General features: G+C 36.9%; 2 protein-coding genes and 1 non-coding gene across 4 annotated transcripts; 1 reads left to right on the plus strand and 2 right to left on the minus strand.

The window, feature by feature from the left end:
* Positions 1-22,663: 22,663 nt before the first annotated feature.
* On the minus strand, positions 22,664-22,770 carry LOC141694751 (small nucleolar RNA R71). The gene has a single exon (XR_012564035.1). It is a non-coding gene; the product is annotated as a small nucleolar RNA R71 (small nucleolar RNA).
* A 9,279-nt stretch (positions 22,771-32,049) lies between these two features.
* LOC141693678 (65-kDa microtubule-associated protein 3-like) lies at positions 32,050-37,778 on the plus strand. 2 transcript variants are annotated; one of them, XM_074498829.1, is made up of 13 exons: positions 32,050-32,259; positions 33,058-33,152; positions 33,269-33,475; positions 33,561-33,812; positions 34,116-34,322; positions 34,388-34,543; positions 34,639-34,798; positions 35,114-35,265; positions 35,348-35,435; positions 35,946-36,019; positions 36,179-36,253; positions 36,371-36,635; positions 37,083-37,778. In XM_074498829.1, the coding sequence occupies exons 2-13, from the start codon at positions 33,075-33,077 to the stop codon at positions 37,505-37,507; spliced, it is 2,139 nt and encodes a 712-aa protein (XP_074354930.1). In that variant the 5' UTR covers positions 32,050-32,259; positions 33,058-33,074; the 3' UTR covers positions 37,508-37,778. The 2 variants fall into 2 exon arrangements, with proteins under 2 accessions (XP_074354930.1, XP_074354931.1); XM_074498830.1 differs by lacking the exon at positions 34,388-34,543.
* A 32,579-nt stretch (positions 37,779-70,357) lies between these two features.
* On the minus strand, positions 70,358-71,961 carry LOC141690665 (uncharacterized). The gene is made up of 4 exons (XM_074495444.1): positions 71,773-71,961; positions 71,447-71,674; positions 71,066-71,305; positions 70,358-70,780 (listed from the first exon to the last, which is right to left on the minus strand). Exons 1-4 carry the CDS (start codon positions 71,959-71,961, stop codon positions 70,358-70,360), a joined length of 1,080 nt encoding a protein of 359 aa, XP_074351545.1.
* Between the last annotated feature and the right edge of the window lie 128 nt (positions 71,962-72,089).

Below are 72,089 nucleotides of genomic sequence, written 5' to 3' on the forward strand. Positions count from 1 at the left end.
AAAGGGCTTTTGAGTTGGTACAGTTAGGAGACGATCAGAAGACGCCGTATGCCACTTACTTCTTGAAGGGAGAAGTCATCTATGGGTGGGAATCAGTAAAAGCTATGGAAGTCACTCAGCAGGTTTCTTGGGAGAGATTTAAGAAGTTATTTCTGGACAAGTATTACCCTAAGTACATGCAGAATCAGATGGAGCTAAAATTTCTTGAGTTAAAGCAAGGGAACATGACTGTACTGGAATATGAGAAGAAGTTCACTGAGTTGTCAAGGTTTGTGACAAAGTATACTAGCACTGAGGAAGAAAAAGCAAAGAAATTTCAGCAAGGATTGGAGCCTTGGATCAGAGATAGGGTGGCTATATTTGAGCTTGAAACTTATGCGGGAGTAGTACAGAAAGCTGCTCTGATTGAGAATAATGGGATGCAGTCAAGGAAAGAGAGGGATAACAAGAAGAGGAAGGTTCCATTTTATGGAGAAAAGTCTGAAGCTGGAAGTTCGCAAGATCGGAATGTAAAGAGGATTGGTTTCCAGAAGGGCGGAAATTTTCAAAGGAAGGGAAATTTGGGCAAAAGGCAAGAATCAAAAGGGAACAATCAGGCAAGCCAAGGGCAAGTTGGAGAAAACAGGTTCCAGAGGCCAGAATGCAAGCACTGTGGAAGAAGGCACCCCGGAGTATGCAATAAGCTGAGTATGACCTGTTATAGGTGCAATCAGAAGGGACATTTAGCAAACGAGTGCAAGATGCCGAAGCCAGGAGTTACGTGTTACAAGTGTGGGAAGACTGGACACATGGCTAGGGAGTGTAAGGCAACAGGACCAGTCAGAGCTCTGATGAACGTGGCAAGTACCAGTGCAAGCGTGCCAGCTGAGGTATTGGCATTACCTCCACCACCCGCACCAACCCCGCAAGCAACAGCAAGGACATTTGATCTAAAGATGAAAGATGCTGTTCAGAATTCTGAGGTGATAGCAGGTACACTTTTATTCAATAATGTCAAAGCTAAAGTATTGATTGATTCGGGAGCAACAAGATCTTTCATATCAGAATCTTTTGTTGATAAGCTCCAATGTGATAAAATGGTTATGAGTGAGGTAGTAAATGTGGTAATTGCAAACCAAGAGAAGATTCCTGTGAATCAATTTTGTCCAAAATGTGAGATTGATATTTCGGGATATAAGTTCTCAGCCGACTTGATACTCTTCAAGCTGGGAGAGTTTGATATAATTTTAGGAATGGATTGGTTAGGAGAGAATAGCGCTCAGATAAACTGTAAGACCAAGAGAGTGTATTTAAAGACGAAGAGTGGAGAAAAGGTAGTATTTAAGGGGCAGAGGCAAGAGCAACTATTTCTTACAATTATTCAGGCTAAGAAGTTACTTAGAAAAGGTTGTGAGTCGTTCCTAGCATATGTAGTGGATTCAGAGAGAGGCAGCCCCAGCATGGAAGATATTCCTGTAGTTAATGAGTTCCCCGATGTGTTTCCCGATGAACTACCAGGCTTACCACCAGATCGACAAATTGAGTTCGAGATCAACCTTGCTCCAGGCATGGAACCAGTTTCAAAGGATCCGTATAGGATGGCACCAGCAGAAATGAAAGAGTTGGCGAGCCAGCTACAAGAATTATTGGATAAGGGAGTGATACGACCAAGTACGTCGCCATGGGGAGCACCTGTTCTCTTTGTGAAGAAGAAAGATGGGAGTATACGTCTATGCATAGATTACCGGGAGTTGAATAAAGTAACGATCAAGAACCGCTACCCGCTACCAAGGATAGATGACCTTTTTGATCAGTTAAAGGGAGCAAAATGCTTTTCGAAGATTGATTTGAGATCGGGATACCATCAATTAAAGATCAAGGAAGAAGATATTCCCAAGACCGCATTTAGGACCAGATATGGGCATTATGAATTCCTAGTAATGCCGTTTGGATTGACCAACGCTCCGGCCGCATTTATGGATCTGATGAATCGAGTATTTAAGAAGTATTTGGATAAATTTGTTGTGGTATTTATTGATGACATCCTTATTTATTCTAAGTCGGAAGAAGAACATAAGCAGCACCTCTGGATAGCATTGGAGATACTCCGACAAGAGAAGTTGTATGCCAAGTTTACCAAATGTGAGTTTTGGTTAAAGGAAGTTCAATTTTTGGGGCATGTTATTGGAAATGAGGGAGTTAAAGTGGATCCGGCGAAGATTGAGGCAGTTATGAGTTGGGAGAGGCCAAAGACTCCTACGGAAGTGCGAAGTTTTCTAGGATTGGCCGGATACTATAGAAGATTCATCAAGGATTTCTCGAAGATCGCCACGCCATTGACCAAGTTAACCAGAAAGAATCAAAAGTTTGAATGGAGTGCAGAATGTGAAAATAGCTTTCAAGAGTTAAAACAGAAGTTGGTAACAGCTCCGGTGTTGGTACTTCCAGATGATCAAGGGAATTTTGTAATATTCAGCGACGCTTCACATAAGGGTTTGGGTTGTGTGTTGATGCAACACAGTAAGGTAATAGCATATGCGTCAAGACAGTTGAAGCCGCACGAGTTAAAGTATCCGACGCATGACTTGGAACTAGCCGCCATAGTGTTCGCACTCAAGATTTGGAGACACTATCTCTATGGAGAGAAGTGTGAAATCTACACGGATCACAAGAGTTTAAAGTACATTTTTACTCAGAAAGAGCTCAATATGAGGCAGAGGAGATGGCTGGAATTGATCAAGGACTATGACTGTTCGATAAATTACCATCCTGGAAAGGCGAACGTAGTGGCCGATGCGCTGAGTCGGAAGGAGAGATTGAATATGATGATAACATCAAAAGAGTTATCTGAAGAAATCGGAAAATTAGAATTGGAACTTTGTGCTTATGGGAAAGTCAAAGAAGTTTGTCGTGCAATGACCTTTCAGCCAACACTAATGGAAAAGATAAAGAAGTGTCAAGAGGAAGTAATGGAAAAAGAGAAAAATCAGTTATCTGGAGAAGAGATTAATACTAAAAGGGATGAGCAAGGAATACTAAGGTTTTCATCCAGAATATGGATTCCTCATGTACCTGAATTAAAGAATAAGATCCTCCGTGAAGCCCACCATTCGAAATTTTCAATCCACCCGGGAAGCACCAAGATGTATCAAGACTTAAAGAAGAACTTTTGGTGGCCAAATATGAAGCGAGACGTGGCAGAATGGGTTGCGAAGTGCTATACTTGTCAGAAAGTAAAGGCGGAACATCAACGACCAAGCGGATTAATTCAGCCCCTGAAGATTCCAGAATGGAAATGGGAAAATATCGCTATGGACTTTATAGTAGGACTACCGCGAACAAAATCCGGACATGACGCAATATGGGTTATAATTGATCGTCTTACGAAGTCGGCGCATTTCCTTCCAATAAATGAGAAGTCGTCACTGGACAAGTTGGTTCATCTGTATGTGCACGAAATCATATTAAGGCATGGAGTACCCGTATCAATAGTTTCAGACAGAGATCCCCGATTTAACTCGAGATTCTGGAAGCAATTCCAGGAATGTCTTGGCACGAAGTTGAATATGAGCACGGCGTATCACCCGCAGACTGATGGTCAGAGCGAAAGGACGATTCAAACAATCGAAGACATGTTGCGCAGTTGTGCAATCGATTTTGCAGGAAGTTGGGATGACCACCTGCCATTGATTGAATTCTCATATAACAACAGCTATCATTCCGGTATCGGCATGCCACCATATGAAGCTTTGTACGGGCGAAAATGTAGATCACCAACAAGTTGGGATGAAGTAGGAGAAGGAAGAATTCTCGGCTCAGAATTGGTACAACAGTTGCATGACTCAGTCAAGTTAATTCAGAAAAGGTTGCTTGCTGCTCAAGATAGACAGAGGAAGTATGCGGATCCAGCGCGTAAGGATGTTCAATTCCAAATTGGCGAAGCTGTGTTGCTAAAGGTGTCACCTAGGAAAGGGTTGATGAGATATGGCAAGAAAGGAAAGTTAGCACCTAGATACATAGGTCCTTTTGAGATTTTGAGTCAAGTAGGAAAGGTGGCCTACGAGTTGGCCTTACCACCTCAGTATCGGCATGTGCATAATGTGTTCCATGTGTCGTTACTTAAGAAATATAATCCTGACACTAGCCATGTGATAGAATATGAACCCGTAGAAATTCAGGCAAACCTGTCATTTGTGGAGCAACCGGTTAAAATACTCGACTGGAAAGTAAAGAGTCTTAGAAATAAGTCAGTAAAGTTAGTAAAAGTACTTTGGAGGAACCCTAAGGTCGAAGAGTCGACTTGGGAGTTAGAGTCTGATATGCGTTCCCGGTATCCTCATCTGTTCTCTTAGATTCTGGGGACAGAATCCCTTAAGGGGGAGAGGATGTTACGACCGGCATTTTATGTAATATTATTTGTGAATTTGGTATAATATTAAGTCAAATGAAAATATATTCAATGATTGTAAGTTTGTGTGAGTGAAAATTTCTGCATTATAAATTTGCTTTGGGTAGTATATGATTTTTCAAAGCAAGAGTTTATTTAATTTCTTTATTTTTGATTTATAAGGAATATTCTAAGCTTTGGAAAAATCTTCTTTTAAAAGGCATTTTGTTCACAAATTTTGAAAATGATTTTATAAAGTCTCTAAAAATACAAGTTAATTTATGGTATAAATTTTATAATTTTTGAACTTCTATTTTATTTTATAAAAATAAATCATTATAAATTTTAGTTGTCATATTTATCAAATTACATGAATAACCTTGCATGCAAACTCTCTTCTATTTAATCAAAGGGCAAAGAAGACATTCTCAACCCCACCAACTCACATTTTGCTAACCAATTTACCCCTTTACCCTTGCATGCAAATCTACCTAACTATATTGGAGGGTTACTCTTGTAAAATCTCAAACCCACTCACATTATAGTCAAATCAATGCATAAAAACAAGTCCAAGAAGTGATCATCACCTCACTTCACCCCACCACTTCACTCTCTTCTCCCTCCCTCCTCCCTCACCTCTCGGTTTTTCCCCTCCCCTCTCGGCAACCACCAAAACCGAGCCCCATCCCCTTCTTTCTTCAACTCTCACTCAAACAATCATCTTATATCCAAGTAATTTTACTCCCTATATGTTATTCTTATATATATTTCAAAAGTTTAGAGTGAAAAACCTATGTTTTGACCTTGCATGGTGATGTTTTTGTTAAACTCAAAGTGAACCTCCTTGATTCTTGTGAATCTAAGGCTTTCACCATGAGATATAGTATCATAGGGTCAAGAATGGCTAGACATAAGAGTGTTACACTTATGAAATGTTGTTCTTACCCTAATCCATTCGGCCATGACTTGATAGGAGCCGAATGGATGGTGTTTTGTTGCCTTGTTACATTTTTGTTTATTTTGTGATGATAACGTGAATTTTATTGTAAAAGCTTGATAAAACCCTTTTGCATGCTAGTTGATCATTTAGTTGTAATCCATGTTAGGCTTGCATGTTGAATTATGATAAAAATTTATTTGGAAATCATGTTGCTTTGGCTTGAAAGATCCGAAAGCATGCATGCATGTAAATCACTTTTGATATTTTTTGGAAGTTTTGATCATTTAGATTCATGTTGTTAGTGAGCCTTAATTTCAGTAGGAATAATGTATTAATATTGATTTATACTTCTTATTGCATGGTAATAATTCGTGGTTATCTATTATAAAAAATATATATATATCTCGTTGCTTCAAGAGCATAAAGGTTTGTGATTTGTAAAGAGTAGTCTCTTTTGTTTTGCCATAGTTGCACCTTAGGTAAGGATGATCTCACCAAGGTTATTTTGAGAAAAAGGGAGTTAGTTCAGTAGAATACCATGTATAAGTCTTTGTTTAAGTTTTGAGTTGTTGTTAGATAGGTTTGTCAAGTCAAAGCCTTGGAAAAATGAGAGTTATAGTTTCTGCAGAAAAATCAGTTTAGTACCCTGAGGTTTAGAGTGAGTTTTGACCATGTCATTGATGTGCACTTTGAGGCCCAAGCTACCAGAAGTTAGTATGGGGAGTATATAATAGGTTTTAGGAGTTGGTTGGAGGTTTGCATGTCATTTGGTTAGGTGCACAAGTAGAATAACAAAATCTGTCCAGCAGGGGACAGTTTTGTTGCAACTTAGAAATAGGGAGATTTGGCCATGTCATGGGTAGGCCCTCATTAGGCCCAATTGGGCCTTAGTTAGAGGGTATGTCAGAGAAGTTTTTCTAACCATAGTTCATAGGATATGAGCTAGAACCATGTGTCACAAGATAATTCAAGTCAGGGCATTTTCTGCCCAGAAAAACAGGGGAACCTTGGACTTTTAGCTTAGGCCCAAGAAGGCCCAAGCCAGGCCTTTGAGCCACATCAAGCTTGTGAGATGCCCTTAGGTCAGGAGAGTCTTGTGTAAAAATTTTGAAGAAAAACCTGTAGTTTAAGAGTGTCTAATGCACTCAAGAAACCTTAGTTACCATTCTGAAATTTGCACCAGTGAGCACTTTCACTTATCACATAGCTTTAGAACACTTAGAAGTGAGTATTAGGTCGACCACCATAGTTGTAAGATAGTATAAGGTCATTAGAGAAAAAGGCACAAGTGAGGGTCAATAGGTTTTGGATAATTTAGGAAAGGCACATTGAGTTAGGAAGCCCAAATTTGAAGACTTTGTTTAGTTAGCGACCAAGAGACTTAAGTGGTGAGTCGAGATCATCCAAGCCTAGTGTGGCATTATGGTGTATATGATGTTATTTGGTATTAATATACGATATGTGATTATGTGGCTACGTGTGTACATTTGAAAATATAATGGTGGATATGAATTAAGTGCGTATAGGCCTAAGTGCCATCCATGTTTAATTTCGGGTTGTAAATAGGTTAAGATGGTAAGAATATATTATAATGAGGATTATTATTATTTATGTAGGATCTCGAGACGAGGGAAAACTTGCCATAAAAGTCGAGTGAAGCTCCAGTTGTTGCTCCTACCAGTCAGACCAGACCAGTCTATCTCAAGGCAAGTGATTCAACTTGACCTTCGTATTTACTGTAAACAGTTCATATATATATCGATGCAATTATCCTGAGTCATTTTGATATATTTAAATCAAGCGTATCTTTTGTTTATCTTTGAGTTACATAGAGATGCCATGAACCCTCGAGTACGTATTGCAAGTAGTTCAAAAGTCTTTCATGATAGTTTAATGCCATGATAAAATAGAGATTTGTTATAATACTTTATTGATCCTTTTGATTATCATGCTATTGATCCCTGAGAAATCTTGATATTGCACCCTGATGCTTTGATTCAACTCTTGAAATAACCTCGATAGAAACTTTATCTTGATACCTAAAAGCCAATCATTTCTTAAATTCATTCATGATTGTTTGATAACCCTATCCTTACCCTAAAGCTTGATACCCTGTTATATCTTGAGCTGATGATCACTTTCTTTATATTTTAACACCTCTATCCTATTGGAACCAGTGATGCTTATCTTCTTGATGTTCTAATACCTATACCTTGTCTACAACCATTGCTTTAAGCCTAGTTTGGCATTACTCTTTCATATTATCCAATAGCCTTGCTCAATTTCCTTGTCAAAGTTCTTGTTTATGAAAACCTCTCAATTACCCTAATATAGTAAAGTCTAGTGGATCATGGCCCTGAGATTTAGTGTCATATTTCCAGTGTTTCAAGTTGATCTATAATCCCTTGATAAAAATGATTACAGTCGAAAGAGATTTTGTCATAAATCGGCATCAGTTTTTAAAATGATTAAAATGTGGATTTTTCAGTCCCAAAGGGGGATAAATGTTTTCTTTGAATGGTGGATCTGGACTGAGACGCGAGTCCTTTCCACACTTATATTAGGCTTAAAAGTTGCCTAGGGATTCCCAATAATGTTTTAGAACCCAGCGAGGTTCGGGATTACTTCGCGGCTGATCACCGGCTGTAATCCGTAGCGTCATAAAATGATTTTGATTAAGAATGATTTTAAAATTGTTTTGATGCAAGCAAAATGATGCCAACTCACATAAGTTTTATCTCTCGTTATCATTGATTATGTCTTTCCATTGTCATTCCTAAAGGTATATCTCGATTTATGTTTTGCGTTGTACTGTTAGCACTTGTTGAGCTTTTGGCTCACTTCTTGCTTTACCCTGATATTACAGCTAGCAGCTATGGTTAGATTCAAGCAGACTGCCCGTAAGACCTGTGATGCTGATGCTTATGTTCGAGCTCAGGTAGAATAAGTAATAATAGCTGTGAGGATTCGGTATTTGTAATCAGATGTAATAGCTGGTAGTGATGGGCTGTTCCAAACCCTAAAATGTAAGATCTTGGATTGGTTGTGTATCCTTCATTAAAATGATGTAATAGCTATATTTATTTCTCTATTTAAGTTGGGGGTGTGACAAAATCCCAAGGTTACGGAGATAGTGTAAAAGCTTTAAGAGCCAGAACAAAGGCGGACGAATATGATGAATTATGAATCTAAGATTGTAAAATTTGTCAAGATTCGTCTGGAGGACAAGAATCCCAGAACGACATGATGTTTGAAGTCAACGATTAGTGGGTACGTGAAATGATTGTAATAGAAATGAAAATAAAAAGAAACTGAAGTGGAAAGGAGCATAAAGGCAATAGAGTTTGAGGAATGATAAGGGAGTCGGGTATGAGGAATCCTTAAAGACTTGTAGTAATAGAAAGAGAAAAATATATGATCGTCAGGATGAGGATGATTCACCATGAGTTGAAATTGATGGTTGAAGGCATAAGAGATACATATATTTTATCCCCTGTAAGTTGGAAGGATTCGAGGAAACCTTGAGATAGTTCGAAGGATAAATAATGAGACGCGAATGGACTGAGGAGATAAGGAAGTAAGAAATTAGGAAAATTGGATGAAGGAAGTGACCTTCAAGAATGTGAAGTGTAAGACCGGTGGCTTGATACCCAGAAAGGGAAACGCCATGTATGAAAGATATCCCGACATTGAGATGACTGTTGAGATAAACAACAAAAGAAAATGAGGATTTATTAAGAAGATGTTCACGTTGAACACGACCAATATCTTCCAGAACATCCATGTTATCATTACCAAATTAGGAAAGAAAAGCGGATAACCATTGTTATCTTTTGGAGGCCATATGGATTGGCCTCAATTTGAATACAGATGTTCTTGTGAAATTAGGCATATACCATCGAGGTGGGAATGATTGAATAAGACACCCTTATCAGGGATATATGACTTGATTTATCCATGGAAGGATGCATGTACCTTTTTAAAGGTGGAATTAAGGATAGAACATCGGTAACTTAAAACGAATCCTAGGGGAATGCATAAAGGTTGGCATTTCACCCTTAATAGGGATAGTATGAGTTTTGACAGTATGAATTGGAAAAGATTAAGGTAATAACAACCTTTAAGTATCAGTGGAGAAAATTTTTCAGAAACATATAGACAATGGTTCTAGTATTAGTATAGGGTATTTTGATATGCCCTGTATCTAGGGAATACAGGAGGAACGATTCAAGGATAACCTTAGAGGTTTTACAAGGAGAAGGGTAATATTCAAAATTCTCAAGAATAGAAATTTTGATAAAGGAAATATGATGTAATAAAAATAATGCCAAGTGGGGCACATGTTAAACTATGAGAAAGTATAGATTGAACCCAACGAAGGTCAAGAATGGTGAAAACAAGAAGGACCCAAGATAAGAGACGTCCTAAGTACGATCAAGAGTCAGTCGTGACAATGATTAACCTCTAAAGACTGAGGCAATAACTTATGGAAAAATTGTGGTATTTTTTTTTACTCACCAGATTTTAAGGAAAGCATTTTCACATAAGTAGTGATTGAAATGAGGTAGAAAATTTAGTTGGATGTGGTTAAAATGACATTGATTGTAAGGAAATTTTACTATCAGGAAAGGCCAAAGAGGTGGCCGACACTTTAAAGGTAAGAGGATAATTATAGGCGCTTGTGCCAGAGGAATACAGTGATAATGGTTGAAGCCGTAAAGGTTGTATTATGGTTTGAAAGATTGACATTCCTTCTGATGACTATGCAATACCCAACCGTAATAGTAGTTTGGTAAAGGTTTAATTTGTGTAATCGCCATGAGCGGGCTATCTATCTTAGAAGGTACTATCTTGAGAATGAGCCTGGACCATGTTCCAAAAGGACTAAACGAACCTTTGAGTTAAGTCTTCTATCGAAGGCATATGATTAAGAATGGTATTAACCTGCTATCGTTGCTTTGATTGAAACTCTTCTGCAATTTTATCTGCTTCATGTCATGTATGTATGTCAGGATCATGAGTGTTCTTCATGAATCAGGAATGGTGATTATGTTACCTCCTTAGAAGGATTTGATACGACATGTATGGACTCCGTATGGTTAGCTATTAATATTTCATGGAAAGTGAATGACGACAGTAGGTCAGTGGTGGACCATAGTAATGCATCAACGATTCTTTGAATAATGAGCCGATTACAACTGTGAGAGTTGTAGTGTAATGGATGTTGAGATTGAGTACCACTAATCGGGTCGTGGTGATGTATAAGTTATCATTGATAGACTTACTAGTGGATTATTTATATATTGTATATTTATTCCTTCTTATCGATAAAGATTAGTATTATTATATGAAGAAGGTTGCGGTGTAGCAATGGATTTTAGTAACGATGATGTCTAGAATGAAATCCCAGATTCGATTTTCGATGTCGAGGGAGTTTCAAAGGTGATTGTTTATAAGCTCGAGCAAGAGCATGGGTCCATAGAATGATGGACGGATAGCAGAAATATTTAGGCATGTGAAATGCGATGCTATAATACTTGATGTTGAGATATATACGTATATGTTTTGTTCTCCTATGACAAACCTCTATAGTTCAGAGGTAGATTCCAAGCCAGATATTTTGTGGCAGTATATTTTATATATATATAATTCTCTTCAATTCGTTCTTTTCTCTCCTTTTCATTTCATATAAGCTGAGAAGAACAACCCTTCCAGAAGGGGAGGTATTGCCGAATGACTATCTATCTGTGTGATAGAAGCCTAGTAGGATACCATATATTGTTTAATTGCTTGTCAAGTACTAAAGGCTGGCCACCTTCTGTACTAACTATGCGATGTAACAAGTGTTCATGATCATAGTGATCTCTCAATAAATTCTTTTACTTCTATATGAAGGACCAAGCTTTCGAAAATGGAGGCAGCTAGAGATGAAGTGGTACCAGTGCGGTGGTATTCCGATTCTAACGCGTTCGTGATACTAAGGTTGACACGATTATTAAAAGGTTATGGAACGCTAACGAGCAAAAGTGTAATCAATATCAAATTTGGTATGGAAGATAGTAACGATTACGAACTGGAAAAGAGTGGGTAATGAGAAGCAAAAGCTATAGAGCTTGATGATATAATGAGAGTTTGTGCGATAGACTTGAAAGAATTTGGAATGATCATTTATCGCGGATTGAGTTTTCTTACGACGATAGATGATATGACAGTGTCAGAATGTCGCCTTACGAGGCTCTGTACAAAAAAAACTGTTGATCTCCCTTGTATCGAAATGAAGTTGGAGAGCGCAAGATGCTCAAACCTGAATTGGTCCAAAGGACCAAAGACATAGTGGATCTAATCAGAGGACGGCTGTAGCAACCCCAGGTTGGACAAAAGAAGTATGCTGATTTGACTCGAAAGGAAAAAGAGTATGAAATAGGGGACCTAGTGTTGTTAAAGGTATCCCCTTGGAAACCCTTGGAAAGGATTGATGAGATTCGGAAAGAAAGGAAAGCTAAGTCCACAATTTGTCGGACCCTTGGATATACTAAAACATATTGGGAAGTTAGCATACGAGCTAGCCCTACCCCCGAACCTGTAGCAAGTTCATAACGTGTTCCACGTATCAATGATAAGGAAGTATAATTCGGATGCCAGATAAATAGGGGCATATGAGCGCATAGACATGCAACCCGACGTAACCTATATGGAGCAACCAGGAAGGGTTATAGAGTGAAAAGGAACAAGTGCTTAGGAGAAGGGTTATCAAACTAGGCAGAGTTTGGTGGTAGGACCACAATGTGGGAAAATTTACTCGAGAGTTAGAAAGTGCAATGCTAAGAGAGTATCCCTATTCATTTTCTATCTGATTCCGGGACGGAATCCTTTTAAGGAGGGGAGACTGTAATAACCCCAATTTTCGGAAATTTTTGAAACCCTTATGAATAGTGTTTTGCTGATTATGCTGAATAAGAAAACTTTTCATGCCACACTATGTAGAGGTTCTTTTATTGATCTTCTGGGATATTATTAGTACTCTATGTGGTATATAAGTGTATGTAAAGATCGTCAGAATCCAAATCCGAACACTTTGATTTTTCCCGGAAATCTACCAGATACAGAAAGAATTGAGTATAAGGTAACAGAATAAAAAGGATTTAAATTCAAGGATTATAAGAGAGGATCATAAAAGGAATATAATGTATTGAGAAAGGTTAAGGAAACCTAAGAAATAAGATCCCGGGTATGATCCCTCAAACGATAAACGAAAATGAAAGTTAAGTGAACCGCATAACAGATCAGCGGTCATTAGCCAAGTAATTAGGAGTTAATCAAGGGGTTAGTGGATGATGATGTCATCACACCAACAAGAGGAAGACAAGTGTAACAAGATGACATAGGAAATGTGATATAAGCATGACATAAGGGAAGGAATGACTTTAGGGTCGTTATTGTAAGTTTTGTCGTTTGTTTATTCGTATAAGAATTTCAAGTATAAAGAGCTATGTGTACTAATATAAAGTATGATTTGACTTCGAGTTGAGATAAGGATGTTTATAAGTCGATTGTCGAGTATATAAAGGTGTAAAGGTTAAGAGTAAAGTATATGACGTGTGATGTGCTATGTGCTTATGTGTATAAGCTATACTCATATATTCGAGTCAAGGGTATAATCGAGCTATCGTATTGAGTAATCGTTCCGGGAACGAGAGTTGAGAAACTGATTAAGATTTTGGTTTTATTGTAGATTCGGAGCGTGAGGGCATTCAGGCTAAGAAAGGAAAGGGTATACTAGGTGGCAGTAGTTCAACCTTCAGGAAAGCGAATTCAGGCAGGTAACTCTCATTACTTGTGAGAATAGTTATAGAGAGGTTATTATTCATACCATGTAGAGTATGGAACTGCTAATGATTTGAGATACCCTATTTTTGATCTTGATAAACTGTTATTGATAAGCTTACTGATTCAACCCTTTGGTAACCTGTCCTTTCTGTTCAAGTTATTTGTTAAGCCATGAATTGTATTGAACCCTATATTTACCTTTACGAACCCTTTTTAATGATACCTTATTTCTTGATCACCCTATTGATCCTTGAAACATATATTGATCCTTCTGATTTAAGTACCTTGTTATCCCTGATTCAGAATCCTTAGAGTTGTTCCTTGCTTGTCTTTGAATCACTTCCTTACCTTTGCTTTCTTGAAATTTGACTAAGAATTAGTTTCAACTCGAAAGAGTCTGAATGATATCATATTCTTGGTAATGATAAAATAAATTTAGAAAAACCTACTTTTTCCAACTCAAGGTTTTCCAAACGAATTCCTGATGGATTGGATTAGGACGTAAGAGGCTAGTGGAACTAGTCCAGTCATGGTAAGAGGCTAGCGGGGCTAGTCCAATTTAAAGCTGAAATTATGCTGATTGGTACCTTAAAGACCGGATAGAGGTCGGTACGGGCTGATCACCCGTATTATAATGAAATGGAAAGATAAAGTGATCCAATCAAGGGTTCTATATTGATTATTTAAAATGGAACTGAAACATCCTGTTCAGTAATTGATTCTTGAAAATGAAAATGGTTTATATCGCTTTGAAAAGAGTTGATTGTGATATTGTAAAGCTTAAAGCTCATGAACCCTGATCTTAATCTGTTGATCATACAATTGGTTCATATAGTGAAATACTGTTGCTTTCCTTTCTGAAAAATCTGTTCTGATCCTTTAATGATTTGTGATGAATGTCGGCTTTCACCCTACTTTGAGCCTAGTTCCTTGAAAGCCCTACATTTTTCCTTCATAACCCTTCCTTAACCCAAAAGATGGAAATCTGCCACCTAGAACAAATAAAGTAGAATGCCCTGAGATTGGTAAAGTATATTGTGGATTTCATATCATAGAACTGCTTTATAGTTAATTGCTGAGTTTTATACTCATATGTTTTGTTTCAATCTAACCATGGCAGTTAAGTAAGAAGATGGTCAGGCTTAGGTGCACTGCTCGTAAGAGCGTACCTGGTGGTCCCTATCGTGTTGAGGACTTCCGGTTGCCAGAGCAGGTAGTGGTATTTTTGAGTGAACAAGCACTTAGCCAGAGAATTGTAAAGATACAATGGGTTATCTGTCGGTTCCAAGCCAGAATCGATTATGTTTATTTAATATTAATTTGGGGTTGTAAGTTATATTTTATGATTGGTAGTTGTAATCTTATCTCATATTTTATCCTGTTTGATCCTGTTAGTAGTTAATCGGGGTTTATGCTTATTTAATTATTAGATTAAAGGTGTGTGGGTCCTCATTTCCTAACCCCGATATTGAGGGCGTCACATTACTGTCAATTAATTATTTTATCCGAAACAGATGTTATTATTTTTATGATTAAATCAACTTATCTACTGATTGTATACTTTGTAGGATCATGCATCATATCCTCCACATGTGAAGTATTGTGCAAGACATGTCTGTACTTTAACAAGACTAAGACGATTTGTCAACCCTAAGTAAGTTGTATTGTTATCTTCATTTGTATTTTGTACTTGTAACACTTAAAGTCTGTAAAAATGTCAAACGAGTAGACTGGAGTCTTTTTCTATAAACAGTGTCAAGCCTAAGAATTCTATCTGGAAGAAGATCAAGAAGATCATGCTTTAGATGAATTATGAAGAAGCTTGGAGTTGAATAAATCTGTTTTAGGAAAAATATTATAAGTCAAGATCTCTACAAGTCACAGATTTAGTGTTATAGAGAAGTCATTCGAGAACTCAAAAATGACTTATCGAGAAGTCAAGAAATGCACTAGAGAACTCATAGAGATAACACTGGTTTTTTAGTCAGAAGTACCAATTTAGATAGAAAATCTTGTAAATCTCTCAAGAAGAAGCTAAGCTCTTTATCAACAAATAGCCTAGAAATTTTGTAGTAAAACATTCTTAATTTTAATATAAAATTAAGTGAGTTTTGATGATTTGTGTTCTTTATTTTCTGCAAGCTTAATTTCTGCATGAACATATTTTTACTACAAGATTTAATTTACTTTGTTCAACCATAAAAGATTCAAGAAAAGCTCAAAAACAGAAAAACACATTCACCCCCCTGTGTGTTATTCATTTCCTAACATGAAGCAAATTGTGGGAAGAGAAATTACTGTTAAAGTTGAGCTCACTGATGATAACATATTAGTTAGCAGCACAATATATTATGCTCATGATGCATATGAATGTTTAGTTAACACTTCTTCTGTGCTTGAAGACATTGATGTTGGGACTTCCGTTTCAAATTATACAAATGTGAGCTTTATGTTTCACATCTTAAGAATTATTAAAGAAATTGCACCATATAGCTACCATACTGTCTATCCTTAAGATATTTGTGAGCTTTTGAATTGATAAATATTTTCATACTACATCCAAATTTGCAGACAAGTGTTCCCGGTATATCCGATGGTGCAGCTACTTCAGGTTCAGCTCTATTGACCAGCAAACGAGTTAAAAAGGGTGTTCAGTTGTCTTTCTACCCACCATGAGATGTGATTTATCATACGGAATATACTTACAGTTTGGCATTTCTTCATATTGGTGTAACATCATATCATATTCCATTATGCAGGAAAAGTAAATTAGTTTTGTAGCGGACTCAAGATTCATACAATCGCTCCTTGTCGAGGAATCTTGAATGAACATTATCTCATTTTTTCATTTCAGAACTTCGATAATTAACTTTAATTTTTAGTTCCATTATTTTTTACTGTTTTGCATACATAAACTTTGTTGCTTTAATACGGTTGTCTTCAAACTTTGGATGATCTTTATATTTTTGCAAGTTTGTAAATTAATGGACCATGAATTTATAATGGCATTTAGATTGTCCTGTAATTTGATTATTATCCTTTCCGTTATGTGGTTCATGTTTAAACTATGAACGTGCTTAAACTATATACAAAAATTAGAACTCTTCAAAGTTTTTAATTACAGTATTTACCCAGAAAATTAAGTGATACAGGAAAAGGGAAGAGACTTTATCGAATGTTTTTTGTGATTGTTTATACATGATGATATTGGTATAAAAATATTGGTACACATTACCGCAACTTCATCAATATATATCTTTAAAAATTAAAAAATGATCGTATATAAAATAATTCCGTGTGTGAAGCACGGGTAAGATATCCGGTATATTTATAATAAACCCAAATTTATGACTCGGGCATTAACTTAGTTATACAAACGGTACGTGTATTATCAGGGCTAATTTACAAAATCTTTTTGAGTTTTTATTAATTTTAAACTATAATATCCAAATCTTGTTACGTATAAACTGAAGCTCCAACCTGATGGAACCTGTAGAAAGAAACTTATCCTCAAAACCTAAGAAGCCGGGACACTTGGGTAGGTGCCGAGGATTCTCGGACACACGTATTCCCGTATCGGACATGCGGATTCTTCCCTGTTACTAATATGAAATTTTATCTTTAGAAATCGTAGTTAAAATCTATTTTAGCAAACTACATTCACAAAATTAATTATCCATGTCAATTAGTTACTACAAAAGTCTTGATTATCGTATTTATTTGTACATAAACTAAAAGATTTTACTTGTATTTTTGTGTTTTAGATTAATAAATGATGCATTTGATTAATTTTTCATACAATTTTTGGTTTTGTTAGTAAGTTTTATTATGTTTAACATGAAATAAATACAAATTTTTTGTTTATTTTTTCCCGTGTCCCCCTGCACTCGTATTCCCATTTTTTTATATTTGTCGAATTCTCGTATCCCCGCATTGCGTATTCGCACTCCCGCACCCGTGTCCTTGCTTCCTAGCTCAAAACTGAGAAAAAACACAATGACACGGTTTACTTTAGTTGAAAACTAGGGGTGAGCAGAAAATCGCGCAAACCGCAAAAACCGCCCGCACCGCACCAAACCACACCGCAAAACGCGGTTTTTAATTTTCGTGGTGCGGTTGCGACTTGAATTTTTAATAAACCGCGCGGTGCGGTGCGGGTTGTGGTTTTAAATTTCTGAAATGCGGTTCAAACCGCACCGCACCGCAATATTTAATATATTATAAATATATATATACATATATATACACTTATATTCCTATCGGTTAACATAAAGAACCATTATATGTTCTTAGTTAAACTGAATTTCACCAGATGGCCATAACATCCTCATTGAGTTAGAATTATATGTTAAATTCATTAAGAAATTCAAATGGACCACACGATCTTCTGACAAATAAAAATGAGACTACACAATCTCTTGTTTGTATTTCTGCACTAGGAAAACCAAAATCTCTTGTTTATACTAGTGAACTAAGATGTTGCATTCTGATTGACTAAAATTATTTTCAGAAATTTGATTAAATGTAAGTTTTGTATTTATTAAATTTTTTTGAACTTGTAAAGTATAGACCGCAGCGAACCGCACCACACCGCACCGCATTTTCGTGGTGTGGTTTATGCGGTTTTCGAGGGTACGCGGTGCGGTTGCGGTTTGGAAATTTGAGCAAACCGCATGTGCGGTTTGGTTTGCGGTTTGAGGAAAAAACTGCACCGCCCGCACCGCGTTCACCCCTATTGAAAACGATTGAATTTGTTCGAAGTGTTGATCTTTATCAAAAGTATCTAAAGCAACAGTTAATCAGGCATAGTAGGATGTCAAAGAAGTACTACAATAATAATTAAGTTAATTCTTGTTCTGGAAATGGACTAACTAAATTATATAAGAAATTAAGAATTTAGATGGTGATTGTACCTGTAAAACTTCTTCATCGAGCTGGTGTTCTATTTGAAGCTTTAGTTTATCCGGGCTTCTACCCTCAAACTTCGAAAAGATGGTGCACAAGCTTGTGTTGAGTACAAACTGCATTTGCTCAAGTCATCAAACTCGCCCGAATAGAGTTCCTCCATCCAAATCCATTCAATACCATATATCATCGCTGCTCATGGAGAGAAAGTGTATGACAAGCAGCCTCTGTGCTTTCTTACCAACACATTCGAAACACCAAAACCAACAAACAACAAAAGGAAGAATGAAGTGACCAAACTAATATGGAAATAGAACAATAAATTCTGGAAGCATCTATAGATGCAATAAACCTTCAGAATTAATTCCAAAGTAAACGTCTGTATAAGCTCCTCAGCTAGTTTCTCTAATGCTCGTCAAAGCAAATTGATCAACAATACTGTTAGAATAATATAAGATTCTGTAAAGGTTCATTCTCTAACACCTTATGATTTTAGAGTAAGTGGTTCCTTAACATGGTATCAGAGCTCAGGCTGGTAGAAGACTCAGGTTCGATCTCTGCCACCCCCAATATTTCTCACAATTTATGAGGGACACGAATGGCAAATTTATGCCCCAAAGATAGGCGCCCGTGATCCACTATTCGACCCATAAATGGACTTTCGAGTGAGGGGAGTTTTAGAATAATATAAGATTCTGGAAATGGTCATTTTCTAACACTTTAAAATTTAAGAGTAACTGGTTCATTAACAAATATACATAATAATAATTTAAAATTCAAGATTTATGAACAGAATTACCATTCTAAACTTGGTATTCCATAATAATCACAGAGAAGTTGGACTACCATTATTCGATGAAATTAACTATAGTTACACATACCTAGGGTGATGCTCTAATCGGAACCGTGAGAACCAGCAAATTACCAAACTAATTTGAACAAATCACCAAAATTAACCTCAACAACTAAGAAACAAATCACAGCATACCTTGAACAATATAACCATTTTGTCACCTTTACATTTGTAAGTGTACGTATTTATACCCTTACAAGATACTTAAATGTTAAAAAAATACTTACGGGCGACTTGCAAGTTGAAAAGAAAGACTTAAATTGAGTAATTTCTAAGTTGAAATCAAAGAATTATGAATGACGTACTTATTTCAATTACTTATATTGATTTTTCAATTTATCTTTAATTGCTGCATTAACATCAAGTACTTACCAAACCACTTGCAGTGGCATTAATTATTATATACTCCCTCCGTCCCATTGAGAAGTATACATTTGATTTGGGCACGGAGGTTAAGAAAAAATGGAATGTTGAGAGAAAAAGTAAGAAAAGTGGGTAAAGTGGTGGGGTCAATCAATATTTAATGTATAAAGTTAGTGTAGTGGAAGAAAATAGTGAATATGAGTGGGTGTAGTTAATTTTTATATTATAAAATTTTTAATATTTTTGGTAAATTTTGAAATGTATAGAATTGAATGGGACACCCCAAAAAGAAAAGTGTAGAGAAATGAATGGGACAGAGGGAGTAACAGTTATATACAATGCAATTCTAGATACTTTTTAACAGTTGATCAGATGAATTAAACTTACGACATAATCAATAGAATTTGTTTTTACCAAAATTTATAAATTAATTACTAAGGATCAATTTAATCAATTCGTGTAAATAAACAAAACAAATCGAACAAGAATGTAAAGGACACAATAATTTGGTGAACCAAAAAATCACCGTGAAATGATAAAAACCGCGGGTGGGATTTTGTAACCAACCTAATGAATTTTACTATAATATAATCAAAGATATAATGTGGAACTTTTATACATGGATGAGTTTCCAATGGTAATTCTATGTTCATCAACTCTAGCTACCACTCTGACTATATACTTGTGCAATGTGCGTAAGTGTATGCGTTTATGTTTGAATGATCTTCGAATTACTACTCGACTATATGCTGGTAGGATGTGTGAATGTGTGTTTTTACAGGTTTTAATGCTCAACTGCAATCTCTACAGACTCGGGTAGTAGTAGACCCAGTCTCCCGTTTACTTTATTAGTCCTTCACCATCTGATCTCGTGTTTTCCTTCTTTTCATGTCTCGCCCGCAAATTTGTTGTTCATGTTTTGATCATGTCTTGACATGACAAAAATTCCAGACATAACAATAGCCCCAGATTTTAATAATTAGGAAATTTAATTTATAAAATCTTTAACCAAGAATTAAAATCAATAGCCTTAAGTGTAGATACAAGTACCGTGTGTGAATCATTCATCTCCTATTGATACGCGTGTAATCATGCCTCGTGATATACATGCATTGGCTTCTCTATTATCAAAAAACCTTCTCCATGTTTATCTGCTATCTCCCCATCTCCCTATATACACTACTTATAAACCCTCTTTCAATGTCTTTATTTCTCCGCATTCTTCTTCCGTTCTAATCAAAAAACCAAACCTCTGGTTGCTTCCAAGTAATGGCTAAGAAAACCACCCGTAGTTTGAGTGTCACAATAACAAATCCCCCATAATGTCAAACAAAAACTCCGATTGGATTGCAACCAACCTACTCGACGCTCGTGATAACTGATAAGTGGATTTTATATCCACTTGAAATGCTTTATTACAAGCTCAAATTGGTGTTTTGGACTCAAGTTGTTGGTATTTTGATGTGTTTTTGTGTTATTGCATTTCAGGTACAGTTATATGAAGAAATGAGCTTTTAAAGGAAACATGATAAAAAAGTAATCAGATTTGGAAGCCAATGCCATTGTCAAGTTGTAGAGAATCTCCTTAGTTTCGCGTGGGCAATTGAATCGCCTAATTCTGACTAGTAGAACTCAAGTTATGGCCAAAATAAGATTCATCAGAAATTTTTCCAGACAGGCTCCAGACACCCGCCCGGGATGTGGGGCGGCGCCCGGGATGTGGGGCGGCGCCCGGGAGCTGAAGCGCCCGCCCGGAGAGCTGAGGCGGCCGCCCGAGGCGCGGCTGGTCGCTGATTTCGCTGAAAAAGCATTTTTTGAGTGTAATTTGACGATTTTAAGGGTCCAGGTCCACTAGAGGCGTATATATACTTAAAAAAAGGTTTTCATCATCCGGGAAGATTGGGATACTAAGGAGAAGACCTAGAAGCACAGAACAACTCCGAAAAAGAAGATCTTGTTTTCAACTTGTGATTCTTTGAATTAGTTGTAACTTTGGATGCTCGTTTTCGTTCTTGTTGAACCTAGATCTCGTTTATCCGTACTTTAATTATTATTCAGTTTATTAAGACCTTGTTTATACCATGCTTTCATTGGAACCCATGGTGACGAAGAGTTCAATTATGAGCTAATCATTATAATGGGGTTCTAGCGGATTTACTTATGGATTTCAATAGTTATTTTTTTCGATATCTTGGTGTGTGGTGATTGATTGATATCCTAGTATTGATTGTGCTTATTCGTCTTATGTGCGTAGCTAACATATAAGATAGCGTGTTAATCTCTATTGAAGCGACAGTGAATATAGAGGTTTAGAACTTACCATGCTAGCATAGGTTCATGTATTGTATGTATGATTAGTGGGTAACTCTAACCGTTTTACTTGCCCTATGTAATCATTATGGATAACTTATGCTTAAACCGTTATGTTGTCGAATTCTATAGACATATAGTGTCTCAATATAATTGGTGTCTATTCAGCTTCTATCTCTTTTGTGGATGTCTGGTAGAATGATACTCGTGCAACGAAAGTTGGCGTTTATCAGTTTTGTGTTATCTGATTAGTGTCATCACCATCACATGCTAAGGTTAAGAACGAAAAGGCTATTGAATGAAGTATTTAATGAAGTTAGAATCTCATGTTTGTCATATATAGTAATTCAACCTCAATTCTCTTAGTTAATGTTATTTAGTATAATCTCTTAGTTTAATAAAAACCCAATTTGTTATTTGTCTTAGCATTGAGCGATAACCATACATTGTTGCATAGGTGCATAAATTGAACTTAACCTAAACCAGTCTCTGTGGGAACGAATCTGATTTATATCTTATACTACTTGCGAACGCGTATACTTGCGTGAATATTAGCGCGTTTTCTCGCCCTAACAAGTTTTTGGCGCCGCTGCCGGGGACTCGGTGTTTATTTTTAGTTTATGTGCTTATTATCAGTGGTCGTTAAAGTTCACTGACTCAGATTCTTTTATTTTCACAGTTTATTTGTTTGTGTTTCAGGTACTCATTACAATGGGAGATCCAGCAGCACGAACGAAAGCCTTGATGGATTTTTCTCAAACCAAGATCAATGACATTCAATCTAGCATTATCCGGCCAGCTATCACAGCTAATACCTTTGAGATCAAGCCTGGCATAATTTAATGGGTGCAGAATTCAATCCAGTTTGGGGGTTCTCCAACTGAAGATTCCAATATGCACATTAGAGACTTTATTGAGATCTGCGACACCTTCAAGTTCAACGGTGTTTCTGAAGATGCTGAAGCTGAGACTGTTCCGATTCTCTCTGAGGGACAAGGCTAAGAGCTGCTTACACTCTCTACCAGCTGGTTCGATTACTACTTGGGAAGATCTTGCTCAGAAATTTCTTACTAAATTCTTCCCTATGGTGAAGACAGCTGGAATCAGGAATGCTCTTACTCAATTTGCGCAGCAATCAGGATAATCTTTATATGAAGCTTGGGAGCACTATAAGGAGATGCTTAGGAAGTGTCCTCATCATGGAATGCCTGATTGGATGATCATCAATTGTTTTTACAATGGTTAGGAGCACAGTCTAGACCCATGCTCGATGCAGCAGCAAGTGAAACATTATGGGTAAAGAGCTATGAGGAAGCTTATGATCTAATTGAACTGATGGCTGCTAATGAATATCAGTATCCATCCCAGAGATTGCCACAGAGCAAGGTAGCAGGAGTTCTTGAAGTGGATACAGATACGGCTATCACTGCTCAACTAAAGGCGTTGTCTATGAAGATCGATTCTCTGGCTAACTATGGTGTCAAGCAGATAATTAGTGTTTGTGAGCTGTGTGCAGGTCCGCATGTGACGGAGCAATGCGCTATATCTAGTGACTCAACTCAATTTTTGAGCAACTTTCAGAGATCGCAGCAACCAGTTCCAGACACTTATCATCCTGACAACTGGAATCATCCTAACTTCAGCTGGAGCAACAATCAGAATGTGATGCAACAGCCATTCCAGCAGTTTGGAAATTAGCTATTCAACCCTCCTGGTTTTCAGCAACAAATTACACCAAAACAACAACTCATGGTGCATTTCTATCTTCGAATGAAAAATATGAATTGGAGGAGTTGCGGCTTATGTGCAAAACCAGGCTCTTATATGCCAAAGTCGGGCTGTTTCTATCAAGACTCTGGATAACCAAATAGGGAAAATTGCTAATGCCTTATTGAATCGACAACCAGGAACGCTTCCTAGTGATACAAAAATAAATCCAGGGAAGAGGAAAGTTGAAGAACACGTGAACTCCATCACCTTGAGGTCTGAAAAGGTCGCAAGCCCCAAAATTCAGCAAGATGAAGAGCCTAAAAAATCTCAAGTTTTGGAAAATACAGTTGTGGCTGAAGAAGAAGTGCAGAAGGAAGCAGAGGTGGAACCAAGGAAGACTACTATGGAACACATTCCTCCTGAGGGTAATTCAGGGGAGAAACAGATCTATCTTCCACCTTCTTTTCCTAAGAGGCTGCAGAAGAAAAAGCTGGATAAGCAGTTTGAGAAGTTTTTGGAGGTGTTCAAGAAACTTCATATCAACATACCTTTCGCTGAAGCTCTTGAACAGATGCCTAGATATGCGAGGTTTATGAAAGATATTCTCTCTCGAAAAGTGAAGCTCGATGACTTAGAGACCGTTGCTCTAATGGAGGAATGCAGTGTTGTGCTGCAACAGAAGTTGCCTCCGAAGCTTAAAGATCCTGGAAGCTTCACTATTCCTTGCACCATCGGAAACTTGTCATTCGACAAATATTTATGTGATTTAGGAGCGAACATCAATCTAATGCCCTTATCTACCTTCAAGAAGCTTGGTCTGCCTGATCCAAAACCAACATACATGTCATTGCAACTAGCTGACCGTTCCATCGCTTATCCACGAGGTATAGTGGAGGATGTCTTGGTCAAGGTGGATAAACTCTTTCTCCTTGCTGACTTTGTAATTCTTGATTTCGAGGAAGATAAGAAGATTCCCATCATCTTGTGAAGACCATTCTTGGCTACAGGCCGAACTATGATCGATGTGCAAAAAGAAGAGCTTTCGATGAAGGTTTACGATCAAAAGGTCACTTTTAATGTGTTCAAGGAAATAAAGTTACCCGTAGCTAAAGAGGAGTGCTTTAAAGTAGAGCAACTACAGGTTTTGAATGCACCTCCGTGGAAGAGGAAGTTGGATATGCCATTCGATTATCTTGGGTTAGCAGAGCTGAAAATTTCTCAGGAGCATTTTGAACCATTTATTCAAGAAGCTCCCATACTTGAGCTCAACCGAAAGCCAGATCACTTGAGTTATTCATTCTTAGGTGCACCCCATGATAAGGGGTTGGGATATATTTTTGATGATGTAGAGAGTGGCTGGACGGATCTTCCAGTGCCTACAGAGGGTTCTTCTCATGCGCCACAAGTAGTTGATAGGACTGGTGTTGGTGATGAGCAGTACAGGCGAGTGACTAGGCGTATGGAGGCCATGCACGACATTCACCATCATTTTGATGAAGATTTGACACACGCTTTCGGTACTATTTTCTGAGACACTAGTGGCGAGGTTAATTGGCCACTTGATCCTCCACCCGAAGAGGGTGATCTTTCTGATGACTAGGTATGCCTGAAATCCTTATTATTACCTTCAATGAGGACATTGAAAATTTTAAGTTTGGGGGTGATAATGTAAGGATTAGTAGTGTGTGTCCATATAGATTCATATAGATTCATATTGCATGTTTAGTTTAGTTCATTCATATTTTTGCATGATTGTTCATTTAGGACATATTTGTTTTTTTATATGATTTTATATAGTTACATTTGCATGCATATTTAGCATGATCCCTTAAGATGAACTATGATATTTGATAAGTTGATGTTGATTTCAGTGTGGTGATGACGAATAGAGGGATGTTTAAGTCTTAATGAATTAATTTGCATGCCAGAAACAAATATTTTTACAAAGTCTTATAGGGTTGTTTTTGATCTAGATCATGATCATACTTGTTTGTTGTTGAGATTTAATCACTTGGTTATATTTAGAATTTGTGATATTCTCGTAAAGACATATCTGGAGAAAAACTTGGATTTCATTGCTAGTTGTTGTAAGGCTAGGCGTCAAATGGCTAGTAGCCGGCTCATATTTTTATGAGGAGTCTAGGGTTGAATGAGATGGAGCGAAACGCACTCATTCAGAAATTGTTGAAAAAAAAAGAAAAAAAAAGAGAAAAAAAAAGAAAGAAAAAAAGTATGTGTTTATGCATAACTGATCAAGAGTGAGCTCTTTAATACTCGAGTTATTAAGTTCTAGGGGACTTTGTACCTAGTGACCTAAGGCTTTTATAGTCTAGGATCCGCTAACCTAACGCTCGCTACATGGGTATCATTGCATAAGTCTTTTGGGACCTCATTCATTGCACGGTCAAATAAGCATCTTTGCTATGTGTTCAATAATAGTGTGAATCCTTGTATAACTCTAGTAGAAAGGAGGTGTTGTGAGTCATAATGCGTTTATTGTCTATTATGTTTATAAACTTTAGATTGTTTCGATGATAGATAAGTTATGGTTATTGATCTAGTATCGAGAGATATCTGTTAAGCATTCCACACACACACGTTTCTGGTTTGTGAGTTGGTTTGTGGGATTTATTCGAGCTCTGTTTAAAGTCATTGCATTCTTAGAGGCATTGGCTTATTCATTTGGTTATGGTTATTCTGAGGGGATCGATTGCATTATCATTTAGTTGCATTCACGTAGTTGCATTCATGCATTATGTTTGTTTTATAGTTTTGAGTCTATTTATGCTTGAGGACAAGCATCGATTCAAGTTTGGGGGTGTGATAAGTGGATTTTATATCCACTTGGAATGCTTTATTACAAGCTTAAATTGGTATTTTGGACTCAAGTTGTTGGTATTTTGATGTGTTTTGTGTTATTGCATTTCAGGTATCAGTTATAGGAAGAAATGAGCTTTTAAACGAAATATTATAAAAGGTGATCATATTTGGAAGCCAAGGCCATTGTCAAGTTGTAGAGAATCTCGTTAGCTTCGTGTGGGCAGTTGAATCGCCTAATTCTGACGAGTAGAACTCAAGTTATGGCCAAAATAAGATTCATCAGAAATTTTTCCAGACAGGCTCCAGGCGCCCGCCGGGAGCTGAGGCGCCCGCCCGGAGAGCTGAGGCGGCCGCCCGAGGCGCGGTTGGTCGCTTATTTCACTGAAAAAGCCTTTTTTGAGTGGAATTTGACGATTTTAAGGGTCCAGGTCCACTAGAGGCGTATATATACTTAAAAAAAGGGTTTTCATCATCCGGGAAGATTGGGATACCAAGGAAAAGACCTAGAAGCACAGAACAACTCTGAAAAAGAAGATCTTATTTTCAACTTGTGATTCTTTGAATTAGTTGTAATTTTGGATGCTCGTTTTCATTTTTGTTCAACCTAGATCTCGTTTATTCATACTTTAACTATTATTCAGTTTATTAAGACCTTGTTTATACCATGCTTTCATTGGAACCCATGGTGACGATGAGTTCAATTATGAGCTAATCGTTATCATGAGGTTCGAGCGGATTTACTTATGGATTTCAATAGTTAATTGTTTCGATATCTTGGTGTGTGGTGATTGATTGATATCCTAGTATTGGTTGTGCTTATTCGTCTTATGTGCGTAGCTAACATATAAGATAACGTGTTAATCTCTATTGAAGCGAAAGTGAATATAGAGGTTTAGAACTTGCCATGCTAGCATAGGTTCATGTATTGTATGCATGATTAGTGGGTAACTCTAACTGTTTTACTTGCCCTATGTAATCATTATGGATAACTTATGCTTAAACCATTATGTTGTCAAATTCTATAGACATATAGGGTCTCAATATAATTGGTGCATATTCAGCTTCTATCTCTTTTGTGGATGTCTGGTGGAATGGTACTCGTGCAACGAAAGTTGGCGTTTATCAGTTTCGTGTTATCTGATTAGTGTCATCACCATCACATGCTAAGGTTAAGAATGAAAAGGCTATTGAATGAAGTATTTAATGAAGTTAGAATCCTATATTTGTCATATATAGTAATTCAACCTCAATTCTCTTAGTTAATGTTATTTAGTATAATCTCTTAGTTTAATAAAAACCCAATTTGTTATTTGTCTTAGCATTGAGCTATAACCATACATTGTTGCATAGGTGCATAAATTGAACTTAACCTAAACCAGTCTCTGTGGGAACGAATCTGATTTATATCTTATACTACTTGCAAACGCGTATACTTGCGTGAATATTAGCGCGTGTTTTCGCCCTAACAATAACCAACCTAGTGTTATGAAATCGGATCGATTTAAAGAGATGAAGTTGATTTTCCATACTAATGTCAACATCATCATGCCCGACTCGTCTATACGGGCTGATTCATACAAAAAAGGTTGGGTATGCTTCTATTTCTATTTTTTTAATGTCGGCCTTACGTTTCCTTTTTCCAAATTCATCGTGAATGTGCTGAAGACGTTGAATGTATCCAATGGACAACTCATGCTTTTTGCATGGAGGACATTGGCATGTCTTGATGCTATCAAAGAGAAACACAGATTCAATATTGATGTTGAAGTCGTGAAGAACTCATACGGTCTTAAGAAATTCAGCAACTGTAGGATTGGTTTTACAAACAAGGACACTGAGGACCCTTTGATTCTTAACAATGACGTGGTCAATGACAGAAACTGGAAAAAAATATTACATTTTTGCCGAGAAGAAAACACTTGGTGAAGGTGTCGATTATCTCTTGGAACGCTGGAACAACACATGTATTATTCTTGACAATAACTTGTTTTTTGTTCATTCTTTTCTTCATGTCTTGACCTCTTTTACTATATTCATGATGCACTGTATAATTTTCCGATTTTTCCTGTCTCCTTGTCAAAATATCTTTAATTTCTTGTCTGCTTCTCTGTATGACATCCCGTTGTTTCCCTCAAATTTATCATATAACACGTCGTCATTCAATTCCTCTTTCGTATATATATTTTGATCTATTTTATTTGTAATTTATTATTTATTTTTATCAAATATAGACTGTGATTTTGAGTTTAATGAAAGCAATGTTACTACTAAGGCGATCGTTAGCAAGATCCGCACTCTGTCAGTTATTACAAGGTTGTGGCCTAATTGCTTAGGTAGACCCATACGAAATGCCGGACAAGTTAATGTTGAAGAATTTGTTTCCAATATGAAGAAGTCACAACCAAAGAGTGAAGTTGGTGTTCAATGAAGATTGGGTCCTAGACTGTTGCAAATAGGACTGAGGGCAAGTTGGTTATTTCCCATATTGTCATGCCATCTCAATCCATCCAGAGTCTCTCTTCCAAAACTTTAGAGAGCCCCGAGAGTGATCAGAATATTGAGATGAGTTCAGGATAAATGTACGCCAAAGCTATATATCGTGTCCTCTCTTATATGACATATCTCTTTTTGGCTTTGTTTGTGTGGATTCTTTTACTATCATGGATTGAGCCATGATTTTTGATTGTAGAATTTAAACCCCCGGTCATTAAGCCCCTCATCATTTCTGATAAATATTTGTTCAACAAAAAATTCCGTGAAAAAAGTCCACAGAAACTGGGTCCTCCAAAGCCCCCATGTTAACGAGTCCCTTGATGAGCCCTACTGCAAGCCCAATGACTATCAGCTCTGATATTTTTATGCCACTTTTGACTTAAAGTTATGTTTTCCACGCAAATCCCTATACATTTGCCCATATGTTTGACGACATGATACTTTCACGGTCAATGGAAGATATTTCTGCTAAAGAAAACAAAGACATTCTTAATGATAGCGCTAGTTACGCATTTCACGTATGTCTTGTCATAAGATTTTTTTTTTGTCTTTGTACTTTATTTATTTCATGTTGCCATTTTTTTAACATATCCATGTTGTTATGTAGACACTCCAAAGTGTTTTTGTTGCTTGTGAGATTTATAATCGCAAGATACAGATGAACAAAGAACTTGAAGTGAAGCATAAAGCTTGTGCTAATAATTTAGAGATTACAAAGGTTCCAGCCAAAGAAAGGCTAGCCGCCATGAATAATTTGCATAAGGAGTTTGATGATTTTGCCACCAAGGTGCAGTCCATTGAGCATGATATGCGTTCTGAAGCTGAAAAGGTTGTCCACCAACAAATTATGAGGACCAGAGTGGATATTTTATTGGAGTACCACATGGGAGAGTGGAAGTCTTGGGACATGCTCGATACTGTGAAGATTTATAACAAAGAATTTCCCGACGATGCTTTCCCCTTGGATGAGTTTGATACTCCAGTTGATGATGTGGAGATGAAATACCCCAAGGACGACAAGTCGACAACCCTGATGACGAATGACTTTATGTTTATATTTGCTTTTGCCATGAACTTGTTTTGTTCCCCGTACTTTTCGTTTATGTTGGTTTTTCTACGATCGAATCCCATTTCTCCTTATAAAGTGGATCTTGGTTTACTTTTCGTTGTTTTTTATGTTAACTGTTTGATGTACCTTTGTGTATGCGTTGTGAATTTTTATTCCCATCGTCGTTATATTGTTTGTCTTACTTCTATGTTTTAAACGTATTTTTGATTCACTTCTTATTATCAATTATTTTCGTTTTCATTCTACGATGTAACACACATGATTTGGAAATGTATAAGTCTCCTAGACGTTGGTTATTTAGATAATTTGTAAAATAAAGTTCGTCTAAGTGTTGTCATTCAAAAATCGTAAACTCGCACTCAACGAGAGATTTTTGTGAAATATTGTGATCAATAATCATGTAACTTATTTATCACATAATTTATTTATTCGTATTTTAAACAAACTCACGGGGTTAAGGAGATAATTTCTATACATTAAAGTCCTATTGTTTAAGTGTTCGGAGACAACATGCGTGATTTTTAATTAGATGAAGATGATAAATTTTCTTGAAAGAAAAAAACCATGAATCTCTAGCTATACATTTCAAGGCTATTTATGATCGAATAAGTCATTCTAAAAAAAGACTTAATATATGAACTTTCATGATTGATCCCCTGCACTATACTAGGTGTTGGTTTTTTCTATATAGATCAACATAGTATATTTTCAACTGTTTGCGTTCACTTCGTAAATTATATTATGCCAAAATACCAATGCATAACTTCTTTTCATGTTATACACATTTTCAATTGAATGTTTTAAACTACAAGTCTATAGACTATTACTTTGGAGAATGTAGTGAAAATATATTGTACATACATTGCAATGATTCTTGGAGTCACCGAAAGTTGCACTTGCACCCTTGCAACTTGCAAGCACTAGTAACTTCTTTCAGTTTTAAACTTGACTGACAATAAGCATCACCAACATATTAAAACATAACTCTCCGTAAACTAACTAGTTCTTTATTTTATTAAGCTTTCTCTACTAGGCTAGGGCAATTTTACCCTAAATTACTTGTTCATTTCCTATTTTTATACAAATTTAAGGCCAATTTTTTTAAATCTTAATATTTATAATTTTTCAAAACGGACATGTAATATGAGGTAGAGGAAATAATATTTTACTAATTTTTCCCCACTACCATTTATGGCTGGCTCTGCCACTGCTACTAGTTATAATATTTTTTTATTTAATTTTATTTCATTTTGTTTTAAAACTGAACTAAACATATCAAAAATGTAGCAAAAATTAAAATCGGTGATAAATTACAATTGCTATTTTTAGTTTTTAAAACCAGAAATATATAGTTCTGATTCCTGTTTTTTTCAAAAGTCGTCCCGAACTAGCCCGTGGCCATACTTTCCCCTCGTCAGTCGTCATAAAGACATTTACGCTGCTCCCGAGATTTTTTGTGAGAGAAGAGAAGAGAAAATAAATAGTAGAAGAAAATAAATCAATCATGTGATCCCGAGTTTGTCTAAAAAATGAGAGAAAGTGATAAAAGGAAGAAGGTAATGTGAGAGATCTTTCCAAATCTTCCCATTTTGGGAAGAAAGTTTTGGGGGGAAATTATAGGAAATTTTCTATATTGATCATTTCTCTTTTCTCACCAAAAAACTCGGGAGCATGACTCAGAAAGGAAATTTTAAAATTATCATTTCTCTTCTCTTCTCTCCATTTTCAAACTCTGGAGCACAGCAGGGCTTCCTCCCTAGTTTTTTAATGAGAAGAAAGAAAGTAATTAGAAGGTAAAGTACTTTTCATCCCATTTTTTGGAGTGAAAATTATCAAATTTGCATTCATTAACACTTACTTTCGCTCCTTTTAAAAACTCGGGAACATACTTACGGAGGAAAGTAAAACTACTTTATTTACGCCCGACTTACTTTACTTTCTTTTTAAATGTCGGGAACTAATGTTGTGCTCCCAAATTTTTTATGAAAGAAGAGAACAGAAGATAAGAGAAAGGAAAAGAAGAGAAGCAATTTTTTTTAAGATGTTCCCAAAGAGAGAAAATTTTGAAAATATTATTTTGGAGGGAAATATGTTGAAAAGGATGTGAGAGTTTTTTCCAAATCGTTCCATTTTTGGGAATGAAACTTTTGGATGAAAAATTTTGAAAATTTTGAAAAATTTTGAAAATTTTCTCTCTCTAAATCTTTTCTCTTCTCTCCTGAAAAAATTCGAGAGCACAGCTGTGAAGGAAAAATATATAAATTTCTCTTCCGTTCCATTCTTTTCTGATTGAACTCGGGAGCACAATATAAGGAATTAATACTTTAAACAAATAAATATAAACGTTTTTTTCTAAATTCAAAAAATGAAACGGAGCCGGGTAATTAGCCACTCACCATAAACATCATCATATATAAACCCCCGCGGACTCTGGTTTCTCCCTAATCATATCTTTCCTGCATTTATACACACACATATACATAACATCATTTCTTCCGTTACCTTTTGCTAGGGTTTTGCCGATCATCGCTCAATTCTCGACGGAAATTAGTTTATCTCCGGCGATTACGTCACTCTCCGGCTACTATTTCACTTCTGATCAGGTGCATTTACGCTTAATTTGTATATAATGTCACTTTAAGTTCCATTGCGTTACAAAAATGTTTAACCTCTCTTAATTAAAAGTAAAAGTCATAGTGATTTGATCATATCGTGTGTATATCTCTGCGTATATATATATGTGTGTATGTTGTTTAGCTACATTTTGGTTTGATTGTGTGTTAGTTTACTATAAAATTACGTATAAACAATGTTTGTTTTGTTATAATCGAAAGAATTAGTGATAGTGATTAGCTTTGAAATGATCATAGTTTGTGGATTTCTTGTCGAATTAATTTTTATATTATCAAAATTTGGACCAATTTGTTAGCGGAAATGTATATGAAAGATTAAAGAAATTTGTTTGAATCGAGGTGCAAAGGTTGTCATTCGAGTTATTAGTATGTACTTGATATGTAGCTTGTGTGTGAGTCTTGGTAATTAAGTTGTGCTTAGGCAGCTTGAGTTATTATCATAAATTTTTGCCCAGAGCATGTTAAAGTCCTTTATGAGTACAAAAGTGATTTTGTGTATTCTAGGCTAAAGAGAATACCTTAGAACGGATAGATTAAATTACTGTGTGGTCTTAGGGGAAGGGGGGAGGGGAGAATGGAATAGCTTATAAACACTTTGAATGAGAACTTGTTTGTGAGACTCGCCTTGAAAAATTGTTTTACCTTTTTATGAACATCCTGTATTTAGCTTCCTTATCAATTAATATATGTTGCGTGCATCCCTGCTGATATTGTATTTCAGAGAAAAATTCGCTGCATTCATTCTGTTTTCTTTCTGCTTTTTACCAGAGGATAGTTCTCTAAGCATGTTCACCAATAATAATCAGTTCCTACAGAAGGAAACAAGTCAAACTACGTGTGATTCTCTATTATCAGAGCTGCAGGTGTGATTGCAATTCTCCCTTTTTAACTCTGTAACATCTATCATTTTATATTGTTTTCTGTTGAAAAAATCATGGGTTAATGACTTTTTCATTCTCACTGTTGAATTTTGAATTAGACAATTTGGGATGAAGTTGGGGAGTCTTCCAGTGAGAGGGACAAAATGCTCGTTCAACTTGAACAAGAGTGTCTAGAAGCATATAAAAGAAGAGTGGATCAAGCAAGCCATAACAGAAATCTTATGCGGCAAGCAGTTGCTGAATCCAGAGCCGAACTTGCTATCATCTGTTCTGCAATTGGGGAGAGAATGACACCAATAAAAAAGGTTTCTATATGAAATTCAATCTTGGTTGTTCTTTATATGAGCTCTTTCTAGTTTTATAACTTGTCATCCTGGTTTATTACTACAGTTTGTGCAAGGTACTGGGAGCTTGAAGAGAGAACTGGAAGCAATCATGCCTGAACTAAAGGAGATGCGGAAGAGGAAAGTTGAGAGGTTGAATCAGTTTGCTGAAGTTGTGGATAAAATTTATAATATCTCAAAAGAGCTGTATATATCCGATAAAGATTACTCAGATATTAAGGTCATGGATGAGAGTGATTTGTCCTTGAAAACATTGGATGGGTTAAAGAGTCAGTTACATGACCTAGAGAAGGAGAAGGTAAATGCTTCATTTGATATGCATTTATGTCCTGGAAGTTGGAAGGGATTCATAACAAATATATATATTCATTGCTTCCAGGGGAGTTTCTAAAAGGTTTAGCATGACATTCATAGAGCATATACCTATTTAACTGTACACCGTCATGATGACATTCATGGAGCATGTACCTATTTAAACACATGATGGTCTAAGTAAATATTCTGTACCTATGTAATTGCATACCGTCATGAGCTTTTCATGATGCAGCACTTTGCATAATAAAGCTTCTCTACTCTAATCTTTATGCTTTTTAATTTCTAGAGTGACCGTTTGAAGCTGGTACTGGACCTGTTGAATACTTTGAATTCATTATGCGTGGTGCTTGGTGTGGATTTCCAACAGACAGTCAGAGACGTCCAGCTCACTCTTGATGATTCAAGCTCGAAAAATTACAGTGTTGATACAGTTGAGAGATTGTCTACTGCAGTATCTAACTTTAAAGAAGTGAAAATACAAAGATTGCAAAAGGTTAGTGTCGTCGTTAAAACTGTACTTTCAGTTGTGCAAATCATTTTAGTGTCTCTGTGTTTTAGCTTCAAGATCTAGCTGCAACTATGGTTGATTTGTGGAGTTTGATGGATACTCCATTTGAAGAACAAGAAAGGTTTCACAGTGTTACAAAACATATAGCTGCCTCGGTTGATGAAATTAACGAGCCTAATATTCTCTCTCCAGACTTCATCAGCTTCGTATGTTACCACTTCAATCTCAGAGGAACAAGAAGTTGCTTATAGTATCTGATAGTTATTTTAGTAAAAAATCTTATGGAAGGCTTTTTTGGCAGGCTGAGGCTGAAGTGCTGAGGCTACAGCAGATAAAGTCATGCAAAATGAAAGAAGTTATTTGTAAAAAGAGGTTAGACTTGGAAGACCGTTGCAGGAAGGCACACATGATTGCAGAAGCAAATAATGCAGCAAATTACTCAGTTGAGGCTATAGCGTCTGGTACGTTTCGGTTGCTCAACCTCTAAAAAGGCTCTGTAGATTGGACTTCACTTAAGTCTTTAAGAAATATTGTGTCAAAAAATAGATTTTAAGAAGTATTTGTAACTTGTTACTGTTCACTCGAATTGTAAACTGTAATTGACCCTGAGTTCCTGAAGGTTAGGAAAAATCTACTAATTTTATCTGATTTGAAGTATATCTTCAATACAAAAGTGTTACTGTAGTTTAGTTTCAGTAATATGTCAGCTTGTCCACAGAAATAAAGTAATTTACTATTTTTCTTCACTTTAATCACATACCATTAACATCTTCTAGGAACCGTTGATCCTTCATACCTTCTTGAACAAATTGAGCTTCAAATCTCAAAGGTTAAAGAAGAAGCTTTTAGCAGGAAAGACATACTTGAGAAGGTTGATAAGTGGTTGGCGGCATGCGAAGAGGAGTGCTGGCTGGAGGAGTATAATAGGGTTGGATATTTATTTGTTTTTAAGTTTAGTTCTGTTTCATTTATGAGCTTGCTTCTTAACCCTAAAATTGATTGTTATGTAGGATGACAATCGTTATAATTCTGGAAGAGGTACTCATCTTGTTTTAAGGCGTGCTGAAGAAGCTCGAGTCGTCGTGAATAAAATTCCAGGTGTGTATTTTTATGACTGCCCTCTAACCAATCTTCATGAACATAAAAAGCTCTGAAACACATGGAATGTTTATATATGTAGTCATTTACATAGACATGCACATGCACATATGTCCACACACATGTGTACATCCATATATTAAGTTATCATTGTTCTTATATATATGGTCTTTAGTTCCAAAATGTTGTTTTACATCAACAATCGTGGAGTATGTTTTTCATCTGCTCAAAAGGAAGATGGATAAATTAAGTGTGCAACCTTTTATAAATTAAGAGGTACATAGATGTTCCTATTATTTCAAAAGCCTGATTATAACATAATTATTAGGATCTATGTCAGAAGAAACATATTTGACCATTACCTAGCAGCTTTTTATTTCAGCACATTATAAATGTCTATTGTGATGAACAATGAACTTGTTGCTCCCTTTTAGTTCCTACTTTCCTGTCTATATGTAAATTTTTGTGTTTAAACTTTGGGTTTTTAAAACGTTTCTTTTCTCTATAAAGCAATGGTGGAAGCGTTACTCTTGAAAATAAGAGCTTGGGAACTAGATAGGAGAACTGAGTTTTTATATGATGGGGTAAGCATTTTTCGTCCAACGCTGAATTCAGTTGATCTTAGTATCTTACTGATGGTGAACGTTACAAAGACAACCGCAGTTTCTTTATTATTTTAATTATGTCCCTTGCTGCTTGTAATGTTAAGTGGTTATCAGATTCACATGTTCTTTGTTTTTCAGGTACCCCTTACTTCTATGCTCGAACAGTACAACACCTTAAGGCAAGAGAAAGAGCAAGATCGTCAAAGACAAAGGGTAAGAGTCTAGCTGGTTACCTGGTTTATCAGAACATTGATTTATTTAAGATCTGGCCTTCCTATCTTGGTTTTTTTCTTCTATCGATTGACATGTCATTTATATATTTAACTTTAGGATCAGAAAAAGCTTCATAGACAGCTACTAGCAAAGCAGGAAGTACTTTTTGGTTCAAAACCAAGTCCAGTAACAAGTGGAAATAAGGGTTCTAGAACAAATACAAGAGAAGCAATGAACAAAAGGTGCTCGCATGTAGGAGACATTCAGCAAACACCTATGGGGAGGACTGCTAAATCTTCTCAAACCGTCACGAGTAGTTACTCAGCGAAACAGCATTCTCTGCAAAACCAACCAAGTGGTGGCTATGGGGCTTCATCTTCTGGTATCTACTTCAACTTCATTTCTTTTCCAGATTCATAGCTCTTCTTCATTTTAGTTACTTATACATTTAATCTATATAACAGTCTTTTGTTTTACCATGGACTTATCTCTCAACTTCTATTCAGATTTTTTTCTTATAAGAACTGTTGAGGGGGTTGATGAATTGCTAGTTACTGTAAATGACCTTGTCATCTTACTGTCAAGAAAACTTTGACGTTCCATGTTAATTTGTCTACATGACAAAATATATTTATAATCATGAATAAAAATTGATACAGTGGTTTTGCATTCTTAGAAACCTTAGTGGAAAAAGCCTGTGCTATAATATAAAGTTTTCAACATGCAGCTCAGTTCACTTCTATATTATACTGCCTGCAGGGATCATTTTTTTAATAACAGATCTAGTAATCCCAGAGGCAATTCATTATGTTTTTTTTTGTTATTTTAGGTAAGAGAAGCTTGCGTGTTACCAGTCTCCTAGATGCACAACATCCTTCAATTGCTTCTAATGCACGTGAAACTCGAACCACTCGGGAGCCACTCTCTCCTGCAAATTCTTCCATTTTATCTGCAAATTCTGCTGCTAATATTCAATTTGAGAGCATTCCACAGTGTGTGGTTCTTGATAGAACACCTCCAAGTAAAAAAATTCCATTGGCCATTTCGCAGAAGAGTGATTCCTCTATTAATGAGAATAAAACTCCAGAGAAGATGCCTATTCCCGTGCCCACAACTCCATCGACTCTGTCGGTCGCCATGCGAACAGCCGCAACTCCGGCTACTCCATTTCTTCATATTGATCAGGAGACAGAATGCTCTTTTGAGGAGAGAAGAGCTGGTGTTGTTCTTTCTGAAACATCCAAAGCACATTGAAAGTTGGACCTATTCTTTAGCTAAATATGCACCATGAGACCATCTGGCATTTTAAGCATTCTGATATTAACTTCTGGAGGTGATACTCTTGTGATCACTTCAGTATTCTGTATAGAAGTACATAGACAGTCTATCAACCATTTCTTGCTGAGCACATGTTGTTGGATGTTAGGATTTGAAACATGAGGGTGGTTTCCTCTGCCTTGTCTTCTCCTGTGAACTTGAATCTTTCTTTCAGTACTTCTAATTTAATGGATTATTTGTTTTGCAAGCTATCCTTTCAAAGATGGCATAATAATGATAAAAGAAATCAGTTTTAAGTTTTTTTTTAGTAGGTAGTCTTCACTAGTTTTGTGCCAATCAATGAAATCGAGAAGCCCAAAAGCATAAGAACGAGACCAAAGTCTCCAGAGCTGTGTAATGATAATGTATTCCCGCTCTCAGTCCAATGTAACAAACATGCAGCATTCTGACTTTATAGTATTTAGTAAAGCATAACCAACGGAAACTGAATAAATTCTGTTACAATAAAAACTGCTAGGTTACAATGTATAATCTTCTCGTTAATGATAACACATATAGTGTAAATATATCAATCAGATATCTTCTACAAGTCTTTCAGTCTTCTAACTCTTTCCATGCATATCTTCTTTTGCTTTAGTCTCGATCTTCTACTGTAAATCAGCTTCCTTCCGTAACTGTAAGTCTTCCCGCACTTAAGTTCTGATATGACCTTAAGTTTTGATATTAAGTTCCGACTTCCAGTAAGTCCTGATTTCAGTAAGTCCTGATATGTCCTTTTTGTTAAGATCTGAAAACTAAACATGAATCATATTAGACATGACATCTCAAATATATCTAAAGAGTCAATCATATCTCTGTAGTTAGTAATATCTACTGATGAACCAGTATCTTTATCTAACTTGGTTGCAGTGGCCATGGGAGTGGATGCAGTTGAACAGTCTTGCATTCCAAATTTCTTGAGTAAGTTTCTGGTGTACTTAGATTGACAGATAAAAGTACCTTCTTCATTTTGCTTGACTTGAAGTCCCATAAAATAACTAAGTCCTCTCATCATACTCATTTGATATCTTGACTGCATTAGCTTTGCAAATCTTTCACAGAGTTTGGCATTTGTAGAACCAAATATGATATCATCAACATATATCTGTACCAAAAGTTAGTCCTTTCCATGGTTGAGGTAGAACAGTGTTTTATCAATTGTGCCTCTGTGAAATCCACTTTCCAGAAGGAATTGAGCTAAAGTCTCATACCATACTCTAGGAGCTTGTTTAAGGCCATAAAGTGCTTTGTCAAGCCTGTTGACATGATTTGAAAATTTTGAATCTATAAAGCCTGGAGGTTGTTCCACATAAACCTCTTCTTCCAATTCTCCATTGAGAAAAACACTTTTCACATCCATTTGAAAGACTTTAAACTTTTTGTGAGCAGTATAAGCCAAAAAGATTCTTATGGCTTCCAATCTAGCAACCGGTGCAATTTTTTTATCATAATCAATACCCTCATGTTCAGAGTAGCCTTTTAGCAACCAGCCTTGCTTTGTTACTTGTAATTATGCCATCACTCTCAGTTTTGTTTCTGAACACCCATTTTTTGCCAACAACTGATCAATTCTTTGGTCTTGGCACTAAGGTCCAGACTTTATTTCTTTCAAATTCATTTAACTCTTCCGGCATTGCTTGCACCCAATCAGCATCTTGAAGAGCTACTTCCACTTTCTTTGGTTCAGTCTGAGATAGAAAAGAATGATAGAGACATTTATTTGATGTTGCAGTTCTAGTTCTGACACCTGCTTCAGGATCTCCAATTATTAAGTCAGGTGTATATGATTTGGTCCACTTCCTTGCAGATGAAAGTTGTTCTCTAGAACTTGATCCTCCCCCATGATCCATGCTGTCTCCATCAGCATTTTCTGATGCACCCCCTGTAGTTATGTTCTCTGAAACTTCAGAATTTGAGTTGGATCCTTCAGGATTTGAAGAATCAGAGTGTCCAGAATTATCAGAATTTAGCTCATCAGAACTTGATGAATCAGAACTTGAAGAGCCAGTGACAGGTTCTGATGCTCCTTGAGAGTCTTGAGTTGTGGTAGGATCTTCAGCTTGCTCCCCCTGGATAGGTGCATTTTCCTTTGGAGTTGTTACCACAGTTTTAATGACATCAAAACTTAACTCGTCAGAACTTACAGGATCAGAGTTTAAGTCATCAGAATTTACAGAATCAGAATTTAAATCTTCATTTTCAAATCTCAGTTGATCATGATCATTGAAATTTTCAAGTCCAGTAATCTTCTTATCATCAAAAGATACATTGATAGATTCCATGATAACCCTTGTTCTTAAATTGTAGACTCTGAAGGCTTTTATGGAAAGTGGATATCCAACAAAAATTCCTTCATCAGCTTTTAGATCAAATTTTGACAGCTGTTCAGGATGAGTCTTAAGAACAAAACACTTACATCCAAATACATGAAAGTATTTCATATTTGGCTTCTTTTTCTTCACCATCTCATATGGTATTTTTCCATGCTTGTTTATGAGTGTAGCATTCTGTGTAAAACAAGCAGTCTGCACAGCTTCAGCCCAAAAGTAGGTTGGTAACTTTGCTTCATCAAGCATAGTTCGTGCAGTTTCAATGAGAGTCCTGTTCTTTCTTTCTACAACTCCATTTTGCTGTGGAGTTCCAGGTGCAGAAAATTCCTGTTTGATTTCATGCTCTTTACAGAACTCTTCCATAATTGAATTCTTGAACTCAGTGCCATTATCACTTCTTATAACTTTAACAGAATCTTTGACCAACTTATCCAGCTGTCTGAAATGATCAGTTAGAGTAGATGCAGTTTCATTCTTCTTGTGCAAGAAATACACCCAAGTGTACCTTGTGAACTCATCCACTATAACCATAGCATATTTCTTCTTTGCAATAGACATGACATTGACTGGACCAAATAGATCAACATGCAGTAGGTGATAAGGCTCAAGAATTGAGGATTCAGTTTTGCTCTTGAAAGAAGATTTTCTTTGTTTTGCCTTTTGACATGAATCACAAAGGCCATCAGGAGCAAATACTGATTTTGGCAGTCCTCTCACAAGATCTTTCTTTACAAACTCATTTATGTTGTTAAAATTTAAATGAGAGAGTCTTTTGTGCCAATTCCAGCTTTCTTCAATTGATGCTCTACTCAACAGACAGATTGTAGAACCATCAGAACTTGTTGAAATTCTGACTTCATAAATGTTACCATGCCTGTAACCTTTCAGAATCACTTTTCCTGTAGAATGGCTTACAACTTCACAGTGTTCTTCAAAGAAATCCACATGATAACCTCTGTCACAGATTTGACTCACACTTAGCAGATTGTGTTTAAGTCCTGAGACAAGAGCTACTGTTTCAATGATGACATTCCCAAGATTGATATTGCCATATCCAGAGTTTTTCCTATGTTGCCATCTCCATAAGAAACTCCTGGGCAAGCTTTCTCCACAAAGTCTGATAGCAGGGCTTTATTTCTAGTCATATGTCCTGAACATCCACGAACATCCACTGTCCAGCATTAGGATATTTTTCCTGTTTCCCTACAATCACAAAGACCACTAATGGTTAGTTTTAAGGACCCAGACTTGCTTGGATCCTTTTGCCTTTTTAAGTTTGTTAGCATTTGCAGCGGATTTTATTTCAGAGTTTATGCTAACATTCTGTTTATCAGAGTTTATATCAGACTTTGCATCAGAATTTATACTAGAAATAATTAAAGTAACTTTCTTCAAAGAAGGTTTTATTTGATAATAATCATAGTACAGACCATGATATTCCTTATAAGTATAAATGGAATTTCATAAACTACCACAATGAAAACAAGGATTTTGTGGTGTAAACCTAACAGACTGACTCTTTACTCCTGATCTAGGAGGTAAAGAGTTTATATATTTATTCTTCCTGTAAAAAGAAGCAAGATGGTTAGAGTTTCCACAGTTATAACATTTCTTTCTAGGAGCATTAGGAACAGGCATATAGTTATTGCTTTTATTCACACCTTACTTTCCATTCCTATTTTTCCTAGCTTCCTTTACCTTGTTGACATTCCTAATCTCTTTCAGCTTATGCTTAAGCTGCTTCTTTGTCATTAAGCCTATGTTGACTTCAGCTGGTTTATCCTGTTCTAATTTGTCAGAAGTTGACTTTTCCTTGACTTCTGTCCTAGACTCTTTCATCTTTTCAGAATCAGACTTTACAGTTTTTGCTACAAACTTAACAGGATTTACCTTTTGCATAGCAGTCTGTTTAACAATAATTGGCTTAATGTTTTCAGTTCCTTTCTCACTTTTATCATCTCCATAACCTAAGCCCTCTTTCCATTTTCCATTACTTTATAAATTCTGAGTTGTTCTGCCAGAGTTAGTCCAATTTCTGATAATCTCTCTTTCCTTTTCTAAGTCAGCTTTTAGAGATTCATTCAATTTTAACACTTCATCTCTAACATATAAAGCATCATCTTTTTCTTTCTTAGTTTGATGAAGAAAAATTAACTCCTTTTCTAAATAATCATTTCCCTTTTTATAAGCAAGATTTTCAGATGTTAATCTTTCACATGTTAAAGTCTGATCTCTATAACTAATAAACACGGTTTTAAGATATAATCTCAACGCAATAATATCATTAGTATGGAAGACATAAGTTGTTTGAGGTATCTTCAATTCAACAGTTTCAGGACTGCTATCAGCATTTGCCATCAGGACATAGTTCACCTCATATTCAGAATCTGAAGTGTCTGTCCAGCTTTTCTTCTTTGTGACAAGTGCCTTGCCTTTGTCACTTTTTCCTTTCTTGCAGTTAGGAGATATGTGGCCTCTTTCACCATAATTGTAGCATTTGACATTTGAGTTGTCTCCTCTGTCATACTTTCCTTTACCTTCAGACTTTTTGAACCCTTTCTTATCAGAACTTCCACTTTTCCTGGAAAATTTCTTGCCTTTTCTGAATTTCCTGTAGGCTATCTTTGTGATACCCTTTACCATAAGAGCACACAAATTCATCATCTCTTCATCAGCATCCATTTCAGGTAAACTTTCAGTTTCTGAATCATCATCATCAGAATATGATGACTCTGAATCAAACTTTATGATGAGAGCCTTTCCTTTGCCCCTTTTTGAGGCAGCCATTTTAAGAGATTCCTCCTCAGCCTCAAGAGCAACTGTCCTTGACTTTTTTCCATACCTCTTGCTCCTTTGATCCATCTCAAGTTCATAAGTCTTGAGCATACCATAAATTTCATCAAGAGTAGTTTCAGTAAAGTCATAGTTGTTTCTTATGGTAGTAGACTTCAAATCCTAATTTTCAGGAAGAGCTAAAAGGAATTTTAGATTTGAATCTTCAAGATCATATTCCTTGTCCACCAGTGACAGATCATTCAAGAGTTTGACAAACCTGTCATTTAAGTCAGTTAAAGACTCATCAGCTTTTGAGTCAAAGTGCTCATACCCTTGAGTGAGTATAGTCCTCATGTTCTTCTTGATTGCATCAGTTCCCTGGCATCTTGTCTCCAAAGCATCCCATATCTCCTTTGCAGTCTTGCAATGAATTACCCTGTTTGACATGATATTATTAATGGCACTATGCAACAAATGCCTTACCCTTGCATCCTTGGTAATAGATGAGATGTCTTCAGCTATGTACTCACCCTTCTCCTTTGTAATGGTCTTTGCTGGTTGATCAGCAACTACAACAGAGAGCTTGGTAGGCTTATGGTGTCCTTTATTAATTCTGTCAAGGTATTCTGGATCTGTAGCTTCCAGAAACATAGCCATCTTCACTTTTCATATCGGATACTCAGAAGGTCTCAGTATGGGAACCCTAATAGTCTCATATCGACTGTGGGTTTGAGTCTTTTGAGTTTCTTCAGTTTTGGTGGGCTTGGTTGGAGTTTGTGCTTCTTCAGACATGATTGTTTGGATCTTTACTGTATGTGTTTTAACAGATAAGCTCTGATACCAATTGTTAGGTCACACAACACTATAGAAGGGGGTTGAATACAGTGTTTATACAATCAATCGATTTAACACAAGTATGTAACAAAGATCAAGAATATTGAATAAACTATGTTACAATAAGAACTGTTGTTCTCTCAGTGATGAACAAATGTCACTAAGAGCTGCTAGGTTACAATGTATAATCTTCTCGATAATGATAACACATATAGTGTAAATCCTAAATCTGTGTTTATATAGTACACAGTTACAAGATAACTTCTAATTGATATGGAATATAATTCTGTCTCCTAAAATATATCAATCAGATATCTTCTACAAGTCTTCCAGTCTTCTATTTCTTTCCATGCATATCTTCTTTTGCTTCAGTTTCGATATTCTACTGTAAATCAGCTTCCTTCCTTAACTGTAAGTCTTCCTGAACTTAAGTTCTGATAAGACCTTAAGTTCTGATATTAAGTTTTGACTTCCAGTAAGTCCTGATTTCAGTAAGTCCTGATATGTTCTGTTTGTTAAGATTTGAAAACTAAACATGAATCATATTAGACATGTGTTATTCCTAGTGAACTAACAATGAGATTTACAGAAGGGGGGTTGAATGTAAATCTCAAAACTTTTTCAAGTTTTGAGCAGTTTCAAAGGCTGTGTGTTTAAGATAAACAAGTGTGTGAATTGCTTTAAGCTAATACAGACAGATATATATTCAAGCACAAAAGTACAGAACACAACAGATCTTAAAAACTTTTCTGGTGGATTTGTTGTTCCACCAGAGATGGTATTTCAGAAAATCTGTGATTCAAGAAGTTGATCACAGCTGCATCCTAGTACAAACTAGATAATTTTTCTCAAGATTTTTCTAAACAGCTCTGGAAAAATTCTCTTCTAATTACTAGCTGCTACTTGGTTTATATAACACCAAGTTTACAAGTGAAGACAAAGATAAAAAATACAATAATAAAATAAGTTCTCCACTTGTTTCTTCTCCATTTTACTCCAGTATATTGTTGACTATTGCCTCTTTATACTAGAGTAGAACGGCTACTTTTTCTGATGTTCCTGAAATAGGCTACCACATCTCAGTTGTCTCTGTCAACCCATGTGCCTCTGTTTGTAGGTACAACTACCACTTGTCAACTGCTATTTAACAGAACATCCGTTGAAGCCTTCATCCGTTGATGGCTTTATCCGTTGATGTGTTAGCAGTTGAAGCTCTATCCGTTGATGCACTCATCCGTTGAAGGATGTTATCCGTTGAAGCTTTAGAGACATCCGTTGAAGCTTTGTTTCTCATCCGTTGAAGGTCTTTAAGTTATCCGTTGACACCATTTCATTTATACAAAATTACAAGGCATGAAATATTTACAATTGGCCTTCCTATCTGCATATCCTTTAGTAGTCAACATGACTTATAATTTCCCTCAATATTTAAGAATTATATCTCAAATTCAGAGACTGAAATGTGCTACAACACTAGACTTATTTCTAAGTAAAGCTACACCATCAACGGATAGCCAAAGTGGTCTTATCCGTTGAGGCTACAAACACTAGATTTCTACTTAAGTGTTTTGTTAAACATATCATCAAACTAATGCACATATATTCCTAACAATCTCCCCCTATTTATGTCTATAAGAATTGTAGACATAAATTCAAGGTTAACTTGATGATAACAAAACACTTAACAAATATATGAACTGAAACTAAGTAGAAATTTAAAAGTGCTACAAAAGTGTATGTACTAGAAGGTAATTAAAGATTTACAGTGTTTCCAAGGGTGCTCCACTAGCCTGAGCAAATCATCTTTTTCTTCTTTGATCCCTGGTTTTCTTTCCTAGCCCTTTGTCATTTTCCTCAATTTGGAGTTGGAGTTGTCTGAAGAATTCAGCTTCATCTTCATCACTGATATCCAACTTAGATTGCATTTCTTTGAGAGTTTCATTGCTGGCAATCTTGAGTTGGTCTTCAAGTCTGAAAAATCTTCTGACTCCTTTATCATCTCTGAATTCCATCAACCAATGAGGTGATTTATGAATTGTAGTTCCCCTTTCTTGAATGAGTAAGGTTCTGGGCAAAGCATTGGGCTCCCTCCAAGTTTTTTCTTATGTTGGCAATCTTGTTGAGAATTTCAGTCTTGGCAGTCCTGGTAAAACTAGAATCCTTTTGTATGGCTGAAAAGACTCTGATCAAGGTAGAGTAGCCTTCATTCAGAATCCTGTAGAGAGGCCATGTTCTTTCCCCAGCTCCTTTGTATCTGAACACCAATCTCTCTGGTAGCTGTCTGTAAGCAGCAATTCCCCTTACATCCTCCAGCTCATCCAGATAGAGTTCAATGTCTGAAATTTCTTTTATGTCACAGATGTGAACATAATCATCTTTAGAAATGGGTGGCTTAGGGTTAGGTTTGTGTTTTTGAGTGAATTTCTTAGAGTTTAGGGAAGGTGTAGATTTGGATTTTCTTTTCTGTTTCTTTGGTAGTGGAAGAGTGGTTAAAAAGGTAGGCAAATTGATGGTGTCCCAATCAATAGGTTCCTCTTTTGGGATGATTGGTTCACCATGGATGTTTATAGTGGGATCAGCCACAAAGGGTTCAGGTATGGAAGGTAGAGATTTAGTTTCTTCAGTGTTGCCTTCACTCCTTCTATGTGCCTTGGCCTTTCTTCTGTTTCCCTTCTGCCATTCCTCTTTTTCCTCCATGCTTTCACCAAATATACTCCCAAAAACCTCATCTAAGTTTGCAATCTTGTCTTCACCCCTGACTTCAATTCCTTTCTCATTTTCAACTAGACTTGACTTTAGCTTTTGTTCAAGCTTTGCTTGTGCTCTTTTGTCAGCCTTGAGTTTTTCAGCTTCTTTCTTTAACCTTTTGGTTTCTTCCCTCTTGGCTATTGAGAATTTGGGATGTCCTTGCATCACACATATGCTCTTTCCCTCTCTAAAGATAATAGCCATGTTTCTCCTTACTGCCTCATCCATGGTCTCCTTGTGTTTTATGATGCTAGTACCCAAAACTTTGTCTTCATCAGGCTTTGGAAGAGGAAAGTCCACTTCTTTTATCTGAGCAAAGTCTAGAGGGTTCTTTGTGGAGTCCTTACTGGATCTGGTGTTGGGCTTGAGAACCATAGGTTTTAGATTCTTGAAAAAAGTCTCTCCAACCTATTTCTCCTTTCTGGCTTGTGCTCCATATTGATTGGTTCAACCTTTGTGCTATGTTTCACAGATATTGATTTATCTTGTGTTGAGCCAAACAGCTGTTGCATCCTTTCATCAATTCTCCTCCTTTGCTCTTTCACTTGAATTTCAGCTGCTGCTAGCTGGATTAAATCAATTCCATCAGGCTTTCCTTTGATATGAATGATTGGAGAAGTAGTGATGGCAGGAACTAACACTTTAGATATTTGGATTTTTGTAGATGGCTCTCCTTCCCCTTCCCTTTTACTCTCCCCCTTTTTGTTATCATCAAGGAGAGGGGTCAAGCCCTGTGCTTTTGCCAGCTGCATAAGTAGATTTGTTTGAGATTGTTGGTTATGAAGAATGGTGGCCACAGAATCTTCAATAACTTGAACTCTGTCTTCCAATTTGGCCAGCCTCTTTTCAGTATGTGATTCCTTTTTCAATCTCAACAAAATGTCCTGAATTGTACCAAAGGGCATGACTGAATCCAATTTTTCAGAATTGTAGGATTTCAAGTCAGCAATATCCTTTCTGAGTTCATCCACACTCAAATTTTGTTTTACTTGCTGCAACTTCATGAGATGCAGTGAGTCCAAGTGAGCTGTAAGGATAGCCTTTGTACCAGCATGAGAAGTTTTCTGAATGGCCTGTTTGATAGTTCTGATTTGTTTGACTAAGGAGACATTGAATTGCCCTGTTGTAGACTCCTTTGTGAAAGCCCATTCAGGTAGATTTGGAATAGAACTAAGGCCTTCATCTCCCCCTAAGTTCATGCTTCCATCAGAAGAAACAAAGTCATCATCATCAGAATTTACTCCAAATTCTTCAAATGACTCACCAGCTGTTGAAGGCATCTTGTTAATAGCAGTTTTGTCCCTTTAAAGAGATGCTGTTGTATGTACTAGATGTAGTGTCTTTTCTACCTCCACATTGCCCTGTGCAGCCAATACTTGATAGGCTGAAACAGGATGAGTAAAAGTGTCAGCATCCAAGGAAATGTTATCAATTACAGCTTTGTAATGTTGCTGAAATTGTCTTTCCTTTTCAGCATCATTCACAATCATTGACTCATTAGCAATGGCTGGATCCATCCTTATATCTGCTGTACCTGCCTTTCTCTCATTTTCTCTATGTTCTTGCATCAGGGGCTCCCCCTGGCTCACACAACTCACTCCCTCACCTTCACCTACTAAGGTGGTACTCCTCTCACTTACTTTTGCCATGCTGGAAGAAATAGCATGCATATTTGAGCTCTCAATCTCTCCTTTTGCCTGGGAGCAACCCAGCCTCTCACTCAAATTGTCACTCCCTTCCCTCAACCCTAGAAGTGATTGTACAGTAATCAAGTCTTCTACACTTGGAATTGTTTCAGTTGTGTGTGTAGAGACTATCAATGGATGAGGAATAGCCGTTGAAGGTGAAACTGATGGTATCAATGGATAACTGCTGTTAAGCTTATCCGTTGAAGAACAACCACTTGTCAACGGATGAGTGATATCCGTTGAAGAAGGAAAAGAAGTAGAAATTGAAAGTGATATAACTGTTGAATCTGTGTAGATTGATATGAGTTTTGGTGACACAGATCCTTCAATTACATCTGAAAGAATTTGCGGGTGATCCAACAAATCATCTAAAAGATGATGATCACCTGTATTTGAGTGGGGCTCCTCCCTGAGTTGTAAAGAGGGAGAATCAGGAATTGATGGGAATAACATATCCACATCTAGAGATGGTGAGGAAGTGTGTGGTGATTGATGTGTGTTAATTGTGAGAGAATGGGGCTGTGACTCCACATTTGTTGGAGCCACATCAAACTGAGTTTGAGAAGGCATAGATACAGATGGATGTATCTGTGCAGTGTGTGCACCCTGTGTAGAAGATTGGGTTCTAGCTCTCTTTCTTCTAATAAAGGCTTTTGTTGGTGAGTGTTTGGCTTTAGTGTCCCTCCCTCGTTTGTGTGTTCCTGGTTGGGAACTATTTTCAATAGTTACATCCTTTTGGGAGGATGCAGCTAGGGATATGCTAGTAACCTTTTCAACCACCACAGCTTTTTGAGAAACTGTGGCTTGGCTAGCTTGGGAAGCACTTTTCTCTCCTTCCTTATCCTGGGGGTTTCTTTGATGTTCACCCCTCCCCTCACCACTCACACCCTGTTCACTCCCCTCAGGGTTAATGGTAGGTGTTACAACTGTTGTCTTTTGAGAAACAACAGAGGTGGTTTTCTTTGTCTTTGATTTTGAAAGTTTAGTTTTGGTGACCTTGGCAGGAATCTGTTGGGGCATTGTCACATATTCCATGGCCACACTAGAAGATAAAGAAATAGAGGGGTTGGAAGAAGTAGGAGTTGTAGAAGCAATTACCTCACCTACCTGTGGTGCATTCATGATTGGTAAATATACCAATGGCACACTGCTGTTGAGATCCATTCTCAATAAATCTGCAAGAACTCTTTTCTCTTGTGCCCAGCACTTGAGTTTATTATTCTCATTCGTAATGACCAAACCTTCAACAACATGGTTAGCCAATAACATAAAGAATCTAGCATAATAGATGTTATTAGGACTATTAGCTTTGTTACCTAATCTAGTACCCAATTCTAGCATAATATAGTTGCTAAAATTAAAATACCTATCAGAAACAAGCATATAGAGCATATTAACAAGAGATGAAGTTATGGCATCAAAATTGCTAATTTTCCCAGAGAAAACCTTGATAAAGGCATCCCCAAGAAAACTCCATTCTTTCCTAAGGCCTTTTCTTCTAATACTCCCTAAACTAGCAGAGTTAAGAGAATAACCTATGGAATCTAACATGCTGGATACATCATTATCAGTGTGTGGTGTCATGGCATTGTTCTCAGGTAATTTAAAACATGCTAGTAAGTCATCACAGTTAACACAGTGATTTTTACCTTTGAGAGTGAAGGAGATAGTCATATCTATGGAGTTGAACTCAGCAGATGTCCAAATCTCCTCAACTACTTCACAGTAAATCGTTGGGGCTTCCAGCATTGCATAGCTAAGTTCACAGTTTTTGATGAAGTCCATCATTTTGTGATAATCTGAGTGGGCTTCATTCTTTTCTACCAAAGCTATGAAATTGTTCTTCTCATAGATGAGCCCAGATTGAGACATAATCTTTACTACTGGTGCCATTGTTGTGAGTAGAAATTGCAGAGAATAACTTGAAGGTTTTGCAGAGAGAAAATGGTAAAAGCTTTGAAATTTCAAGAAAGCGTAAAGTAAAAATAAAAAATCAGAAGGGCTTATATACTTTCTCAAATAAAAAAAACATAAATAAGAGATTAAACAATAAATATGTGTAAGTGAATTTTAGCCGTTTAAGAATAAACTGTAAGTATTCTGAAAACTACCTTTAAAACAAATACATACAGCTGTATGTATGAGTATCAACGGTTAAGACAATAGAATCAACGGCTGTGAAACACTTGAATCGACTGATGTGATATTTCAACGGATAAGGTAAACTGTCATCCGTTGAAGAGCACTTCAGTTTTATCCGTTGACGGATAAAAATTCCAGAAATGTATATGACTTTCAACGGATAATGAACATCCGTTGACAGAACAATTTTGACTTTCAACGAATAGGGAATATCCGTTGATGAAATAATCTATGTCAAAAATCAAATTTGTTCTTGCAGCTAATACATTTCAGGCTTCAATTCAAATTGCAATAAGGACATGAATTTTAAGAGTAATTAAGCATACCTAGCTCACTTACCAATCTTGTGAATGTTGATTCATCAAGTGGCTTGGTAAATATGTCTGCAATTTGTTGTTCACTTGGAACAAAATGAAGTTCCACTGTACCTTTCATCACATGTTCCCTAATGAAGTGGTACTTGATATCAATGTGCTTGGTCCTTGAGTGCTGCACAGGATTCTCAGTTATGGCTATGGCACTTGTGTTGTCACAAAAAATGGGAATTCTATCAACATGTAGTCCATAATCAAGGAGTTGATTCCTCATCCATAACACTTGAGAGCAGCAACTTCCAGCAGCAATGTATTCAGCCTCAGCTGTAGAAGTAGAGACTGAATTTTGCTTTTTGCTAAACCACGATACAAGCTTGTTTCCCAGGAATTGGCAGGAGCCTGTTGTACTTTTCCTGTCTATTTTGCAACCTCTAGTGAAGTGATTCTCCAAAAGGAATTTTGATAAGGTTTCATACCAGGCTCTAGGTGCTTGCTTCAGTCCATAGAGTGCTTTCAACAGATAATACACATAGTCTGGAAAATTTGAATCTTCAAACCCTGGAGGTTGACTTACATAAACTTCTTCCTCCAATTTCCCATTTAGAAATGCACTCTTGACATCCATTTGATAGACTTTGAAGTTGGCATGGGCTGCATAGGCTAGAAAAATTCTGATGGCTTCAAGTCTTGCAACAGGAGCATATGTCTCATCAAAATCTATTCCCTCTTGTTGAGAATAGCCTTTAGCAACCAATCTGGCTTTATTCCTTATGACAATGCCATTTTCATCCATCTTGTTTCTGAATACCCATTTTGTGTCAATAGGACTCTTGTTCTTTGGTTTGGGTACCAGCTTCCAAACTTTGTTTCTCTCAAATTGGTTCATCTTGAGTAGCTTTTCTTGTTTGCACTTTAGATGATGCATCACCAATGATCAGTTCAAAGGGATGATTCTTGGTCCATTTCCTTTGAGGTGGAAGATATACTCTAGATGAGGTGGCCTCAGTATTTTCATGATGTGAGACAGAGTGTTGATTAGTTGAAACTCCCCCTGAGTTGTTGGTCCTTTGCAGGGAACTTGGAGTTCTATCAACTGATGATGTAAATCGATTATCCGTTGATGAACTATGATCAATGGATGCTTCATTTTGTACTTCAACGGATGATGCATTATGTCTTTCAACGGATACTGCATTGCCTCTATCAACGGATGCAGAATTTTGTGCATTATCCAAGGGCATGTTTTGAATCCCTTTTGAAGTGTCATCTCCATCAGTCTCCTCTTCACTATCATCACAATATATCTCAATGTTGTCAAATTTGAGTCTCTCATGGTGTCCCTCATCTGTTAGTCCATCAATCTTTTTATCATCAAACACAACATGCACAGATTCCATAATAATGTTGGTTCTTAGATTGTAGACCCTATAAGATTTTCCAGCTGAGTAACCAACAAATATCCCTTCATCAGCCTTTGCATCAAACTTCCCTTTATGGTCAGATTGATTTCTCAGTATAAAGCATTTACATCCAAAGACATGAAGAAAGTTTAGAGTTGGTTTTCTTCTCTTGAACAACTGATAAGGAGTCATGCCTTTAGCTTGATTGATCAAAGAAATATTCTGAGTGTAGCAGGCACAATTAACAGCTTCAGCCCAGAAATATGTTGGTAACTTTGATTCTTCAAGCATTGTTCTAGCAGCCTCAATTAAAGATCTGTTCTTTCTTTCAACTACCCCATTTTGCTGAGGTGTTCTTGGAGCTGAGAACTCATGCATGTTTCCATTTTCTTCACAGAACAGCCTCATTGTCAAATTCTTGAACTCAGTTCCATTGTAACTCCTGATATTCCTAACCTTCAAGTCAGGATGATTATTGACTTGCCTGATATGATTGATAATGATTTCACTTGCTTCATCCTTTGATCCAAGAAAATAGACCCATGAAAACTTTGAGAAATCATCTACAATCACTAAGCAATATCTTTTTCTTGCAATTGACAATACATTGACTGGTCCAAACAAATCCATATGTAGCAGCTGTAATGGTTCATCAATTGTTGTTTCAAGCTTCTTTTTGAATGATGCTTTCCTTTGTTTGCCTTTTTGACAAGCATCACACAAACCATCCCTTGAGAATTCAACAAGAGGAATTCCTCTAACTAAGTCCTTTTTGACTAGATCATTCATTGTCTTGAAATTCAAATGAGATAGCTTCTTGTGCCATAGCCAACTTTCAACTGGACTTGTTTTGCTGAAGAGACAAGTAATAGATTCTGCATCAGTAGAGTTGAAGTCAGCTAAGTACACATTTCCTTTTCTAACTCCAGTTAGAACCACTTTGTTGTCTTTCTTACTGGTGACAACACAGGCTTCAGAATTGAAGGAAATTGTATTCCCTCTATCACATAGTTGACTGATGCTCAGTAAGTTGTGCTTGAGACCATCAACTAATGTAACTTCATCAATGATGACATTCCTTGTTGAAATCAAGCCATATCCCATAGTAAACCCTTTGCTGTCATCTCCAAAGGTTATGCTAGGGCCAGCTCTCTCCTTAAACTCTGTGAGCAGGGAGAAATCTCCTGTCATGTGTCTTGAACAGCCACTGTCCAAGTACCATAGATTTCTTCTGTTTCCCTGCACACCATAAAATCAATCAAGTTGATTTTGGTACCCAAGTTTCCTTGGGTCCATTCATGTTAGCCTTTCTCCTAGACTTCATTCCTCCTGCATCTTTAGACTTAGGTAACTTTGAGTCAACCTTGATCTTAGATGTAGTTGGTTGAGGTGTAAGGTTAGTCACAGAATCATTTAGCACATTTGGAATTTGATAAGGCATGCATTGTGCAAACATGTTATTCCACATAGGCATATTGTATGGCATTTGAGGCATACTAAATGCAGCAAGATAAGGATTGTTAAAATATGGCATGTTTGCAAAATGTGCATAAGGATTCTGTTGAGACATAATAGGCATAGCATGCAGAGGTGATGCAGACATATTAGGCATGGAAGAGGGTATAGGTATGGGAGTTTTCTTAATAGATTTGCAATTAGCAGATAAATGATTAACACTATTACAATGCACACAGCTTTTTCTAGGAGCATACTTATCAGGTGTGTAATTGTTATGTTTGTTAACCCCTACCTTCCCATTTCTATTAGATTTCCTTTTAGTTTCCTTTTTATCCTCAATCACTTTGAGCCTATTCTTTAACTGTTCTAAGGTCATGTGTCATATATTCACCTTACTGAAATCTTTGGATGTGCTTGCTTCTTCTTTGACAAAGTTCTTGGAAGTTGAACCAAACTTTTTGTTGAGTTTCTTTAGATTTTCACTTTTAGAAACATCTGCCTGTTTTAATTGAGGAACCTTCAACGGATGCTCCTTTTCTTCCTTCAACGGATAATTTTCATCATCCGTTGATTCCACATCCGTTGACAGCCCATCAATTAATTCCATTTTCTTTTTGTTTTTATCCCAGGCAGTTTCACAAAATGATTCAATTCCTTGGACCTTGACAATTTGAGCACTAACATCCCTAGATGTCTTCCAGGCTTTAATCACCTCTTGCTCTCTCTCTAATTGATTAGAAAGTATTTCTACTTTCTTAACAGATTCAGCTAGTTCATTTTCAACAGATATACAATGTTGCTTAGTTTTCTCTAGGTCAATCAACTTATCTTCTAACACAACATTTCTATTACTTAAAAACAGATTGTTCTCTTTAATCCTACTATTTTCTTTAGCAAGAGATTTAAGAGACACACGCAAGTGATACAATTCAGTAGACATGTCATTAAAAGCATCATTGCACTCTTCTTTAGTAAGCTGTGTTAAATCAGTAGTGATTACCTGGTTGCTTGATGAACTAACTTCATTTTCCTCAGAATCAGCCATGAGAGCCAAGTTGACATATTCCACATCTTCATCCTCTTCTTCTCCATCAGCTGCCCAGTCTTTTTCTTAAGTTATGAAAGCCTTCTCCTTTTGCTTGAGCAGATCAAAATATTTCTTTTTGTAATCTACTTGGTCAAATTTCTTCTTTTCAGTAGTTGGCTTTCTGCACTCACTTGCAAAGTGTCCACTTATACCATAATTGAAACACTTGAACTTGGATTTGTCCACCATGTTCTTATGAGGTTTAGTGGCTCTAGTGTTTTTCTTAAATTTCATCTTTGCAAATCTTCTAGACAGAAATGCAAGATGCTCATCAATACCATCAGAGTCATCTTGGCTGGAGTTGTCTTCATTCTCAGCAACTTGCTCCTTCCCTTTGCTTGATTCTGATTTGCTTGTGCCATCTTTGGAGTTTAATGTTGATCTCACAGTTTCTTGTCTGCATTCTTTCTCATTTTCAGCTACCAAGGCAACTGAACCTCCTTTCTTTCTTCCCTTCTCCAATACCTCATCCTGTTCCAGCTCTAGTTCATAAGTCTTCAAGATTCCATATAATCTTTCAAGAGTGAAGTCCTTATAATCTTGAGAGTTTCTCAAGGAGACAGTCATGGGTTTCCATTCCTTTGGCAAGGATCTTAAAAATTTAAGATTTGAATCCTTCACCTGGTACACTCTACCATACAGCTTCAGTCCATTCAACAGCTTTTGGAATCTATTGAATGTGTCATTTAAAGATTCATTTTCTTCAAAATGAAAATACTCATACTGTTGAATGAGAAGCTGCATTTTGTTTTCTTTTACTTGTTCTGTACCTTCACACAGTAGCTGAACTGTGTCCCAAACCTCTTTGGCAGTTGTGCAATTTATCACATTATCAAACATATCCTTGTCAAGACCATTAAACAAAATGTTCATAGCCTTCTTATCCTTGTGGACTTCTTCTGTGTCTTCCATTGTCCATTCTGCTCTAGGTTTTGGAATGGATTGACCAACAACAATTGTGGTTGTAGCAACTGTGGCTACTTTGTGGGGAATGTGAGGACCATTCTCAATGCAGTTTACATAACCTTCATCTTGGGAGAGTAGATGAAGGTGCATTTTCACCTTCCAATGGTGATAACTGTCTTTGTCAAGAACTGGGATTTTTACTCCAATATCCTTCTTACTCATCTTTGTTAGTTTCCAAGAACTTTAAACTCTTTGTGTGTCAAGAGCAGGCTCTGATACCAATTGTTATTCCTAGTGAACTAACAATGAGATTTACAGAAGGGGGGTTGAATGTAAATCTCAAAACTTTTTCAAGTTTTGAGCAGTTTCAAAGGCTGTGTGTTTAAGATAAACAAGTGTGTGAATTGCTTTAAGCTAATACAGACAGATATATATTCAAGCACAAAAGTACAGAACACAACAGACCTTAAAAACTTTTCTGGTGGATTTGTTGTTCCACCAGAGATGGTATTTCAGAAAATCTGTGATTTAAGAAGTTGATCACAGCTGCATCCTAGTACAAACTAGATAATTTTTCTCAAGATTTTTCTAAACAGCTCTGGAAAAATTCTCTTCTAATTACTAGCTGCTACTTGGTTTATATAACACCAAGTTTACAAGTGAAGACAAAGATAAAAAATACAATAATAAAATAAGTTCTCCACTTGTTTCTTCTCCATTTTACTCCAGTGTATTGTTGACTATTGCCTCTTTATACTAGAGTAGAACGGCTACTTTTTCTGATGTTTCTGAAATAGGCTACCACATCTCAGTTGTCTCTGTCAACCCATGTGCCTCTGTTTGTAGGTACAACTACCACTTGTCAACTGCTATTTAACAGAACATCCGTTGAAGCCTTCATCCGTTGATGGCTTTATCCGTTGATGTGTTAGCAGTTGAAGCTCTATCCGTTGATGCACTCATCCGTTGAAGGATGTTATCCGTTGAAGCTTTAGAGACATCCGTTGAAGCTTTGTTTCTCATCCGTTGAAGGTCTTTAAGTTATCCGTTGACACCATTTCATTTATACAAAATTACAAGGCATGAAATATTTACAATTGGCCTTCCTATCTGCATATCCTTTAGTAGTCAACATGACTTATAATTTCCCTCAACATTTAAGAATTATATCTCAAATTCAGAGACTGAAATGTGCTACAACACTAGACTTATTTCTAAGTAAAGCTACACCATCAACGGATAGCCAAAGTGGTCTTATCCGTTGAGGCTACAAACACTAGTTTCTACTTAAGTGTTTTGTTAAACATATCATCAAACTAATGCACATATATTCCTAACAACATGACATCTCAAATATATCTAACAATATATGTTCATGCCAACTTGCAAAGGGTTGATAGAATTAAAGATGTGTATCCTGCATATGTAATGTAACAGGAGTGTTTTTCTTCTTGCTTTGGTTGTTAAAGGAAAAACCAAAGTCTTATTAGTAGCACTTAAATGTAATGTACTGGTAGTGGCACTTGTATATGGACAAGATCAATCAGCATTTTACCATTATGCTTCTACCTATCGATCGAGCACTGGAAGCCCTTGGATATTAGAGATGATCGGGGAAGGTACTACTTAAAGAATTAATGTTTCGTTCAGGGACCTACAGATTTATTTTGTACATATATACAACCAAAACACATAGAGTTATAATAAGATGATTTGTGTTGCAAGATTTCTCTTTTAGTTAGAAGTTTGAATATATTAGGCAGTGGCCTAAAATGATATATTATAAATTTAATTTAAATTTAAATTTAAATTTGTTTTCTTTAATATACTATGTATTTTTGCATGCGTTACGCACACTTTAGTTTTTTTTAATTTTGTAAATATTTTTTAATTTAAAAATTATGTATTATATATGTTAGCATATCAAAAAATAATCAATTTATCTAATATTAAAATAGGAGCGTAACGTGTTAAATTTGTTATGCCTGACTCGAAGTTGTTTAGTTATTTTACATTTAGATGTGTTAAAATGTATACGTTGGTATTGCGTTATTCCTTTAATTAAATTTGTTATGCCTGGCTCGAAGTTGTTTTGTTTTTTTTACATTTAGATGTGTTAACAAGTATATGTTGGTATTGCGTTATTCCTTTAAGAAAAAAATTCTTATCAAATACATTGTTTCAAATTTAAAATTAAAATAATTTTTTTTACTATATTTTGGGTTTTTTAGAACCAAAATATAATTTTGATAATTTAATCACATAATATAATATAAATATTTTTAAAAAACATATATCTTATTTGACTATATTTGGACTTATTGTTATAAACTATATATTTGGGTCCCTGTATTGTGAATAAAAATAAGAAACATGTTTATTATTAAACTATATTTGAACTTTTTCTTTTACCTGTAATTTTGGTCTTGTTACGGAGAATATTAACAAAAGGGGTAATTTTGTTTAGACTTAAACATAATCATCAAGAAAAATTTTACTCTTGGATTTTGAGAGTCAACCCCCAAAATTAGAGTTCTACCCACCACTTCTCCATTCTTCAACCTTCATCCATCAATCAATCAAGCCCTCTTTCGCTCTCTCATCTTCTCTTTTATTTATTTATCATTTTTTCAATAAAACTAAGATCTAATCCTTTTCAGGTGAGGTCTTTTCGAGCACCTTGTTATCAAAATTGTTAGTCGTGCTCATCTTTTTGGGATGTTAGTATTTTATGTCGTGATGTTCTTCTGCCTTTTATTGGCCATTTGGGTAGTTGCTCTGAGAAAGATTTATATGACATTTTTGGAGATCTGTAAGGCTTGTATCAGATCTGGGACGATGGTGGATATCGCAAAAGCTCACCTTTCAAAACAAAAAAGTGTTCGTATTTTAGGGGCATTTGTTGCTCTAATATCAGTTGATATAATTGATAGTTCCGAATATTGAGCTGCAGATGGTGCTTATGTGAAGGTCAATTGTGTCATTACTGGTTTTGGAATTGATGTAGGTTGAATTACTCAAGATGTCATTGTAATACATTTTAGTTTAAAGAATTTGAATATTTTATGTGTTAAATAATCTGAAAACAAAACAACTATTTGGTTAGCTCGATTTTTATTTCACAATCGGGTTGTAGTTGACAGTTTGGGGATTTGTCCCGGCTGGGATTTAATGTTTTAATGAATTTTTTACTTTGTTCATCAAAAAAACAGAATCATCAAGTCTGAGTCTTCATTGTACGGGTACAACTGTCATTCACCGTAAACTCAGAAGATGTGGATGGAGGAAAATTCAATATTCTATTCTTGAATTATAACTGTTTGTTACTTAGGGTTTATATAATGACATATTTCCAATAGGCACATATTTGCTTATCATTGAAAATCACTATTTTTAAAAACAAATCACATATTAATGTGCAATAGGCTAACATATTTTTAAATATTGGATTGGTTTAAGTTGAATTCAAGTCGAATATATGATTTTTGTTTGTTTCTTGATTTGACTGGATATGGTAAACATATATAGCTATAGATGATATATCATAATTTATGGTGGGAAATCAGCTGCAATGGAATGAAGATACATGTAAATTTGTAAGTGATTGGAAAACTTTTGTCAAGGAAATGGATCTTTCTAGTGGAGGTGTTATCAGATTCAATTTGGAGGAACTATGGTCCACCATTGTCCTCATTTGTGTGTTCAAAAAGCAAGTTATACAATTTGTAAGTAATCAAATAATAATTATTTTATTTTATATTTATGAGTACTTAAATATAATCATAATCGTTTAAATAAGAACTTATTTATAAACTAACACCGGTAATTGAAAATAAAACGCAAGGAAAAAATGTAAGAAGATCATTTTCTAAAGTTTTGCACAATTGAGCAATAAGCATGGACATATGGTAAGTTTTTTAATTGAAATTTAAGAAAAAAATTGATATATGATAGTTGAATAGAATATTGAATCATTTGTTTATGTGTTAATATAGGTATTGCTGACGCTGCTAGGCAAGTACACGGAAAATAGTCTAGGTGGAATTAAAAGCATTGTAGGTAATGAGCTTAAATGAAAATAAAATATCTAATCGCATAAATACATATAAAACTTTTATATACAAATTTAGTTTAATATTAAGGTGACTCCTCGTTGTTTAATTATCATAAAATTTAAAAACTTAACTACAAAATATAAATTATTTCAAACATTGTTAAACTGGAAACCATAGCTCTGCAAAAACAAATTGAAATTATAATTCAAAATTTACTCCAAAAATTTCAGATTAAATAATAAAGGAGTTAAAATATTTTGTTAATAATATGTATAATTTTTGTTTGCTAGTCTAATCGTATAAATAAATGTATATAAAATATTTATCTAAAAAATTAGTTTAACATACTCGGCGTCACCTCACGGCAACACCTCGTCGTTTAAATATCATAAAAAATTAAAAATATAAGTCATTTTAAATAATGTTAAACTGAAAATCACATATCTTTAGAAAAATCACACTTAAATATATAAAAAATATTATAAATATGAAAATTACAATTAAAAGTGTTTGATAAAGATACAAATTGGAAAAAATAATAAAAATGATATATAATTTATTTTTTTAATTATTTGTTGAAATGATATATATATAAAATTGTATCCTAATTTTCTAAATTTTCAAAAAAATTATGTTATTATAAAATTCTATTATATTCATAATTAAAACAATAAAAAGTTTTTAGTTACTGAGAATGATAACATAAATTAAGATATATAGATATATATAAATATATAAAAATAGTTATCTTAATTATATTAAAAATATGCGTCTAATTAATTTTATAAACTCTCTTACTTTAGTTACTCACCTATATCTAACTGTACTACCACAATGAAAACAAGGATGTTGTGGTCTATATCTGAATGTTCTGTTCCTAAACTCTGATTAAGGAGGAACATTGTTTATTCCCTTAATCTTCTTGCAAGCAATAACAAGATGATTAGTACTACCATAGTTTAAACAAGCAGTTTTAGGTGCATTAGGTATAGGTCTGTACTTGTTCTCCTTTATAACACCTACTTTGCCATTTTAATTTTTCCTAGGTTGTTTTTCCGTGTTCTTCATTTTAATTTCTTTCAGTTTGTGCTTAAGCTGCTTTTGAGTCATTAAACCAATATTTACTAATTTAGTATTAATCTGTTCACAAATATAAGTATTTAAGTTTAACTTGGATGCTGATATAGAACCTTTCTCATTAATTGATATGGGTTCATCGGTATTTAAGTTAAACATAACATGTGTTAACTTAGACGTAATCTTTTTAGTTATTTTATCAGTATTTACTGGTTTGATATGCTCTGATTCATTTTTCTTGACTTTTTCAGTTCTAGATTTATCTGCATAACCTAGTCCTGATCCCTAACAACCACATTCAATTATTCCCTGAGTTGATTTTCCTGAACTAGTCCAAAGCTTGATTATCTCTCTCTCCCCCTCGTTATCTAATTCCTTTTCAAGATAAGCATGTCTTTTTTATAATTTATCTTTAACATAAACATCATCAAATCTATCTTTTTGAATTTCTTTCATAAAAATTAACTCAGCTTCCAGGTGATCATTTCTTTTCTTTAAGTTAGAATTTTCAATTCTGAACCCATTATTTACAAGTGTTTGATCCCTATAGCTAACATGTAAAGTCTTAAGAAATAACCTTAACTCGCATATATTATCAGTATCAAAAGCTAGATTTGTTTGAGGTACCTTAGTCTAAGGGGCCTCAAATTCCCTATCAGCATTTGCTATGGGAGCATAGTTGACACCCTCAAAAGATTCTGATGTATCATCCCAGTTTTTTTTGAGTAATCAAGGCTTACTTCCTTTCTGCTTTTGGCATCCCACAGTCAGCTGCAAAATGTCCAACTTTAATATAATTGTAACACCTTTTTTGTGGACTTGTCAATCTTTCCAGATTTGGACTCATTTTCATCATATTTCTTGTAGTTCTTCTTATCAGAGTTTGAAGAACCAAAGCCTCTTCTGAAAAATCTCTTTTCTTTCTTGAACTTTTTGTAAGCCATCTTCTTGAAGCTTTTTACCATCGAAGCAGCCATCTGCAAGATCTTTTCATCATCACCATGATCACTCACAGAGTCTGTAGAGATATCAGAGTTTGAGTCTTCATTAGTATTTGATGACTCAGTATCCGACTCTACAATCATGGCCATTCCTTTTGAATGACCCTTTCTTATAGCTTTTTCTCTTGTTTTTTCTTCAATTCCGAGTGAAACATGTCTTATCCTTGACCCTTTCCTTTTGCTCCTTTGCTCCATCTCCAGTTCACGAATCTTGAGCATTCCATAAATCTCATCCAAAGATGTATCATCAAGATCATAATTATCTCTTGTGAATGTGACCTTCAAATCCCACTTTTCAGGAAGTGCAAGAAGAAACTTCATGTTTGAATTTTCTGGATCATATTCTTTGTCAACAAGTGACAAATCATTCAGCAATTTCTAAAACCTGTCATAGATCTCAGCCAATGACTCATCAGCTTTTGAGTCAAAAATGCTCATACTCCTGTGTGAATATTATTTTTCTGTTCTTTTTTATAGAAGTGGTGTCGTTGACACTTAACCTCCAAAGTGTCTCATATCTTCTTTGATGTTTTATATCCAACCACCCTATTGGACATAACATTATCAAGACTGCTATGAAGCAGATTTCTCACCTTAGCATCTTTTAGAATTGATGTTAGATCTTCAGGAGTATATTCCTTCTTTTCTTTGTCAACCTTCTTTTCAGTCTCACCAGGGATAGCAAAAACAATTTTTTTGGGCATTTTTGCACCATCATAAATCATGTTTAGATATTCCGGTTCTGTAGCCTCCAGACACATAGCCATCTTCAATTTCCAGATTGGGTACACATTAACTTTGAGAATTGGAACTTGTTGAAGGAGGAATTTGGGAGCAACAAAGTTTGAGGTTCGTGGATGGAAACAAGATCTGTGACGGGGTTCTTCGTCGGAAATGTGAACAATAATCGGTGGATTCGATGAACAGTGTTTGGTGGTGGTGGTTATTGGTTCCTGAGATTGCTTAGGGTGAGTAGTGGATCCTTTGCGCTCTCACTTCTTACCGCTTGTAATTTGCCTACGTATCCCTATTTAAAGGGAATCAAGCCAACATAGTTCTTGGGGAACAAGAAACCTAATGGGCTTAGATCTCTTATCCCGAGGCCCAATGGGAAACCCATTGGAAACCGTCTTTTACTAGTTTCGGAATGTCCGCCGATGAGGCCCAACCACAAAGGCCCAAGGCTCATCCGCGGCTTCGAGACTTCACTGATAAGGCATCTCCCTGGCCAAGGATAACCCTCCGCTACCAGCTATTTCTCTAGTCCGTGGACGCAGGTATAGTCGTGGTTCACCCCAAATGTTAGACGCATTCTTGCCCCCCGATAAGGAGCCCCTACGAGATTACAGGACAAGTGATCCCAAGCTTTTGGGTGCAAAGTGCAGGATACTTCGAAGTCTCCCAAGAAGGACACTCGTTGACTACAGAGACAGAGCTCCCAAAGCACACACCAGATTTCACCCCACATCCCCAATGAGGACACTCATTGACTGCAGGAGGAGGCCTTCAGTCCAGGCATACCCCTGGAGGTCTCTGACCACGGACACCACCTTTTCTGTAGATATGCTACAGGAAGGAGTTCTTCAATAGAGTACCTGCATCAAATAGATTAGTAATAAGGATCTTCATCTTCCTTGAATCTTCCAAAGGACCCGGCCAAGCAACCATGTTGAAGTCTTCCAAAGATTTTCCTACTTATTCAGGGCGCGCCCTAAGGCTCACCATAGGAAATGATTCAATTAGGGAATTCCTTACCCTTTCCTTAGTAATTGGGTGCGCCTCCTCATCATGCTGAGGGCGCCCCCTTATACATGGGGTCTATTTGACAGTAACCTCTTCATCAAAATATAGGGCACGCCCTTCATACACACAGGGCGCGCCTACTTTCCTTCCATAAAACATATTAACTATTTTTGGTCCTTATTTTAGGCATCTCTTCCTCAATTTTGACTATTTTATCAATCTTAATCTGAATATTGTTTATACCAATTTTTGGGCATAAAAACTACCCCCCAAATTCCATATCACATTAAAAATGGGATTGGAATTTTTTCTCATCCTTATTAAATGTGTATAAACATACTTTCCAATGTTATTTTACTGGGCGCCCCCTAAACAGGGCGTGCCTTTTTAAAGTTCCAAAAATTTTTATATTCTGAATTTTCAGTTACTGTAGTAATCATAAGAGGCGCGCCTTCAAGAGGGCGCATCCCAGAATTTGACATGATTCGAAACGGTTTCCCCTGTTTTTCGGGAATCGTGATTGACATGATTGATTTTGACAATTATCATTTTTTAGCTATAAATATCAGTCACAATCAGTCACTTTCTTTTTTAACCTTTACTATCTCCCTCTTTTTTTTTACTTTCTCTTTCTCTCCAAAAGCTTCAACTCCGGTGGTACTATTTTGCTCGAAATCCTCTCTCTCGGTCACCATTTCCCAAGCTTTTTCCAATAAATCTTGTCCCAAACTGAAAAGGTATGTAAAACTTCTCGTATTTTTGAATTCCGTCGAGAAAATCACATTGCATGCCATATTGTCTGTTCATCTTCTTGTTCTTGAACATGTCAATTTTTGTGTATATATATGCATATATATTATATGTATTTAGATTCGGCAATTTAGATCCTAAATTTTAGGATTTTGAATTTCAAATATGTGTTTTTAAGAATCTTAACTGTCATCATCCCTTAACCATATTCGTCTTTAGAGTTCAACCATTTAGGGTGTGCCTTTTAATTCTTTCTCCTAAGAAAAATAAAAAACATAACTCAAGATACACCTTGTTTCTTGATAAAGCGCGCCTTAATTAAATAACTTCTTCTATCATAATAGGCTCCATCCTTCTAGGATGCACCCTCCCAGTATAGGACATGCCTTAAGATGATTAAAACACGTTACTACTAATACATGAACACACCATTTTCTTACGCCTTCCACCACTTGTATGTTTCTTTAATATTTTTATTCTCCCATCCTTTCGAATTGGGCGCGCCCTCAATATTTCTTTGATTTTCTTGACAGCTGGAAGACGAGGGCGCGTCCTCCCCCTTTTATCCCTTCAAATATTTTTGCACTAAGTTAGGGATCTACTCTCCTCCACCTATCTCTTTCGAACCAGGCTTCCCAGACGCGCATAGAACTCCCCATTTTTTGGAGCAAGAGGCGCGCCTTATTCAGGATTTTAAAGTTAGCGATATAATGGCAAATTCATCATCCGACTCTCAAGACCACGTTCCTCTAAATCAGATAAGGGGTAAGCAAAAGCTAATCCAAAAAGAAAGATCTCCAGTCCCTATTAGTACAAATCTAGATGATGATGACTGGCTGGAAAGTTTGAACGCGGATAGGTATAGGGGCGTTGAAATTGGTGTCAACGTTGGTGCAGGGCCATCCAAAGTCTCCTACAGGGCTGTTTCTCCAAGCCTCTCTCCACAACAACCACATGACGCGCCTGCTTCTCCCATTCCTGAGGGCGCGCCCGAAGAGAATATATCGCCCCTTCGTGACGAATTGAATTTCTTTGATGAGGACTCTCTTCAGTTTTCCACATCTCCTGAACCTTCTCCAATTCCTTTCCAGCACTGGGAAGTCTCTGACAGTGAGTTAGATTTTGATTGGGATGAGTATGAGCCATGTAGTGAAGCCGTGAAGAAACATTTTAGGAAAGAGCACGGGAAGCTTTTTTGTGTGGGCCTACCCTCAGCTTGTTCTGATGAGCAACTAGAATGGCTCGTGGAGTTTTATAACATGGAAGGCATATGGGCGCGCCCTCTAAGCATGATGCGCCCCCATATTTTCAGCTATGGAAGAAATTTCAGGATTCCTAGAATGGTCACCATCCCTAAGCTGGTTTCACTAGGTGTGGGTGCGCCCTTACACCCCTATCTTAGGGAGGTGATCGAACTTTACGACATGGCTCCTCTCCAACTTTCTCCTAACAACTATAAATTCGTCCTCGCCGTATTCATTCTCTACACGAATTTGGGCTTCCCTCAAGCCTCGATGGATGAGGTTAGCCATTTTTTTAGCCTAAGGAAGTCCGACCATGGATATTTTTATCTGGTCGCAGACAAGCAGCATAATAAGAAAGGCTTCTCTTCAGGAAAGCTTAGCCATGAGAAAGGCTGGAAGGAGAATTTTTTCTATCTATATGATGTGCCCAGATTAAGAAACAGATTCAACACATCTCCAAGTAAGGGCGCGCCTTCTTAGTTTTCTTTTTCATAGTTAGTATTTACTTATTATTCCTCATAAATCATATTTATCCAGACGAGCCAGTGGCGAAGACACTTGAGGGCGAGCCCAAAAAACGAGCAGAGGCCATCCTTAGAGTAGCCGCCGAAAGATGGAATCTGAAGACATTGGTCACTAGGACAAATCTGATGCGTGTGGGAATCCTCTCTGACCAAGTTGGAGTGAGGCGTAAATTTGTAAAATTTAGAAAAGGTGTCCCAGTTTCTCGTGTTGTGGACCTTAATAGTGATGATGATGGTGATGAAGAGGACGAGGAAGTGGAATACAGCTCTTTTCAAGATGAAATTCCCTCATGTTTGGTTATCTTAGATCTTTATGGTGCATCCTCCACTATGGGTACGCCCCTTGCTTTTAACAGCAAATGCTAGCTACAACATTGCATACCCTATTTCTTAACTTATTAATTCGATATCTCTTATTTAGGACGCGCCTTAGTTCCTTCCATGTGGTCCTTGTTTATATTTTAAGAATTCTATACCATTCATTTAGTCCTTGCTTTTATTTTTGTATCTCTGTCCGTTGCATTTTTTCAAGTCTCCTATTAGCAGCTTTATTAAGGCGCGCCTAGTCGCCGTTACTATTTTCTTTTTTAAAGTTGTCATATTCCTTGTGCAGAAATGGCTCCTCCAAAGATCCCAAAATCCTTCGGGGCTCGTCCCGGTGACAAGCCTAAGCCGAAGCCAAAGAGAGATACTCCTAAGGTTCCAACTTCTATTCCTGCTCCTACCCCTGTCCTTCAAACTACCCCTGTTCCAAAAAAGTCGGTAATTGATCTGACCGAAAGGCAAGTCGTGCCAAAAAGGCCAAGGATTGACGGCGCGCCCTCCGGATCCTTTGTAGCTTTGAATTATATTGGCCCCATTGGCTCTCTTCATGTTTCAAATGAAGAAGTGGAGAAATGGCAGGCCATGAGCTTGGAGGACGCCACTAGAGCTTCTATTAAGGCATCTTGCCAGTTATTTATTCATTCCAACCTAGTGGTGGACAAGCTGTTGGAGGAGAAGGAGCGCCTTGAAAGACTTCAAAGGGATAACAACATTCTTAAGAACACTCTGAAGGATAAAGACTTTCTTCATACCAAGGATATCAACGCCAAGGATTCTGAGATAGCTTTCCTCAAGGGTGAAGTTGCAAATTCATCCTCTTTGCCGGAGATTGCCAACACAAAGTCAGAATCTCTTCATGTCGAGTTAGCTGAGGCCAAGGCAAGGATTGAATACCTTGAGGATCAAGAGAGGAATAGTTGGTTAGAGGAGATGATGATCATAACAGATGATGTTTTCGCCAATGGTTTTCATTTTTACAGGATTGGATTCGTGGTGAATGATCCTGAGTACACTTTTGAGAAGTTTGGTGAAGAGACCGTAACTGAAATAGCTGAATTCAAGAGGGATTTCTCCAAGGAAATTCGAGAAAAAAGGGTAGAGGTTGGCTTAGAGGAAGCTGAGGGCGTGCCTGTAGACGAGCCTGAGAAGGACGCGCCTGGAGCTGACCCATCAATCCCTCTCCAATGCATTCCTCCAACTAGTGAAAATCAAGGTGCGCCCTAATTTGTTATCTTTTCTTATCTGAACTAAGTTTCTTAATACATTGAGGAGCCAGCCCTCTTTTGATGCTGTGCAAAGTTGTACGACACTATTTTTTTACTCTTTAACTTCTGCATTCTTTTAACATGCATATAAAATCTATTAAGGCGCCTCAACCACTTAGGGCACGCCTTAATTTTATATAGTTTTCTATTTTTGATTCTCTCTCAAACCATTATACACTTCTATCATATAGAAACATGAGGTGTGTCCTTCCATAATGGCGCGCTCTTATATCATGTTTATATTTTTAGAACATAAATCTTCTTTAAAGTCAAATCGTTATGGCGTGCCTTACTATATGGCACGCCCTTTAGCATTTAGATGTTGTATTCCTTAGTATAATGTTGGAATTCTGCTGCCATATCATAGCATGGATATATTTTGTTGGTGTATCACTCATAGGAATTCTTTATTATGAAGGAACTTTGTCTGAAAGTTTTATATGCCAAGCAAACAAAGCAATTTGAAGCAACTTCTTTCTTTTATTGATAATGCGCTCTAGTGTACAAATTACACCAGTCTCATGGCTACTACGCTCTGTGGGGAAATTATTTGAAAATTTTATCCTTCTGCTAGTTCCAAGGTTCGTAGTCATGTATACTACCCCCTAGGCTAGGAGGAATTTATTTGCTACTAGTATATTATATAGGAATTAATCATAGAAATGAGGAGGACAAAGCCACACCCTACTGATAATACTTCCGTCAATGTTCCGCATTCCAAGCTCGGGGAATAAGTTTGCCATCCAAATCTTCCAGGCGATAGGTTCCCTTCCAAAGTATAGCCCTGACCTTGTACGGTCCCTCCCAATTAGCTCCAAGCACTCCATGCTGAGCTATTTTGGTGTTTGGCATGACCTTTCATAACACGAGATCCCCTACCTTGAATGGCACGGATTTTACCCTCTTATTAAAGTACCTCGCGATTCTCTGCTGGTATGTAGCAAGCTTTAATTGAGAGTTCGTTTGGGCTTCATGTAGCAAGTCCAAGTGGAGCCTCTGGTTAACTTCTGCATCTTCTTTAATAAACAAATCTCTTCATAGGGATCCGGCTCCTACCTCCACGGGAACCATAGCCTCATACCCGTAAGTCAGTAAAAATGGGGTTTCTCCTGTGGTCGATCTTGGAGTTGTGTTGTAAGACCAAAGGACTATGGGCATCTCCTCTGGCCAATCTTCCTTCTTTTCTTCCAACTTAGCTTTCAAAGTATGCTTTATGATTTTATTTATGGCTTCTCTCTGACCATTGCTTTGTGGGTGATAGACTGCGGCAAAATCTTTCCTGATGTTCAAGTCTTCACAAAGCTTTCTTAGCTCTTTACTGTCAAACTGCTTCCCATTATCTGAGATGAGATTTGTATGGAATACCAAACCTGCAGACTATGGAGTTGAAAACGAAGCCCTTTATCTTTTTTCCGTGATTGTGACCAGTGGCATGACTTCCACCCATTTAGTAAAGTAATCCACAGCCACCACGGCGTATTTTACACCCCTCCCTTTGCTTTGGGCAACTCTCCAATGAGATCGATTCCCCACATGGTGAAAGGCCAAGGACTTGCCAATGAAGTAATAGACGTTGCCGGGGCATTGGAATAATTGGCGAAACACTGGCAACGATCACAAGCCCGGACAAATTTGAAGGCATCTTCTTTCATAGTTGGCCAGTAATATCCTTGTCTGAGGACTTTTAATTCCAATGAACCACCCCCCGAGTGATTTCCACAAATTCCTTCGTGTACCTCCCTGAGGATATAATTTCCTTCTTCTATGTCCATGTAGCATAACAGTGGTTGGTTAAATCCTCTCTTGTATAACACCCCATCATGTTCAACATACTTAGCAGCTTGCTAACGAAGACGTCGAGCCTGTAACTTATCTTCTGGAAAAGCTCCTGTTCGAATATAGTTATGAATGGGGGTCATCCAATTCTCTAGCGGGCTTTCCCGTGTCTGGAACACTTCTACCTCTGGAACACTTGGTATCTCTTGGATTCTCAAAGGAATTTGTCCAAGTTGGATGCTATCCATTTGCGACCCCATCTTTGCCAAAGCATCCGCATTACTATTTTCCTCCCTTGGAACACCCTCTAGCCTAACACTTCCAAATGTTTCCAATAGACGCTGCGCACATTTCATATATAACTCTGTACGGGGGCCCTGGGCTTGGAAACCTCCGTTGACTTAATTTACAACTAACTCAGAGTCACTCTGAGCTATCAAATTTACAACCCCCACTTCTAGGGCTATTTTCAGACCTTTGATCAAGGTCTCATATTCAGCATCATTGCTGGTGACATAAAATTTGAAATGGATGGCGCTCATTAAATGATGTCCTTCCGGGGTGACTAAGAAAATCCCGACGCCTGCTCCATTATTATTCACAGCCCCATCGACATGCAAGATCCACCACGGGTGTGGCAATTCTTTCCTTTCATCAACAGGAGGATTTCCTTATGAGGAAGGCTCTGCCAATACTATAGCCTTACAATCTACCTCAGAGTCAAACTCAAGTATGAAATCGGCCAGTGCCTGTCCCTTAATCGCTGTGCGGGGGAAATATTCTAAATCGAATTGTCCCAGCTCTATTACCCATTTCAACATCCTTCCCGATGATTCTGGTTTATGCAGAATATGCCGGAGCGGATAAGCGGTGGACCTCTATCCGATGAGCTTGGAAATATGGTCTTAACTTTCACGTCGCAAGAAAGAGTGTATACCAATTTTTCCATGTTGGTATATTTGGTTTCTAAATCCAGCAGCCTTTTGCTCATATAGTACATGGGCCATTGATGGCTTGCTTCCTCTTTTACCAATACCGCGCTAATGGAGTATTCTGAGACCGCCAAGTAAAGAATCAACATTTCTCCTTCTCTGGCTTGGCCAACATCGGATGATTCCCCAACTGTTCTTTAATTTTTAGAAAATCCTTTTCACAATCTGAGGTCCACACAAAATCCTTCTCCATTCCTTTGATTGTCTTTAAGAATTCTCTGCACCTATCTGATGACTTTGAGACAATTCGATTTAAAACTGCAATCCTTCCCGTCAGACTCTATACTTGCTTCATGCTGGAGGGAGATTTCATGTCCATTAGAGCCTTATTTTTGTCGGGTTCTCCTCAATTCCTCAGTGGTTAACCATGAATCCCAAGAATTTTCCTGATTCCACGCCAAACACAGACTTCTGAGGGTTCAGCTTCATCCTATATTTTCTCAGAATATGGAACATCTCAGCTAAGTCTGTGATGTGATCTTCCGCCCTCTTAGATTTTACACGCATATCATCCACGTATACCTCCATCGTCTTCCCAATCTGCCTCTTAAACATTTTGTTTACCAATCTTTGATAAGTGGCTCCGGTGTTGATCAGACCAAACGACATCCCAATATAGCAATAGAGTCCTCTATTAGTGATAAAAGAGGTGTGCTCCTGGTCAGGCCCATACATGGGAATTTGCTTATATCCGGAGTATGCATCCATGAAACTGAGCAAGGCATGTCCTGCCGTGGCGTCGACCAACTGGTCGATTCTTGGCAAAGGAAAGCTATCCTTTGGACATGCTTTATTCAGATTGGTGAAATCCACACATGTTCTTCATTTGCCATTGGGCTTTTTTACTAACACTGGATTGGCCAACCATTCCGAGTAAAAGGACTCCCGAATCAGTCCGACGTCCAAGAGCCTATCCACTTCTTCTACCAAGGCTATAGCCTTCTCTCCGCTTACGGCCCTGCGCTTTTGTTGAACCCCTTTATGTTTGGGATCGATGTTCAAACGGTGGCACATCACTTCTGAGTCGATTCACACTATATCAGAATGGTTCCACACAAATACATCGAGGTTCGCCAAGAGAAAGATTGAAAGACCCTCTTTCAATCTTAGCGCCAACTGAGATCCAATTCTCAAAACCTTACTTGGATCTTTTTCATCAACAGGGATTTCAATTGTGTCTTCCGCTGGCCCCATCTTTTCCGTTGGCATTGGTATTCGTGAATGTAGGTCGGGTGGATCACGATTCTCAGAGATGGCGCATCCCCCTTGGAGAGGAGCATCAACTTCTTCGGAAGGCGCGCCCTGTATCACAGGGGCATCAACTTCCTTTAAATTTTTAGAGGATAAGGGCGCGCCCTAAGGGAGAGGGGCATCTACCTTATGCACATCCTATCCGAGACTTTGCAAGAAGTTAAATCTTCCTTCGATCCATTCCCCATTGACATCTGCTTGGATTATGATATATGGGGGTTCCTCTTCTTCCAACATTTCAATTCTGATTGTGTCTTCCAAGAACAACAATGTTGGAGGCAGTTCAGAGAGGCGCTCGTCCCCTTGCTCGATATAGTAATGGACTCGGATTTCCTCGATTGGTTGTTCGATGCTCCTTTCTCGATCATCATCTGATGCATCTTCACTGTGGAAGTCCTTCCTAAAGCCCTCATAGCTTGCCTGTAGCATTCCCGAGAGTCATACTGAAAGCCCTTTATACTTCCCACACCATTTGGGGTTGGAAACTTAATGGTAAGGTGGTGGATCGAAGTAATGACCCTCATCTCCCGAAGAAAAGGCCGTCCTAACAGCACGTTGTGGGATGACTCTTGATTCAAAACCTTAAACTCGAGCATCTTTGTCATGGACAAAGGACTTTCCCCCAAAGTATATGGCAATTGAATTGATCCCATAACTCTAACTCCCGCGCCAGAGAAACCATAGACCCACGAATCTTCCCCCGACATATCCCGATCAGGTAGCCCTATATTTCTAAAGGTGTCGTAGTAGAGGATGTTTGTCGAGCTTCCAATATCTACGAAGGCCCTATGGATATTTTTTGTTCCGATATGGATGGAGATGACCAGCGCGTCAT

The sequence above is a fragment of the Apium graveolens genome, chromosome 10, assembly GCF_009905375.1.
Source record: "Apium graveolens cultivar Ventura chromosome 10, ASM990537v1, whole genome shotgun sequence".
Taxonomy (NCBI): domain Eukaryota; kingdom Viridiplantae; phylum Streptophyta; class Magnoliopsida; order Apiales; family Apiaceae; genus Apium; species Apium graveolens.

Excerpts from the sequence above, each read along its gene's own strand:
- LOC141690665 (XM_074495444.1), bottom strand. The coding sequence starts at position 71,961 with ATGTCGGGGGAAGATTCGTGGGTCTATGGTTTCTCTGGCGCGGGAGTT. Across the intron at positions 71,306-71,446 it reads ATATCATAATCCAAGCAGAT|GGCGCGCCTTCCGAAGAAGT; the intron begins GTCAATGGGGAA and ends CCTGTGATACAG. Across the intron at positions 70,781-71,065 it reads TTCTCTTGGCGAACCTCGAT|GATAGCTTTCCTTTGCCAAG; the intron begins GTATTTGTGTGG and ends GCATGTCCAAAG.
- LOC141693678 (XM_074498829.1), top strand. The coding sequence starts at position 33,075 with ATGTTCACCAATAATAATCAGTTCCTACAGAAGGAAACAAGTCAAACT. Across the intron at positions 33,476-33,560 it reads GAATGACACCAATAAAAAAG|TTTGTGCAAGGTACTGGGAG; the intron begins GTTTCTATATGA and ends TTATTACTACAG. Across the intron at positions 35,266-35,347 it reads GGCTGGAGGAGTATAATAGG|GATGACAATCGTTATAATTC; the intron begins GTTGGATATTTA and ends ATTGTTATGTAG.